At 40.4% G+C, this 72089-nt stretch overlaps 1 protein-coding gene across 1 annotated transcript; it reads left to right on the top strand.

Moving 5' to 3' along the window:
• The first annotated feature begins 28209 nt into the window (after positions 1-28209).
• On the top strand, positions 28210-71569 carry PTGFR (prostaglandin F receptor). The gene is made up of 3 exons (XM_084848231.1): positions 28210-28351; positions 34164-35011; positions 71264-71569. The coding sequence occupies exons 2-3, from the start codon at positions 34223-34225 to the stop codon at positions 71567-71569; spliced, it is 1095 nt and encodes a 364-aa protein (XP_084704357.1). The 5' UTR covers positions 28210-28351; positions 34164-34222.
• The last annotated feature ends 520 nt before the right edge of the window (positions 71570-72089 follow it).

Here is a 72089-nt window from a genome sequence, read left to right as displayed (position 1 = left end):
GCAAAGCCCCAATTGCATGGTTTTTCTTTTTTTAGAAATGCTGGTGCAGGAGTGGAGACTCTAGACTCAGAGGTGGAGGAAGGAGGAGTGCTTTCACTACCCACAATGTTCATGCTCCAGTGGTTCTCTTCCCCTTACAGGATTTCTAAGGCATGCCTGCAAGGGCACACATTTCGTTTTATCCAACAAAGGAGTAAACCATTTCTTAGTTTTTCCATAGTGATCTTTTAAAAACTAAGTATTGCATTTCAGTTTCAGCATTTTGCTTTATTTTCCCATTCATATCATATTCCACCAAGGGCTGCTCAGACTGGCCTGAACATTTCACTTTGGAATTCAAAGTCTACCTGGCACCATATTTGCACATTCAGATGAAAGTGGTGTTGAAAGGCTAAGGCCAGGATCCCGAGAATCATACAAATAAGTCTGGATGCTCCAGGAGGCTTGGTTTGGCTTGGATGCCCTTGGGCAGCATTCTTGATGGTTCATGGCTAGTTTCGAGACTGAAGTCAATTTCTTTTTTTCCCATTTCCACAGAAAGATTTTTGTCAGTATTGGTTGGCATAAGCCCTGTTCACACAGAATATCTGAATTTGTGCACAGGGGCAGAAGGATTGTGTCTGCTGGTCCCATGCATTTATCTCAAACAAACAGAGCCTATACGCATACAAGCAGTTTACCAAGCATGCCTACAACCATGCCATGTGGGGATGGTGGGTATCCTCTGTCTCATACCTTAACAGTAATTTATACAGTTTAGCAATAACACGTTCATTTGTACACAGTGCTGTTTCAAACTCAGATTCTGTTTGTTCAAATCCACCATTTTTCTCATCTATTTTAAACCTTTCTTTGATTTGCAAATATGAAAACCACTGGCAGACATGACCTTCTTCCAATAAGCTTTCCCTTGATTTTAACTTATATTTCCTTTGTGACATTTCCAGTAAATCATTATATCTTACCCATTTATGTGTGCTATCAAATTCTCTTCTATGCATTGCTTCTTGTGAGGATATCCAACGTGGTGTTTTTTTATAAGACCTTTATATTTATTCCAAATTCTTAATATAGCCCTAGACTGAAGTGAATTTCTGATGTATCTTAGATGTTTTCCATTGTATTCATAATAGATGTATCCCATTTAGCTTAATGTAAGTCATTCTTCTGTAACATGTTCTCCAGTGCTTTGGACAACAAGTCCCACCATCCCCAAACCAACATGACCAATAGTCAGAGGTGATGGCAATTGTAGTCCCAAACATCAGGAGGGCACCAAGTTGGGAAGGCTAGTATAAGTGAACAGCAATTTTCATGGGCCAGAATCCAAATAACTACTGCAATGCTATACTTACCCAGGAGGAAAGGGCTGGATGTGTCTGATCTCAGAAGCTAAGCAGGGTTAGTACTTGGATGGGAGACCACCTGGGAATCGGGCTTCCTGCACTTATCAGGGGGTTGGACTTGATGGTCTTGTAGGCCCCTTCCAACCCTATGATTCTATGAAAGACATGTATAGCACTGTAAGTGACCCCAAAGGCTCAGCCCCCACGAATCTGCTTTTGAAAGTCACTTCAGTCTCAAAAACAACTTGCCATAAAGTATCTAGAAAGCTTCTCAAGAGCATCCAGGCTGAGCCTCCTGGAGCATCCAGACTTGCTTGCATTGTTGTCTGGATCCTGGCCTTAGCATTTCAAGACCATTTTTATCTGCCTACAGCCTTGTTAATGTGACATAGCTGGGTATATGAACAAATGTATGAGGAAGGAAGTGCCTGCTGGCCCTGCCAACTACCCAACACATTATCTGAACTGGTAAACAAAGCCCCTATATGCACACACACATAGTATGCTTGTAGGCATGCTTGGTAAACTGCTTGTATGCATATAGGCTCTGTTTGTTTGAGATAAATGCATGGGACCAGCAGACACAATCCTTCTGCCCCTGTGCACAGGTTCGGATATGCTGCGTGAACAGGGCTTATGCCAACCAATGCTGAGAAAAATCTTTCTGTGGAATATCCGTGCCTTACAGTTCTGAAAGGTAGTGGCTACCAGGCTGCTTTTGATGGAGTATGTGTGTATTGAGGATGTCTAACCATCTTTAGGATTGTGGTGGTCAAGTATGTCCAAGAGCAGGTGTGGATGGCCAGGACTGACACATTTCAGAATCTTCTGTTATACTGAATGATTTGGGCTGTAATCCTGAAAGTACTTTTAGATTTATATAAGGGAATGGGCATCCCTGTGGTTTTAGGATGGAACAGAAGATGGCAGTGAATAAAAGAAATCATTCAAAAGTGAGAGATCTTTGTTGCCAATTAAGATAGCTCTAATGAAGAAACTGCACTGAAAAGTTGTAGATCCATTCTCTCTCTGAAATGTTCCCCACAGGAACCAATTTGACAGCAAATAAACTGTTCATGATCTACAGATGGATTTATGTCATCCATTATAGGCAGAAATGTTACAAGTGCTATAAATTACACTGTGTACAAAAGTAGCCCAAATATCAAAGCAGGACTTGTTCATCCCATTGACAGGCTCAAAAACCACGGTAAATTTCCACAAAAATGAAAATAAATGTCCGTTATTGATCCTTGGCAAGAAAATCAAATTAGTTTAATACATTATCCCAAACCTTTAAGCTGTCATAGCAATTACCCAGCTAATCTTTGATATAGAAGTAATAATGATGGAGTTGGAAAGGTACCGTAACCACAATTTGATACAGGTACTGAAGGTGTTAAAACAAGTGTTAAACTCTGTTTTAACCCTAATGGGTTCCAGAGTTAAAAAACAACAGGTGGTTCAATGGGTACATAAAACAGGGAAGCTTGCAGCCACTGAGGATGTGGCATGGCACATAATAACTGAATTAAACATATAATCATCACAAGTTTGAACCAGGCTTCTGTGGTTGCCAGTTGTCAGCAGTAGTAGAACTGCGCTTTCTGTTCCAGAGCTTTTCCAGTGCAGCCACTCTCAAAGTACCTACTGGTGCTTCAGCAGCCTGCACAACACAGGCCTACTGTCAGGCTGTAATTTTCTCTTTCAGTCTCTACCTATGACTCATTACCTTTTCCATCTGCTCTTCTCTGTTTTTCCTTGAGGAAGATGGCCTCTTGTTTTTTTCCCCTACAGATTAAGAGACAGGGATTGTTGGGAAATGAAGCCTTTAGATTTAGCAGTCCCGTTACAGAAGGGGCCTTCCAGATGTGTTGCATTACAACTCCCATCATCCATGTCCATAGGCCATGCTGGCTGGGCATGATGGGAACTGAGTCCAACAAAATCTGGAGGTTTGGGGTTCCCCACCCTTGCGTTTTAGCATCTCTGTGACGTAGTACTAGGGTAATGCATGGGGTGTCCTAAGTGCTTGTCCTGTTCATGATCTGCTATGGTCCCTACCTGTTGTCAGACTATAAAAGCAGAAATCTAAGCATGGTAGTTGTTTGTATTGTTGATGAAAGAACATGCAGGTCTCTTTTTTTCCAGGTGAAATGAGAAGATGGACTTCATGATGATTTTGTTAGAGGACAAAGTTAATTATTGGTGTAAATTCATTTGGCACTCCATGATTTGCTATCCATATCTAATTAGAGTTGAAGAATGCCAAGGCCCTCTGTATGTTTTTTTTTAAGAGATAGGGACATGATTCCACCAAAACATATCAAAGCTGCTGCAGTTTTCATGCTGGTAGTGCAGGTAGGCAAGGGGTAGGGGCAGAACTGATGTCCAACTTCTGTGTAAAGATGGCCTGATGTGCTAGATTTATATGTCTGTGGGATATTTTCATCATGGGAAACATTAGTTTTTTGATATGCCACTTGTAATCTGAAGTTGTACAGTCCAACAAAAGCTGTATCATATGTTACACCATATATGTTATGCTGAATCATAAGTCAGACTAGAATCTCTCTTAAATTTTAAAACTTACTCTAATGAAGCTGCTCTGTTGATGACTATTGCCAGTGTCTGGTGAATATGTTATAGAAGGCCCACAGACATTATAGCTGGTTGTTTGTTTATATCTGAAATGTAGCTGTGTTCTTTGAATACGTTTAACTCTCAAACAGTGGATCAGGTCTCATATTAACAATGAAAATTAAAACCAAGGCACAACTACTAAGGACTTAGCAGTTTCTAGTGTTTGTGTGTGCATGCCCTATAAGGTCAACAATCATCTTTGCCAATAGTCACTGACACAGCTGATTTTCAAATCAATTTGAAAATTTGTTAGGATCATAATTGTTTTGTTTACAATGGATCAGTGTATCTATAGTTCAAATTCAGGGTCATCTCAAGAATGCAGAGTCATAATAATATCCAAATTATGTTTTCCTAGTAGTTTTGGCACTCAATTCATCTGCGCAAAGGAATAATAAATATACACGATGGAGTTAGCACCACTTCAGTCTATTTACAGTGGCTTAAATATCTGTAGATTATTAAAAAGATGACAGTGTGCACCAGTGTTTACTCAGAAGTAAGTCCCACTATGTTCAATAGACTTTCTTCCAGGTAGGTGTGCCAGATTGCAGCCACAGGGTGGGAAGGAAGACGGAAGCTGAACAAGCTTATTGCATGGTGACTGTATGTAAGCATGTGAAGAACTACTTGTCTCTGAACATGTGGTAAACACTGTGTTACATCTCCTTGCAGCTGTTCAGACATCTGAGAAAGTGGACTGGGGATGCTATGGTACCCTGGCAATAACTGGCCTTTAATAGTACTATATAATATTAACATGGGGATCCTTCTTTTGTAACAAAATAGGACTGTATTAATTGATTATTTACTGAGTCTAAATTTTATAGAAATCTTATACAAACCTCTGCCATGATGTAAATGCCTAAGAGAAAAATAGTTTTGTGAATTAGCCCTTTATTTGACACAAATTATGGTTTGGGAAATGAAAAACTTTTTCAAGATTTAAAACCTGTGACTGCATGGTGCAATCAAATTAATGTTGCTGTAAGAATGCAGTTGATACAGGATTTTGCTTAAAGATATAATCTGAATAAGTGCCCTTTTAAATTTTTATCAGTCAGGCCAAACAATGTCACATGAAATTGCTTTTTAAAATGAGCTGTTATGAGAACAAAGGTGAATTTTATAACTAGCTATAAAACACTGGCTATATCAACGTCATCTGAAGATGTAAAATGGTTTTTGGTGTTCTGTTCTTCCATGGGACCAATTTATTTGCACATCCATGGTGGGCTGCCTATCGTAATCCAGATTCATGACCCATTTCTGTAATTTGTTAAATGCATCACAGTTCAGTAGATTTTCAGTCCTAGGATACATATGCAGAGATATTTAATTTCTGTTTAAATAAAGAAAGGAAGAGGCTTTCTTTTACCAGTGGAGGGGAAATGTTATTCCCAGAGTGAACTTCAGCAAGTAGTCCTGAAAACTGTATCATCCTAGAAGCAAGAAGCAACAGGAAGAGGTGGAGGCAATGGAGGACTGCTGTACAGCCTATATTCCTGATTGTGAGGGATTGGCTGGGTGGAGTTTAGAGAAATCTGATCTGAAGGAAAACTATTGAAATCTGGGGAAGACTCTCTTACTTAGCAGGAATGGTAGCCAAGGATATTTAAGTGCATTTAAGCAATACCATCCTATTTGAAAAATAACACTATATTCTCTTGTGTACAGAATTCCCTTAATAAATACGGTAGTTTTTTTTTAAAAAAAATCTTGTCTCTAGTATTGGCGTCAATCTCATGCCTATGCCATAGGAACCAGGGGGGTGTCTCCATCAGTGATTTACTCCAAGCTGGCTGTGTCTTGAGTTAGTTAGGGATACATGACATCGTAGCCATCCAGCAATCTCTCCAGAGCTTATAAGGGAAAAACAAGATTTCCTGAGACTGCTTAAAGTCCAATTCTTTTCTTTACGTCGGGTTCGCCGTGGTATAGCTGCTGTGTGACCCAACCCCTGCATTTACCTCAGGCATGCTAGCCCTTTCCAGGGGTGTGCCTTTCACCATGACTCCAGTCAAGGGGTATTACCTGTCTATGTGTTTCCCAGCACAAACCGATTAGTTCTACTCAGAAGTAACTCCCAATGTGCTCAGTTGCCCACATCAGAATGTACAGAGATCTCCCCTCAGTTGAAATGGCACAGTTTAAAGCATAAATTTCCTAAATGCTGTAAAGCATGATCTTGAGGCTCCGTTGTTTGGTTTATTGCCTTAGGAAGTAATTACTTCACAGCTTCGTTATAGAGATCCTGTGCAGCATCAGGTTAGAAAGGGAGCTGGTTTCCCATCCCTGTGTCCCCCTCCTTTTCCCATCACAAACATATGTGCATCTATGCGGAAGTAACTCCCATTGTGCCCAATGAGACCTGCTCCTGAAATGCAGGTGCATCTGGACTTTCAGGGGAAAGGAGAAGGGAGGGGAGAGGGGGAAGCCTCTCTTACTGGTTGAGCAGCCCCTGCCAGTCAGATGATGTTCACCCCCCACCGGGAAGTATGTCCTGTGAAGTGATTTTTACTAGTGTGGATCACTTGCTTGTGGAGCCCTACATGGACCAAAGTGCAGCAAAGCTGATTCATAGAATCACAGAATAGTAGGGTTGGAAGGGGCCTACAAGGCCATCGAGTCCAACCCCCTGCTCAATGCAGGAATCCAAGTCAGAGCATCCCTGACAGATGGCTGTCCAGCCTCGTCTTGAATGCCTCCAGTGTGGGCGAGCCCACCACCTCCCTAGGTAATTGGTTCCATTGTCATATTGCTCTAACCGTCAGGAAGTTTTTCCTGATGTTCAGCCAGAATCTGGCTTCCTGTAACTTGAGCCCATTATTCCATGTCCTGCACTCTGGGATGATCAAGAAGAGATCCTGGCCTTCCTCTCTGTGACAACCTTTCAAGAACTTGAAGAATGCTATCATATCTCCCCTCAGTTTTCTCTTCTCAAGGCTAAACATGCCCAGTTCTTTCAGTCTCTCTTCATAGGGCTTTGTTTCCAGTCCCCTAATCATCTTTGTTGCCCTCCTCTGAACCCTCTTCAGCTTGTCTGCATCCTTCTTAAAATGTGGTGCCCAGAACTGGACACAGTACTCCAAATGAGGCCTAAGCACTGTTGAGTAGAGGGGAACTAGTACTGCCCGGGATTTGGAAGCTATGCTTCTATTAATGCAGCCCAAAAGAGCATTGGCCTTTTTTGCAGCCACATCACATTGTTGGCTCATATTCAGTTTGTGATCTACAACAATTCCAAGATCCTTCTTGCTTGTAGTGTTGTTGAGCCACATGTCCCCCATCTTGTAACTGTGCATTTGGTTTCTTTTTCCTAGGTGCAGAACTTGGCATTTATCCCTATTAAATGTCATTCTGTTGTTTTCTGCTCAGCACTCCAGTCTATCAAGATCACTTTGAATTTTGTTTCTATCTTCCAAAGTATTAGCTATCCCACCCAATTTTGTGTCATCTGCAAATTTGATCAGCATTCCCTGCACCTCCTCCTCCAAGTCATTAATAAAAATGTTGAAAAGCACTGGGCCCAGGACTGAGTCCTGCAGTACCCCACTTGTTACCTCTCCCCAGTTTGAGAAGGTCCCATTGATAAGCACTCTTTGAGTCTGATTTTGTAGCTAACTGTGGATTCAGTGGATCGTTGTTTCATCTAGCCCACTTTGAGTTAGTTTGCTCATCAGGATATCATGGGGCACTTTGTCGAAAGCTTTGCTGAAGTCGAGGTACATTATGTCTACAGCATTTCCACAGTCCACAAAGGAGGTTACTTCATCAAAAAATGAGATCAGATTCGTCTGGCAGGATTTGCTCATGACAAATCCATGTTGGCTTCGAGTAATCACTGCATTGTTTTCAAGGTTCTTACAGATGGATTGCTTTATAACCTGCTCCAGAATTTTCCCAGGGATTGGTGTCAGACTGACTGGTCTGTAGTTCCCAGGTTCCTCCTTTTTACCCTTTTTGAAGATAGTGATAATATTAGCCCTCCTCCAGTCATCTGGAACTTTACCCCTCCTCCATGATTGGTCAAAGAGAATAGACAGAGGTTCTGAGAGTTGTTCTGCCAGTTCCTTTATTACTCTAGGGTGCAGTTCATCTGGCCTTGGAGATATGAACTTTGAAATCTTCTTTAAAAAATCTGGTACTCCTCCATTCGCTTCTCCTTCTGTTGTCATGGAGACACGGTCCTGGCTACTGGGTTTCTAAAAAGTACAGAGGGTTGATTTTGGGTGGCAGTGGCTAAAGTTTCCATACTGTGGCAGGGAGTTCCATAGACCCAAGTGTAAGGGTGTAATCCTATGCAAGTTTAGACAGAAAAAAGTCCTACAACTCCCAGCATTCCCTAGCCATCCATCTCCATATCTGGGAACATAGTTGGGACAACCCACAGCTTGTTTTTCCACATTTGATGACTAGCAGTGGGATAAATTGAGGTGTCCCATCACATTGTTCAATGGGGCTTACTCCCTAGTAAATGTGTTATGAACTGTAGCCTTAATCCTGTAATTCAGGGGTGGGGAACCTCAGCCCCAGGGGCCAAATCTAGACCTCTTGAGGTCCCAATCCAGTCCTCCAAGGTTCCCCATATAGCCCCATCCCCTGGCCCTGCCCTCTTTCCCCAGACCCCCGATTGTTTGGAGACTTCCTGGCTGTTGTGTAGTCCCCCTTCCCCATTTTAAAAAGCTGAAATGTATATCCTATGTCTTAGTTACTGGGACTAAGTTAAAAGTATTTTGTTTGTATATGTTTGTATTTTTGGCCCCACCCGTTTTACCTTCTTCCCTGCCCACCCCTGAAATGTGGCCCCTGAGCACTTGTCTGACATTGAATTTGGCCTTCAGGCTGAAAGAGGTTCCCCATCTCTGCTCTAATCTTTGCCCTGGCATTTTCATCATTCAGGAGCGTGAGGAGCTCCCAACAATATACATTATAATGGTTTCTCCATAGATATACATTTCTTCGGCATTTCTAGCCTTCGGCACTTGGGCTTGGTTCTACTTGACCCGCATTTTATCCATATTTATAATATAATTAGCAGTTAAGTTGTAAACCTCTACGTTATTAGATGGACAAAGTTATTTTTTGAAGGCCCCACCCACCCTGACTTCTAACTTTGATTCCTAGCTTTAAAAGGTCTAAAGTTATCAGAATTCAAAGTAACACTGTGATTATGTTTGTGGAAAGTGATCTGTAGAAGTTTGAAATATATATAATTGTAAGAATGTTAATCCTCCTCTAAACTGGATTTCATGGCAACAAAACAGCGTGCTTCTCAAAAACAGCAATATCATCCTTAGCTTCCATAAAAGGATTCAGTGCAGAAAAGTATGTTTCTGTAACAGATTTATATTTAAAATGCACGTTGCATGTACATTATGAATGATGTGTTTCTGAACTCCCAGATTGTCCTGAAATAATATCTATTATTCTACTTTCATGCGTTGTCTTGATCTGCTAGGTCTTCTGAAAAAACACAGAAGTGAAAAACATCTAGGAAGAGTGGGAGGAAGAAGTGTTTAAAGAATGAATGAAATTATAGCTAAGACTGAATTGCTATCAACCCATCCTACCACATGTGCACTCCGTTACACCATGCATGGAATACCTGCGTCATATATACATCATATATGACACAGCAGTTGCCAGACTTGCATGGCATCAGTCCTTATTTTTTAGGGAGCAGAACTGGATGCATTGGAGAAGGTCTGAAGAGGGGAATCTGCTCTATGCATGTACTCTTGCCGTGATTTGGAACCCAAATGGCCTTGCTGGGAACTAAGTGTGACTAACTTTGCCTGGATTCAACACTCTTCCAATTTAATGCTCTTCAAAATGCATGATGTCCCATTTATTTTGAAAAATAATTTGCATCATTGGAGGAAACAGATATGGACCCAGGTTATTTTGGAATATGTTCCATTTATGTGTTTATCAGCAAGGATAATGCCCAATTTCTGCCAAAGCATGTCTCTGCGGACTGAATCACCTGTAACTTGTTAACCTGCTCATAATTTCCTTTTTGAGGAATCTGGACTGCACCACACTGAAACATCAAAATGGCATCTAAGGAATGGAATTCAGGGGAGACAAGAAAGAAAAGGATAATTGTGATAAGAGCAATATGTTTGTATAAAGGCTAAGATTTGAAATCTTCCAGTCCACATATTTTCTTTATGTGTTTTTCTGGCATGTAGTCATAGAACAACTACAGAAGACTTGTAATAACTATTAGAGAAACTGTGCTGTCATTCTTTGTAGAAGGAGCTTAAAATGCTATTGAAAATCCAGTTTCAGAAATAGTCTTAATGAGAAAATAAAACCAGCAGTGTCATAGATATGGAAGGATAAGTCACTCTGCTTCCAGTCTATGTCATTTTTGCATGCATTCACTCCATCCCATTTCCATATTGATCTGAAATTTTAAAAAATCCACATGAAAATTTCTATTTCAATTTGTATTTAAATATTTAATGTTTTCCTCAAAATAAGCATACCTAAATGTATTTTCCTTAAAATTACACATTTTAAAATTCATTTTGATGTTTTTTGAGCAAAAAGTGTCAGAACATTTGGGGAATGTGAAAGCTGCTGGATAATTTCTGATCTATACATTCATCTGGGAAGTGTGACTCCATTCAGTTCATATCAGAATTCACAACGACTGAATTCCTCAAGCATCCCTAGCTGTAGATTCAGGTGAGATGCAATCTCTAAATGTCTATCACATACACTGAAGGCTGTTATTGTTCTACTATGTTCTAATTTTAAATCATTTTTGGTTAACTTCTAGCCTGCACACAACATCCTTATCAACTTGTTGCCCTCCAGATGTTTTGATTTTCAACTCCCATTACTTGCAGCCAGCATGGCCAATGGTCAGGAATGCTAGGAATTGTAGTCCAAAACATCTAGAGGCCACCAGGTTGGGGAACACTGGCATACAAAAAGCTATTGTCTAACCCACACTCTGGATATCTGCTTGATGTGGGCAGTATGGTGGCTAGAATGGACCTGTACGACAAGCAATAGAATTTCTCTGTTTACTGTAGGGAATTATGAAGTTTGGGTCTAGTCTTGAGATAAAGTTGGTGGAAGAATAGCCACTTTAGTGGTTAGGTAGGAAGTGAACCTAAATGGATGTTTTACTTGTTAACAAACTGGGTGTGTGGGGGTGGGGTGGGGAACAATCTGGATGTTGTTGTTTATTAAATCTCTGAGGCTGCTTGTCCTTTGCTTGTTCAGTTTTTTTCATCCCATATTTATTTCAAAATATTGCATACAAGAGAGGGGGAACCCACACATGTCTGTGGCCTGCAATTCAAACATCAGCCACACCCAACCATTTGTCTTCCTGGGTGACCTTCCAAGGATGTTGGAGAATTTCGCCACGGATTCCAGGGAGGCCAAATGCCGGTGCATTCGGCCTCCCGGAATCCATGACGGAACGAAGCCACCCACCTCACCATCCCGCGAAATGGGCCGAGAACGGAGCCTACCTTTGTTGGCCGTTCTGGTGCTCCTTGAATGGCGGCCGTGTCTGCAGGTTTTTTTTTTTTACAAGACTGCAAATGGCGGCGGTGGCAGCCGGTCAGAAGACCAGCTGCCGCAGCCGCCGCCACTGCCGCAGGAGCCGCCGCCACCCAGAAGATCTGCCCCAGGTAAGTCTCGTCCTGGGAGGGATCCGCCGAGTGGGGGGGTGGCAGGCCATTCCGCCACGGAGTTCGGGGGGCCGAGTGCACTGGCATTAGGCCTCACCGAGATCTGTGGCGGAATTCTCTGACATCCGTAGTGCCAGCATAAATGATAGCATAGCTTCCTTAGCACTGGATGTTTTATCACCAACTAGCAGAGGGCTGAAGGTGCTGGCTCTTGTCTGATCTGGGAAGGTCACCCGGGTCAGCCCTGGTCAGAATTTTGGATGGGTGACCGCTTCGGAATCAGGCTGTTTGTTTTTTTTCCTAATTGGAAAATGATGTTTTTTTTCCTAATTGAGGCATGATCTTCGAAGCTGTGAAGCTTCACAACTTCTAATCTTCAAAGATCATGCCTGAATTAGAAAAAAAAACATTGTGGAGAAGCCCCGATTCTGCGAGGATAATACCTTAACTAAAAAAAAACATCGGGAGCGGGGGATAGGAGGGGGTAAAACTTAGTTTCATTTGAAGGGATAGAACAACCCCCTGCTCAATGCAGGAGGCCTGATTCCCAGGCGGTCGCCCATCCAACTACTGACCGGTGCCGACCCTGCTTAGCTTCCGAGATCAGACAAGTGCGTCCAGGAAAACAGCAGGAAAACAGCAGAGTGCTTGAGTGTGAACAGAGCTCACACGTTCGATGAAGCATTGCAATGGGGAAAATGGGTGAGTGTGAATAATCATGTTTTAATGCAAGAGTGTTTAACACGATGGGGCACCGAATTCATTGCGATGGTGTGCGCAATTTAGATAGGCCCTAATACAGTCTAGAAATACTTGGAATGTTCTTAGTAGCTTGTGACAAGCTTCTGCTCCTCTGACAGAAATGCCATTATCCATTTGAGTAAACTGATTGTAGAACACTTCATAATTAATACCTTATTCATTAAATTGGACATAGAATCTGAGGAATTGAAAATATTTACTAACGGGCCACTTTATTTAATTGTAGATATACTGTCAGACTGCCAAGGTTTAGTTGTAATCTGTTATTTCTTTACATAGCGAAGTCTGTTCTAATCAACATACTTGTTCTTATTTTACATTTGTCAAGTTTACTAAAATGATCTTAAATCACACAGTAGATGAAAATGAAATAATCTGAGAATGCAAAAGCTTTTCTGTGCACAGACAACCTGCTTTGACTTAGACCCCAGTTTGGTGGTTTGGAAAACAGCACACTTTTGCTCAGGCTGATTCGGAGTCAGTCCACTTTGACTCAGTACAGAACCCAAGCTGAGTACTAGAAACAATGCTTCATGCTTCCCATTGACTATCATGGGAAATCCAAAAACAGCTATTTTTTTCCGCTTGGCCAGAATTGGATATTTGCAGATATAATAGCCTCTCTGGAGGGGATTACACCCGCCAAGCATCAGAGAAATAGATGCAGGAAGTTTTGTCCTAGGCGTGTGTGTCATATGCTCTCTTCCAGTAGGGATTTGGCTTTCCCCCATGCTGTTCTGTTGTCATTTGTTGTTGGCACCATCAAAGATCTATTTATTTGTGCAGGCTTTGGGGGTATAGGGGAGTGCTCTATTTGTTTTTGATTGTGTTGATACTTTTATTGTATTTATTATGTATTTGTGATTTTACAGTCATGATTTTAATGTTTATGTGGTATATGAGTTTTATGTAGGTGGTTTGCCACCTTGGGTTCTTTGTGAGGTAGGGCAGAATATAAATAAAATAAAGTACCTTCCTTAGTTTGTTAAACCTTTTTTATATTACATGTTAAAATTTCAAAGAGGCACTGGATTTTCAACTGGTGCATTTTCAACAATATTTCTTGTTTCATGGTTTGAAAATGAAATACTGTTATATATTATTACACAGTAATTATTTTTCCTAACTAACTCTAGAATGTATTAATTTATTAACATGAATGACAAATTTGGCATTTACTTCACTGGTTTCTAAATTACCAATTTCTCTCGATAGCTAATGCATCTGTGTTATTCACAGGAAGAATAAGCAAAATTTTACGTTATTATTAAAATAATACATTTATTCATTTCAACATGTAATCAAGTCTGCTTTCCACCTGATATGAAGGGGCAGGGGTTAATGGCAGCTGTCTGCATAGAAGTAGAATAATTTTTGCTTATCACCTCCCATAGCGCTCTGCTGCTAAAAATAATAAACTAAATAACAATTGTTGCAGTGAGACTTGCTGCACTGTGAACTACGTAACTCTCTGAAAAGGCATTCAGGTTGCCAACTACATTAAGGTTCCAGTTGGTGAAAGAACATTAACTACAAATAATTAAAACCATGGGTTGGATTTGGATCTGCTGTTCCATGAACGGAAGGGCTCCTTCTATTCACAGAAGTGACTTAGGTCCAGTAGAGTCTCTGACTATAGGAAGGGGAGGGGGAGGCAATGCTCCTTAATTTCCCCTTCATCCTGCAGCTCCACCTCCCACACCATTCCATAGGTCCTCTAACCCTCCAGAGCAGATTTTTGAGGAGGAATAGAGGGCTTCAAGGGTTAGGACTAATTAGTGAACATTGCCTCTCCCCTTTCTGCCTGCCGGAGCCCAGTTTGCAGAGTTCCGCTCCATGCATCTCTGGATTCAATCCATTAATTCAAAGTTATTAAACCACAGAGAAGAAGTTCAAGTGGTCATCATCAGTTTCTATCCGGTTAAAGGTGCTTCTATTAGGGACTATAAACTAGGGATGTTGGAAAAATCCTCCACGGACCCCAATGAGGCTGGATTCTATGGAATTCGCCCCACCCCCCGAAGTCCACAGGGGATTGGATCTCCTACCTGCACTTCCAGGAGGAATCTTTGCCGGCCAGATCCTCACCGTCAGCTGGCTCCGGAGTGCCAGCGATACAGCCACCATTGCCGTGTCGCTGGCTGGTCGGATTGACTGAGGACGCAAATGGCGTCCCAGACACCATTTGCGTCCCCAGGCAGTAGTTCAACCAGCGATATGGCATGGCAGCCATATTGTTGGGACTTTGGAGCTGGCTGGCGGCTCTGCGGAATCGCCGCAGAGCAGAGCTGGCTGAAGAGGATTCCGAGGGTTAAGGAATGAATCACCTCCCCCCTCCCCAGAATGGCAGGTAAGCGTTCTGCCCAGCCCTACTATATAAAGCTTTTCAGTAATGCAAAGTTAGTTTCCTATTACTTAGCTTTTACTTTCTTATATTGAGCGAAATTTACTTATTATGGCTGGGATCTGTGCAGTACTGTGCCTGCATCTGAAGCATGCTTGTGCATAAATGGGTTGGTGAAAACTTTTGCTACTATTCCTCACTATTTGTGTATTTATGTATTTACTTATTTAAGGCATTTATATACCATCCTTCATAAATATTTATCCCAGGGCAGTTTACAATGTAATTTAAAAATCCGAAACAACAGCCATCAGATAAAGTGCCTGGTATAAGTAAGATGTTGCCACTGACTATTACCTACTAATTAACAACTCCAGTAACCACACACTTATCTCTTATTAACAGTACGTTTTAAATGTTCTACAAACCACTAAGTGTCATTTCTCAGAAATCCCTGTGTTGTCCACAATAAGAAGCAATAAAAATTTAGAAGCCCCTTTAAATACTGCCTTGGTTTTGTGTCTTAGCTTTTTTTTTTTAATCTTTTACTGAAATGCGTGAAGGAGACACACAGATTCTGACAAGTATACTGCCCACCTTGTATCAGATTATGTGCTATGACCACAGATCTGCTGATGATCCAGATATACATGTGAAAATGATACATACCCCTACTGTGAAAATTTTAAAAAGACAGAACTGTGGTGATCTAGTCACTGTGTGAAGCTTTATGCATTCAAGACAAAGAAAACATTATTTTTAAAGACAGACATATATTGTTAACTGGTGATTTCCATAATCAGAGCAACAGATATTTATACTGCAGATGTGAAATCTTGCGGGGGGTGTTAAATTCTGCGATGATGATTTTGGAAGCTCAGAAAACACTAGCTACACAGGTCATGAAACAACAGAGAAGGAATGCAGTTTGCAAACTGCAGTTCCTCAAGAAACCTCTAATTACCTCTGCATAACCATGACCCAAATCCTCATTAACACTGAATACATGGCTTGCTTTCTACCTTTCAGTTTTAATCCACTTTTATTTACCTGAGCCATAATCAATGTTCCCTAATAGAACGTCCTATATGCAGAAATTGAAATAAATCATTATTTCATTTTTACTTCTACTGTTCATTTCTAGAGACAAGCATCTGAAAACACAGCTACTGTAATCTGGATTGCAACTCCAGAGACCTAGCAATGACTTTGAACATGATGTTCCTGTGCAACAAGCATATATGCAGCAACTTCCACATTCAGCTGTGATGTTAATAAGGCTGAAGGGGGACATCAGGGAAAGTGTGCAGTCTCCTATTTACAGCTAGAATTTTCGAGGACTGTTTCAGACAAATGTTTCCCCACATGAAAAGGACATGGTAAAATCACCACATGTCTATGCAAAACCATAAGAAGAGCCATGCTGGATCAGACCAAGGGTCCATCTAGTCCAGCATTCTGTTCACACAGTGGCCTACGAGCTGTTGCCTAGGCATGCACAAGCAGAGCATGAGCACAACAGCACCCTCCCACCCATGTTCCCCAGCTCACTGCCTCTGGTACTGGAGGTAGCACATAGCTATCAAGACTAGTAGCCATTGATAGCCTTTTACTCCCAGAATTTGTCTAACCCCCTTTTAAAGCCATCCAAACTGGTGGCCATTACCAATTCCTGTGGCAGCGAATTCCATAGTCCAACTATGCCCTGTGTGAAGAAGTCCTTCCTTTTATCTGTCCTGAATCTTCCACCAATTAGCTTCATAGGATAACCCCAGGTTTTAGTATTTTGAGAGAGGGAGAAAAATTCTCCCTATCCACATTCACCACACCATGCATAATTTTGTACACCTCTATCATGTCTCCCCTCACCCTCCTTTTTTCCAAGCTAAACAAAGAGTAGCTGTGTCACGCACCTCCGTATTGTTTTGCTACAGAAACTCTGGAAGTTGTCACATGTGGATGTCATCACCTCAGAAATAAATGTGTGAATTAGTGCTTTCTTGACATCAGCATCTTACCCTTTGTAATCTACTTTTCCACATCAAGCATATTGCTGGCAGAAGGGGGGAAGGCAACTTTCACTGATTCCCCCATCCCCCTGCAGCCCTTTGCACCCTCCAAAATTCTGCTCTAGAAGGTTAGAGGACCCTCCAGTATGGTGTAGGAAGTGACACAATGGAGTCCAGGAGGAGGGAGAATTGGCAAAAGTTGTCTCCTCCCATTTTTGCCAGTAGGATCCTTTCACTGGATCAAAAGCCTTCCATGGACCAAAGGAGCCCTTCTGTTCATGGACAGCAAAGTCTGGGTCCAACCCAATATTGATCCTTGAATTAATTTTCCTTCTGAAAAATCTGCAGGTGAATTGGTGTCAGTGCCCCAGTACCCATTTGAGTAGCACAGAGCTGATTTAAAATAAATGTTCAGTAGTACTTGGAATGATACAATGGGATGATTTTCTTGAAGGAGAAATACAATTCTTAACTTGTGTATTATATTGTGCAACATTAAACCAAAAATAGACATTAAAGTATGGATATAAAAGAAAGAAATAACGGTCAGTAGTGCTGGTATACCACATTTGCTGGTATACCGCTATTTGCGTTCCCCTTATTTTCGCCGTCTTAGTCTACATAAATGTTTACGTAGACTAAGACGTGCCAAAATAAGGAACGCAAATGGCGGTGGCCATGGCTGCCGCCATTTGCGTATGCACGTTGTTGTTTTTTTAAAGTCAGCCATGATAGGCTACGTAAACATTTACGTAGCCTATCACAGTGGTTTTTTAAAATCTAGCCGTGATAGGCTATGTAAATCTTTACGTAGCCTATCATTTTTTTTTGTTTGTTTGTTTTTTAACCTGGAAATGGCGGCGGCGGCAGGAAGATCCACCCAAGGAAAGTCTCATCCTGGGGGGGGGGGGGCAGGTCGTTCTGCCACCAATTTCGGGGGGCCGAATGCGCTGGCATTTGGCCTCCCCGAGATCCGTGGCAGAACTTTCGTACATCCCTATAAGAACCTGAAGCTTTGGAGACAGTAATTAATTAGACGTTACTTCTGGTTAAGTCTGTGATGAAGTGAAGCAGAAATAGACAAATATTTACACATTCACCCCCCCCCCCGGTGAATTTATGCGGGCACATTTCTATACCTCATTATCCAGTCATGTTCAATAGATCCTGCAGGATCTGCTCATATTAACCAAACTTGTCCAAGTTCTACTGGACCCTTCTTCCTTTCTCAAGAGGAACAAATGGTAACACCAAAGTATTGGTAACCTGTAGATTAAAAAAAATATGATGTGTTTCAGGTGCCACAAAATCATATTGAAACTTGAACTTAGAATGCCTGTGTGGTGGCATTCCTGTCTTCAGAACAGGACTATGAGCAAATATTGGAACGAGGAAGGCCCCCTCAGGACCATCCTCTGAGAAATGATGCTATGCATTTGCAGACAGGGTTGGCTCAAGTGTTTTTTTTCTCCAGATGTTGGGAACTAAGGAGTCTTTTAACTCTTTTGCATACACAATGTGTCTTATCACGTTCCCTATCGTGTTCCTCTCCTTATGCTTCCGTTGTGGATGTGCTATGCTGCATAGACCTCTGGAGTGATCTCTCATTTCCTAATAAGGGGGAAGGAAAGGAAAGGTTCCTCCTGTGCAAGCACTGAGTCATTGCTGACTCCTAGAGGGATGCTGCTTTCACTGGCGTTTTCATGGCAGACTATAGCGGGGTGGTTTGCCATTGCCTTCCCCAGTCATGACTGCCTTTCCCCCAGCAAGCTGGGTACTCATTTAACCGACCTTGGAAGGATGGAAGGCTGAGTCGACCTGAGCCAGCTACCCAGGACCCAGCTTCCACTGGGATTGAACTGAGGTCGTGGGGAGAGTTTCGGTTGCAATACTGCCGCCTACCACTCTGCGCCACACGAGGCTCTAATAAGGGGGACAGGAGCACAACTTTCTTTTGTCTGTATCAGTGCTACCAGAGCTAAAAAGAATGTGATAGAGTGGCATGCTACTGCTGAGTGCTCCTCCCACCAGAAAATTGGAATTGTCTGAGTGGGCCTTGTATGTTCTCATAGGCATGATGATGGCAGGGGAGGAAACGGGTGAACTGCAATTTCCTAATAGGATGGGTGCTTCTTGGCAGCTGAGGGAAAAAGCATAACTCTCTCTCAGAATGGAAGATTACTGCTCTGTCTTGGGTCACCAATAGACTCTCTGCTAGTCATATGCCTTTGCAGGTAGGGGTTCAACCAGTCAAAAGGTGGGGCAGGAGCATGAAAGAGGAAATTAATCGCCAGGGAGCAGAGCCAAATTGCTAAACATAGGATGCTGCAGTAAATGCTGTGATGGAAACAGCTGCTTGTGTTGCTGTAGCAATACTAGGTCAGTGTATGATATTGGGCTGCAAGTATTTTTATATACCACAGACGTTCAAGATGAGCTGAATTGAAGAACAAGAGCAAAAACTGAGTGCAAACCCCATAGGAACACTTGAAACACAAACTTTCCTTCCAGCTAGTGCAACTAATGATGAATAAATGAAGTGAGGAACAGAGATCTTAATAAGAAAAACAAATGTTCAAAACTGGTGGGAAAGGCAACCTAGGGATGATGATGGTGATGATGATTCTAAGTAGGATTACTAGGAAAATGTAAGGAATTGGATAACTCCTGAAAGATGTCAACAGGAAGAACCAAATAATATGCTAGACAGGCAATTAACTATAACCAACAGTAGTGTGCATCAAAATGCATGGATAGATGAAGTATAGAATGATTGTTCAAAGAGTGGTGGGAAGACACCAAAAGAGCCTGTAATTAGAAGCAATTAGAAGCATTAGGAGTAAGAGATATTAGAAGAAGGAACAACAAGTAGATAATGAACTACTCTCCATATAATTTATTGAGGAAGTTTGTTGTTTTGAACATAATTTGAAAGAGATTGGAAGCTCATTTTTAGCAGCTGTACATAAATGGCACAGCAAAACTTCACCCCTTCATTAGCGTACTTCTCATTCCAGCAACCTGCTCCAGAGTTTCCTACTTTTCCTCCTGTTACATTCTACAAACTCATTTATAGATTTTCATTCAAGCATCTCTTATTCTTTCTACAGCAGATAACTGAATCCTTCATATGTGCAGGAGGAGTGGGAGAGCTCCACTGTCCAGATCAAGGTGCATTCTTCTAGCCAATTTATGACCAAATCTATTATCTACTTGAGCAGTCTCAACTGCCCTACCTCAGGATATTGCCAGAACTACCAATCTCTCTTCTTTTGCCTACCAGCATAAAAATGATGGAATGACCACATCAGAGGTGTTTTAGCTCAGCAGTATTGATGGCAGCTGCTGCTACCACCACCATACTAAGATCATGAAGCTCAAACTTATGTACTCTGTGAAAACGGAACTGGATCACAGGGTTGGACCATTAACTGTATAATTAATAATACATACTAAAAATGAGCTTCCAATCTCTTTCAAATTATGTTCAAAACAACAAACATCCTCAATAAATCATATGGAGAGTAGTTCATTATCTACTTGTTGTTCCTTCTTCTAATATCTCTTACTCCTAATGCTTCTAATTGCTTCTAATTACAGGCTCTTTTGGTGTCTTCCCACCACTCTTTGAACAATCATTCTATACTTCATCTATCCATGCATTTTGATGCACACTACTGTTGGTTATAGTTAATTGCCTGTCTAGCATATTATTTGGTTCTTCCTGTTGACATCTTTCAGGAGTTATCCAATTCCTTACATTTTCCTAGTAATCCTACTTAGAATCATCATCACCATCATCATCCCTAGGTTGCCTTTCCCACCAGTTTTGAACATTTGTTTTTCTTATTAAGATCTCTGTTCCTCACTTCATTTATTCATCATTAGTTGCACTAGCTGGAAGGAAAGTTTGTGTTTCAAGTGTTCCTATGGGGTTTGCAAAACTCAGTTTTGTCCTGGCAGCTGGCAGCAGGTAGCCTGGGAACAGCACCTGCATCTGCATGTGCGTACATACACTCACACATACAGGTTGGGAGAAGGGAGGCTGCTTCAGGGGTCATTGAGGGAGGGGGAAGCTAAAGCCTCTTCCACCCCTCAATGACCCCAATGGGGATCACTGCTTTTGAGACACCATTAGTGGAATGGAGTAAGCCTCAGTGCAACAGGTTTCAGGTGTACAAGCACAGCTCAATTCTATGGACTTCCGGTCGGAGCCAAGGTCGCCCTTGCAGCATCCCATCGAGTCTCCGCGGGACGCTATCTCAAACAGCTTTTTAAAAAGTTAAAAAACCTTTTTATCTCACCCCTGGAATGAAAAGGGGTGGCGGGAGCAGCTCTGGATAAGGTTTTGGAAGAAAAGCTCTCTCGGCGTGATAGCTGGGGGGCTGAACTCCAGGGCTAGTCTGCCAGAGCTTAACCATCATTCAGAGCTGTTTGGACCTCCTAATTAATTAGGAGAAACTAGGGATGATGTGCTCTACTGTAGTTTTATGGATTAAGAAACACCAACAACATCTGAGGAATGGAATAAGAAATATCAAGAATATTTGAGGACCTGCAAGATCTGTTTGAAGAGAAGGATGACTACATTAAGAGGGGAAAAAAGGATCTCCACTCATCCCCCACAGCCCCCTTGGCAAAAGCTGCGAGAAGCGGAGATACAGAGGAGTTACTTGCTCTGATAAAAACTTTGTCCTTGCAATTTGCAGAGCAGGCGAAGAGGCTAGATACTATTCAAAATTCCATTACTGCCCTGCAAGGGGCTATGGATTTAATCAACACTTCTTGGCAAAAAAATGGAGGTGAAGGTTAATGAGTTGCAAGATCGACTGGCAGGGAATGAAACTATGTCACAAGCTTTTTTCAGTGATTTTTCTTTCAGAATTTCTCGACTGGAGGTGTCAGCGCGCAGGGCAAATGTACGTATTATTGGGATTAAATATTTACCTACTGACGTAAATCTGTCTACTTTTGTAGATAAGTTCTTGCTTGAGATACTCCCTGTGCCATCTAATTATTCATTTGATATTGAGCAGGCATTCCGTGTGTCAAATGCCAAAGAGACTGGTTATACGATTATAGTCCAATTTGCAAGAACCTCCACAAAAAATTATATCCTGCATTTGGCAAGAGAGGCTGGAAACCTTTTTTGGAACAAGATAAAGTTATGTTATTTCTGGATTACATCAAAGAAATTGCTGATAAAAGAAGGCAATTTACTAAGGTGAAAAATTTGGCAAAACAAATGAATTTACAATATCATTTAAAATATCCTGCTGCATTTTGCATCTTTTTTGAAGGCCAGATGAAGAAGTTCCTAAATCATGAAATGGCAGAGGCGTGGCTAAATGGAAAATTGCGTGAGATGTCTGTTCTACCACCATGAACTGGAATCTACAAACATGTTTTGCTAACTGGTTATGTTTAGTCTGGAAGATAAGGCTAGGTCAGAGATTTTTTTTCTTCTCCTTTTTTTAACTCTTTCTTTTAAAAATGGATATGATATACTGTACAATGTGTACACTCATTTATATATATATTACAAAATATATTAGTGATTGTTGTGAGGTTGATTTAAAGCTTATTATATAATGTTATAAAAGTAATTATTTGTTATTATTATGTATACTTTTAAATCTCTATTATTATTATTATTGGTTAGTAAGATTTTTGGTTGGTTAAATTGTTAAGCTTTATTACTATATGTTAGCTGAAGGGCAATATATGGTTACTGGAAATGAATTGTAGGCCTGCTTCCTTGCTATAAGAATGATAATATGATATTGAAATGTTAGGTTGATTATTTATGTTGTATTGAATCATAATATTGCCAATGTTATAGATATAATTTTTAAGCAGAATGGGATTTGAAGTTTTTATGTAATGGAGTTTAAATTATTATTTTTTAAATAATTCTTTATATATTTTTTTCTTTATGTTTTTTCTTTTCTTTTCTTCCCTCTCCTACTTCTGTTTGTTTTTTTCTTTTTCATTATTGCTGTGTCCTCTTAAGAATACTGTATTGTTTGGAAATTGTAGTTATTGATTAGGTTGTTGGTACTGTGTATTTAATAGAAGAAAAAGTATTAAAAAAAATCCTATCCATGTCTGTTCAGGAGTGGAATCTGTTCCGTGCCAGTGGTCCTAGTCACTGAAAGAACTGAAGTTGCTCAGCAGCTGGGGTTATTTCCATCCAGCAATACCAAAAACAGCAACCTACTTCACCTGTAATATTGAATAATGGCTTGGATCCAAAGCTGTCCTTCCACTAGCACAAAGCCTCTTCTAATCACAGAAGGGCTGTTTTCAACCTGGTGGAAGAATGTTGCTTGGGGAAAATTACCCCAAATCCAGAGAAGTGTTTTATGGGCCACTAGAGTTTATATGGATGCCTTTTCTCGAGGTCCTTGTATGTGGGAAGGAATACAAAGACGTTTATACGTTGTGATCCATCATCAGGCAACTGTGCTTTGCATTGGCTCACCTGTCCTTGAAAAGATGCTTAGCCGATCTTTACAGAACTCTGGTACTTATATTTTGTTATAATACAGTGAGTATACTTTCCAGAAGAGCAACTGTGTTGGTTTGTAGTGGCAAAAATGACAGAGTTTCCTATAGCACTTTAATGATTAACACATTTATTATGCCATGACTGTTTGTTCTCCAAATCAAATAAAAAGCAAATTGAGGTGTGGGAAATTCAAAAGCTGTTCCTAGCATCATTTTCAAATATATCCTTTGTTTTGTCTCACATGGAATGCACATACACAAATGGGCTGCAAAGCTCCTGTTATTTTAAGAGGCTCCACAACATCCCACTCAATGTTTTTTTTTTTCAAAAACTACAGCATCACTGAATTGTGCAAAACAGCATGTACTAGCAAAATTATTAGATCCCATACCAAGGCTAGTATTCTATCAGACAAACAGATTTCTTAGAAGATATGCTTCTGTATTAACCAAAGTTGTGAGATCAGGAACTCAAGCAAGAAACCTGATGAAGCTAAATGTCTTACTTCACAGGTGTTTCTTCGTTTTGTATTGTTTACAACCCAAAAAATATAAATACAAAAGAGGAGTTATTATCATTTGCTCCAAGTCTTTGGTGGGATGGATTAAAAATCTAAATAAATTATGTACTAATCAGCAGCCCATGGAATGACCCTGTCTGCTCCATCTGAAATTGAGGGAGTCAAAGGCAATTAAATGTGAGCTCCAACTCATGACGAAAAGATAGGGCACAAGCTCAGGTGTCCAAAAATGGGATGAACAACATACAGAAAAGGGAATGGGTTGTAAAAAAAGTAGTTTATATGTGTGAGATGTTTGGAATTGATAAATGCACCTTGAAATTTATGTGGCACATTCATCAGTCAATCCCACTGATCAGGCTTAAATGATCAGTAAGACTGACTGAAGAATGTGCCACAAAAGCCACATCCAATTCATACTCTTGATATGTTAGTTAAAGAAATACATCTATGTAAAAATATATAAAACAGGAATGGGCAATGAACAGCCCGCAGGCTGTATGTGGCCCCTGCTGCCTACCTTGTATGGTTCCCACTGCCTGCATATATATACATACACACACATACAGAGCACCAAAACTGCCAGTTTTAGTCTGCAAGTTATTCACAGCTTTGTACGTCACTAACAGCATTTAATTCAGGAACAGATAGGCAATCAATGCAACTCTTCCAGGACTGGTATTATATACTCCCTACAAAACATGGACAAGGTCCCCAATGATGGTTTCAGTATAAACACTCCAGGTGTGCGAGACCTAAAAAACTGCACAAGACCAGTTAAATATAAAATTTATAGTAATTGGTGGTACAATTATGCCAATTGATTTTACAGAACAACCATAACAATTATAAACAGTCAGTCAATATTTCAAAACATCTATATCAGTTATACTCGTATGCAACCCCAGTGTGTTTCAGTTTCGACTCTAAGTCTTCCTCTGGTACTCCTGTAGACATAACATGTTCAATAACAATTTACAGTAACAGTTAACATTGAAAAACAATAATTACACTTCCTGAGTGGATGCATTCTCTCAGTGGTATACTAGTCAGTAAAGGCAAAATAGCCTCCTTATTTGTGAGTTAAGAGTGAGGGAAACCCTCCTTCCCAAAATGTGTAGCTACTCTCAAGATCGGTCACTAAACGTTCTTTAGAAGTTAAAAATTTCACCTCTTGTGAAATATAGACTTTCCCTTCTACAGGATCTTTTCTTTTTTCTTGATTGAATTTATACCAGCATCTTCAAAACTGGTTGTTTTTAAGAACTTTGTGATGCTAAAAAGCATCCAATTCTAAAAAGGGTTGTTTAGAGGATGCTAAAAACTATTGACTCCCCATTATTACACTAGTTGTATGAATTATCCAGAACCTGACTAGCTGATGCTCAACATCTAATGCTCTTTTACACTGAACTGCAGATTAAACAAAAGATGGCAGAAATGTAAACACATGATGGTTAACTTAAGTCCCATTGATTTCAGTGGGTCCACTCTTAAGTATGACTAAGTCTGGACCAAATCCATTGTTTCAAGCACATGCCCTTTCCCTTTTTTTAAAAAATAAACCAATATTCTATTACAGTGGGGCAGAAACTGTGAGTTTAAACAAATACTTTTCAGTAGCAGTCACAGAAGCCTTAATTCTCTTTTGCACCAATTACTCACACTAAGAAAGTTTGCAGTGGCTTACAAAACTGCAGATTCTATTCCGAGTATAAGACTTAGGGAGCAATCCAATGCAGGTTTACCAGGGAGTAAGTCCATTGAACAGAGTGGGGCTTAATTCTGAGTAACCATGGGCTGTTAGTTGACCAATTCACCATGAACACTGAGCTGCCACAGGAAGGGGAAAAAAGCAGCCATCAGAAGCAGAGAAGTGTTGCCAGCTGACCAGGAAAAAAATGACCTAGCTTCCTCTTGTGCCTTTAATAACAGCAGGATGTGAGGGAGTTAGCATAGGATGCTTTTCACAACCTGGAAATAAACATTATCGTCTGCATATCACAACAAATCAGCAGTGGCCAGTTGAAAAGTTGACAGCTCTAAAGCTGAAGGGTTGTGAGCACCAGTCCAGAGACATATTATAATGTATTGCATCTTATAATCTATTTACTAAAACTTAAAGTTAAATCTGGAACCATGTTTACATTACCAACAGTATTCTGATGAGCCATATTCTATACATCACATATCTCTGGAACTTGAACTTGCAGTTTCTTTCTTGCCAGCAAATCCACTAATTCCTGTTATATGTGCATGCATCTTTCCCTCTGTCTCAAACACCTGTTTAACATATGCAAAAGTTTTTGTCTGGAAACATTTTGGGGGGAAGTTATACACTGTCATCAGAGCTGTGCCAAAGTAGTAGAGGGGTCTGGTAGTCCTGCACTGGATTAAATCAATTAAGGGCGCAATCCTATCCGGATAGGCGGCCAGCTCTGAACTTGGAGGCGACTGCCTATCCAAAGCAGTGCAGGAGACGCACGGAGGGGATTGTTCCCTCCGCTGGTCTCCTGCCTTGCATTTTCAGCTAGACAGCTGATTGCGGCTGTCTAGCCGCTGGAGGACGGAGCAGGGGAGGAGGCTGCTGTACGACACATCGGATGTGCATTTCCGTCCTCCCCACCCTGGAACGCCCCCAGCCACTCCCCTTTTTGGCAGCTCTGCACTCCTTTTGCGAGTGTGGAGGACTGGGCTGTTCTGTGCTGCCTCCGAGGCAGTGTGGAAAGTGTGGGGAGGTCAGTTCTCTGGTCACTGACCTCAGAGCGCAGGCTTGGAGGTCGGTTCCTGGATAACACGATATCCTGTGGCCATCTAGCGGCCATGGGATTGCTCCCTAAAGCTTTCAACCCAAGACCAAATTCAAGTCTGGAGGAAGTCTTGGGGTGTGTGTGCATTCTAGTGGTGGGCAAGATCAAAGACAAAAGCGCTGGGGCCAAAAATACAATGCTTTACTGGCATATTGTAGTTTAAGGGCACAATCCTATCGGACCTGCCCTGGGTACATGTAAGCCTACAAACTCGGAAGGTCATGTAGATCCAATGCAGAGTGGGAGATGCCTCGTGGAGGCTTTGGGGAGGGGAAGGACAGTGGGTGGACATAGGATTTCTCATATGGCTGCTGCCCCGTCCCCTCCGCTCCCCCATCCCCTCCCCTCCCCTCCCCCAGGAATACCCCCTTCTCCCTGTCTCTGTGCTCTGTTTTCTGAGTGTGGAGAGGTAGCTGTATGGTTCTCTCCATGCTGGCCACACGGAGGAGAGGGTGGGGAGCACAGTTTTCTGGCTCCGAGCCCTGTGTAAGAGATCAGAGCCAGGAAACCGAACAATCCTATGTCCCCCAGATGCTCTCTAGGGGACATAGGATTACTCCCTAAAGCTGTTACTGCCAGTAACTTAAGCCTCAGGAGAGGCTATTTTAGCCTTTTAGAATGTGGGGAAAAACGGCACAAAAACAGGGAAACCACCAAATGATAGGGAAAGCGGGGGAAAGGGAAGTTAGGGTAAGTTGGGGGAAAGTGGGTGAGGTCAGGAGAAAGTGGGCTTGGCCATCTGGGAAACCACAGAGAGACGGATTTGGTCCCTAGGCCTGAGGTTCCCCACCCATGTTTTACTGAATCAGCTTGGGTTAAACAGAAAGCAAACTTTACAGTTACACCAACAGAAACTGACCCAATTCAATGTAGGTCCTTCCTCGCATTTTTTGTTTTAGAAGGCTGCTGCTCTGTTCTACCACATCCCCTGGCATAACCAGTCCAACAGAGTTCATTGAGCCTCTTCGGAGACAACTGGGTTTGAGGTTCCCAGTTTGTCTCTCCCCATCACTCGAACCACACTGCAGGTGAAAACTAATCGCTCTCCTTGAGGAGTCTTTTATCCACAGGGGCTCAGACTCAGAGCCTGACGCAACCCGGGCTTGCCTTGTATAGCATTTTCAAGATGTCAGTGGCTAAGTATTTTTATATGGAAACCTCAGAGCAGATGCCAGACCATTAGAACAATCAGCTTCTTTACTCTGAGGATATTTGGGCTTTGGATCGAAGGGAAAAACAACAATCGGCCCAGTAGGGAGCTCATCTGCGCTCTCCAAGCGCGGCTGTTACGCCTCTCCGGAGATCTGTTTGTTTTCACTTTATTGGCGGACCTCGCTCTCGCCTCTCGCTCTCCGCCGCCCCACCTCCTCCAGGTGTGCGCCTTTGGGCCCCTTGCCGAGCCTGAGGAGGGCGGAGGCCCGCTTGGAAGCGCGACAGTAAGCAATCATCGGCTCGTCACCGCGGGGTTGTCCGGGGCTGCTCAAAGCCTGAGGAGGGCGAGAAGGAGCGCGCCGGCAACAAGCGTGACGTTCGCGCCCGCCGAAAGGGGCGGGAATGTGGGCGAGCCCCGGGGTCGGGGCAAGCGAAGCCGCAGCCTCCGTCCGCCCTGGCAGTGGGCTGAGCGGAAGAGCCGGGACGCAGCTCGTGGGCGCAGCGCGCCTGCCTGCCCGCCCGCCCGCCTGCCCCGCGGAGCTGGCGGCTGCGATGGACGGAGGGCGACCGCTGACTGGACCGGGGGCACTGAGGTAAATATAATAGAAATGATGTTGAAAAAGGTCTTCCCGCGCTTTGCGGGCGAGCGCGAGGCAAGCTTTGAGGGGGAAAAGAGAAGCCGCGCGGCGGCTGTGGAGAGGAAAAGCGGCAGCCCGGTGGTTACCCAGCCGTGCACAGTGCCATCTCTGCGTACTACTCGGAAGTAAGTCCCACGGTTCCCCCTGGGCTCTGCTCCCTAGAAGTGTGTTTAAGGGTTGCCGCGTGTAACCGTATTGTTCTGCACTTTTTCTCTCTCGCTGGGGATCACGCCTTGTGGGAGGGCACGGCTGGTGGAGTGGTACAGCTGCGCTCAGTAAAGATACTGAACTTTATGCGCCAGCCTGCTGGAAAGGCTGAACTTTTGCTACGTTTCGCTCCCTTTGCCTTCCCTTTCCCCAGATCCAAGTTTACTTTCCCCCTAGCCATTCAAGTAGCCTTTCCCAGAATTCTCTTTGTTTCTGTTCTTCAGTCGCTTCCAACCTTTCTTCCCATTGCTTATCTTTCCTTTGTACCAGTGTGAGAGGCAATGTGGTGTAACAGTTGGGGTGCTGGACTGGGACTCGGAAGGCCCAGGTTCTAGTTCCCATTTGGCCACGAAGCTCACTTTGGGCCAGTCACTGATTCCCAGCCTAAACTACCACACAGGGTTGTTGTGAGGATAAAATGGAGAGAGGGAGAACTTTGTAAGCTGCCTTGGGATCCTTGCAAATGGAGAAAAGGCAGGATATAAATGTAATAACACAATAACCGTAATAATAATAATAATAATAATAATAATAATAATAATGTAATAGAACTGATGAAACATCAGTTTCTCCTTCTCTGTTAGGATTTTCATGCTTCAACCCTTTTCCTTCCCCGCCATTACTCCCACTTGATCTGTTGCTTAGCTTTCACCAGTCAATTGCTCTCACCCCATAACTTCTGCATATTCCCTCCGTTCTTCCTGTGTCAGAATTACAGGGCTGCTACAGAACTCTTAAACTAATACCTTTGGACTTGGATTCCCCAATTTCTCAATCATTCCCCCTTGGTCTTATCTATCCTTCAGGTTCCCCATCTCCTCAAAACTATGCCGCAAACAGCGAATTCCCAATTTTCCCTACTATTCCCAACCAATAGGTTCTGATTTCCTAGCATGGTCATTGCTAATCTTACCTTGCTTCTGTTTACTTCACCTTTCTCCTGTCTTGTCCATACTCAGTTATTCACATTGCCCTCTTCGCATCCATCCTCTGTTATCTGCTCTTTAGCCTCCACCTATACCTATGTCCTTGTGGTATATACTAGTTTTTGCTGTGTTCTGAGCTGTGTAAACCAAGTTTGTATTGGAGCATGTCATCCAGCCTCATCAGACTTCTTGCTTTAGTACCCAATCTCACACTTTGGCTAATATTGGAGCATATCTCCTAAGCATTCTGTTTGATTGGTGGAATATCAATTTTGGTAGTGGATCTAACCATTTTGCTAGTTCTGCACAATCCAGCTGTTCAATTCAGTGATGCTGTAGTTTGTGAAAATAAGGGTGAGTGGGATGTTGTGGAGCCTCTTAAAATAACAGTTGCCTATTTGCATATGTCCATCCATGTGAGAGAAAACAAAGGGTGTCTTTGCAGAAGATGCTGGGAACAGGTTTTGAATTTTCCACACTTCAATTTGTTTTTCGTTTGATTTGGAGAAGAATTTATATTTTAAAAATGGCCATCTATTTAGCATACTTGCAATCTTCAGAAGTGTCATGTTGCGTAAATAAGCAAACAGCATCACTTCTGCAAATGCCTAAATATGTATTCTTTCCTGCTGCTTTATAGTACAAGTCTGTAATTGCTTAAGGTAATACGTTTACCAAACTTAGGTTTAAGCTCCCCCCCCCCCCGTTTAATGAGTTTAGTGTTATCAACAGAACATTCTTTCTTGCCAGTCAGCTGTAGACTGTAAATTCTTTGTGCTAAGAAATGCATTGCTATGTTCAGTAAAGAGCCTAGTATGTTTTTGGAGCTATAAATTTTTTTTAGTACTAAGTGTATTTCTACTCCCACAGTTGAATTAACATACTTGCGCCTGAATAATTTAATTCCCATTGAAGCCAGTTCTCTAAACTAATGTAAACGAAGTATGTTGGTTTAATACACCTAGGAATTGCAAACATTATCTCCCAGAAGTCCTTAATTTGTTTTTCCTCTTTTCAGCTGACTAATTGCTGCCATGTTGACCATCAGAACTTCTGCAAACATTTTATTGTGAGCATCACTAGCATAAAGTTCAGAGAACTGGAGAATATAACCATATTTCGCAAGACATTAGGGAAAAACACCAGGGAGTGCATTGAGTATGTGGGCTGAGAAATAAGGAAGGGATGAGTGTGTAAATGGCCAACACTGAGACTTCTCTGGATCACTGAACAGGCAATGTGTGACTATGCTCCTTCAAGCACTGTCATGGGATTTCTGCAAATTCATTGTGTTTTTTTCACTTAAGAAAGATGCAGTAAACATTGTAAGCGGGAAAAGCCCTCACAACTGATTATATTTTAAAAGCTTTATTTATTCAATTTTATTCCAGATGTCACAACTAGAGTGTAAATTATCTTAAGGGTCCTTCACAGCAAGTTTTATAAATACATAATAGTAAAATCAATTTAGCAACACTCTCTCTCCATGTTCCTACATATGTAGAGAGTATGATGTTATCTATTTCTCCTATATTGATATATGCTCTTGAAAAGGTATATTTAGCAGACCTGCTCAGACTCCTGAATAAGCTCAAGCAGTTTAGTATGATCTGCTTTGCTTCTTACCTCTATCTTTCCCAGTAGTTTTCATGATAGATAAGGAGGGGGGAGTTGTAGCGCTGGATGGTTTCTTGTTTCCTAAGCAAGCTCTTTTCCTGTTGGAATGGTCTACTCCAGCCTTTCCCAACCTGGTGCCCTCCAGATGTGTTGGACTACAAGTCCCATAATTCTAAGCCAGCATGATCAATGGCCACACTGGCTAGAAATTATGGGAGTTGTAGTCCAACACATCTGGACTACAGATGTGTTGGGGAAGGGTGGTCTAATCTCCTCCCTTTCCCATGGCAAAGTGTAGTGGGATGCCTCTTGCACAGTTACATAATAAACTGGGGTTAAGAGCATCCTGTGGAGGGGCTGTGTGAATACAGCTGTATATGTCTTCATGCAATATAGTCTATCAGAAAGATAATAAATACATAAGTGCAAACACATTCATGAATCCACAAAGTATAACCTTGTTAAGTGTGGTGCCATATATGTATAGTTCTGGGGGTTAGGATAGACAGCACGGCAGATTTTGATCTGTTGTACCTTGAGGTTACGTAAGAAACAGAATACCTCTAATCAATCACCTGTGTGTAATTCATAGGTGTTTGTCATGAGAAAGCATTTTAATAGATTTTGATGAATTTTGATGTGACTAATCCAGAAAGTTTCAGTAAAAATGTTGCTTGTTCCCAGAATATGTGAAAAATGTAGTCTGTTGTTAACAAAGTCATGGTATGGGTTTAGCTCCTTGATAAGCTGAATTATTAATATTTCATGTATTAATAAAATATACAATCCAATTTGCCCTAAGCAGCAGTTGTTTATTAAGACTACTGTAACTCTATATATTGACAAATAATACATTGCAGTATTAACTAACTTAAGATCAGCTCTTGATTTTACATCCTAAGATCATACATATAGTAAGAAATATATTGGTTTCTTGTGGACCAACAAAATAGAACATGCCCCCACTTCACTCTTAACGCTTTAAGCAAATCCTTAGCTATTCAAGACATGCAGTGAGAATGCAGCATTCTGCCTTGTATGGTCATTCTCATCTTATCAGCATCTCATTATTTCTGTGAAAAATGCTTTTTATTATTCTCTTCCACAGTGTCCTCTGTCTGCACATCCTAGAGAAGCAGTATGTGCAGTTCTAGTAAAAGGTAGTTTCCCAAGACTGATTTCTCCCCACCAGAATGAGACATTTATTCAGGTGATATTCATGTGGACACAGTCTTGTTGAACACATATGAACTGTTCAGCCCAATTAGCCTCAGTACAAGCTGGGTTCAATGGCCACTATACACCAAGCAAGTACAGTTGAAGTTTGCTGGGTTTATGGTGATGAAGAAGTCCAAGCCCAAACCCAAAGGCTGTCCTTTTAAAAGCAAAAGGTGGTCCTACATGTGGCTTACACCAAAAGGACATTGGAAAATAATTCCTTCTTCGACAGAAAACAGTTGTTTGTGAGATTCTATTGCAAGATTAATGATGTGAGCTAATTACATAAAGTAAATTATTTTCTAGAGTAGTCTAGATTTTCTTTTTCTTTTTCACTTAATATTTTCAGACTCCTATAATTTACCTCACTGAAAAGGTTGTTGTTCCATGTTGTTGTTTTCAAACATGATAACGAAGTATCTAATGATAGTACTGTTAAGCCCATCCCTGCCCAGTAATAAAACTAAGAGCAATACTATAGCTTTAGTTTTGTTTGGATAACAGAGAACACTGCATACTTATGCTATCTTTATAATATTCGGTTTACACAAACATCACAGTGAAAGTAAATAAAAGCAGGCAGCAAAGCTGTTGATCTTGCATCAGTTGCCTAAATCAGCAGAGTTTTGCCTTCCTTCCCTCAGCCCTCCCAACAGCTTCCAGACCACCTAAATTCACAGCTAAAAACTTCATAGCTCTTCTTTTGTAACCAAATTCATACTCCATAGACTCCTTAATTTACCAGTCTCCCTGTCCCCCTCTCAAGTTCTGATGGGTGTACATTCCCAAGACTAGAGAGAGATTTCTGGCAACGAAGGTACAGTAGAACCCTTTTGGTTTGTCCTTGCCTGATCGCACATCGTCAGGCAAAATCATAGAACAGACCAGCTATCTTCTCCATATGATCCTGGTATTGACTTCTATAACCTGTCCATTTCTATAGCATTTTTAAACATTCACAGATTGGGCTAGTTTTTAAACTGGGGAAAATATTTTACTTGCATAATCAGACTCTCTGCATTAGCAAAACGCAAACATTTTGGAATTGTGGGATTTGCATTAGACAAAATATAGCCAAGTCAGAATGGTGAAGAAAGAAACTAGGTAACTCAATTCCGAGGCATACAAATCTCAGTGCAGAAGAATGATGCATGGAGATTTACAACATATGCTTAATGTTATAGTTGAAAGATGAGAGCTCTTCAAGAGATATTTGAGTATCACCTTTGGAAAGGAAATGGCCTTTAATAGTGATAACACAAATTATTCTGTTACTCTTTATGTATTTCTAAACATTTCAAATTTGACATATGCTTTGTTCGCATGAGTCTCCCTTGCTGGCTTCACTCATGCCCGTCCTGTTTATATTCAGTGTTGTTTGCACCAGAGCCCATGCATTTACACCTAAATGTGCAAATGCTCTATGTGTGCGATCTGTGCAGTTCTAGAGTATGGATTATGCGTAGGCTCAGGTGCAAATGATACAGTGAATGTGTGTAGAGCAGGTCTAGCAAGTGCAACCCATTTTCCCTCTCCATACATTCAGTTTGAATGCCTGAACAGAGTTCAGTGGAGATTTATTTGGAGGTGAGTGTGCAAGGGGCTGCACCTTAATTAGCTGCTGTAATATATAAATGTTTGCTGATCTGAAATATTGTGCCATATCATACCCTAAAAGAGTTGTGCAGATCCAATGACTACCACAGAAAATTGGGGTTTCTGTTGTATATGTCAGCTGAGATGTGTAATGCATTGCCATTTCTTATATTTTAATAAACAGCTTTTTTAATGTATTACAGATGCCTGATGATTTCCTGACTATTGAAATATTTTGAATGCTGAGCTTGCCTTTCTAACAATGAACAATTCAAAATCATTGGCGCTGGCTGGAATTGGTATATTTTCCAACACTACCTGTCCCACAGAAAAGAAGATCTCAGTGTTTTTTTCTGTTATCTTCATGACAGTGGGGATTTTATCCAACAGTCTTGCAATTGCAATTCTCATGAAGGCATATCAGAGATTTAGACAGAAATCAAAAGCATCATTTTTGCTTTTTGCCAGTGGCTTGGTTATTACAGACCTGTTGGGACATCTCATCACTGGAACCATTGCGGTATTTGTATATGCATCCGACAAAGATTGGATTCGATTTAATCAGTCAAATGTTCTCTGCAGTGTTTTTGGCATATGTATGGTGTTCTTTGGCCTATGTCCCCTTTTTCTGGGCAGTGTCATGGCTGTTGAACGCTGTATTGGAGTCACTAAGCCGATATTTCATTCAACTAAAATGACTTCTAAACATGTAAAAATCATGTTGACTATGGTATGTCTTTTTTCTGTTTTCATAGCTTTGCTGCCTATACTTAGGTTAAGAGCCTATGAAATCCAGGCATCAAGAACTTGGTGCTTCTATAAAACTGAGCACATTGAAGACTGGGAAGACAGATTTTACCTCTTACTTTTTTCATGCTTGGGGTTATTGGCTCTTGGTATTTCATTCTTGTGCAATGCTGTGACAGGAGTTACACTTTTAAGAGTCAAATTTAAAAGTCAACATAGACAAGGCAGATCTCATCATTTTGAAATGATCATTCAGCTCTTGGCTATAATGTGTGTCTCTTGTATTTGCTGGAGCCCGTTCCTGGTAAGAGCTTAATAATTTTACCAGTTTTAATGCATGCATCTGTATGGAGGTTTTTTTTTTCTTTTTAGCCATTTTTAAAAAATCATAATGCGCAACAAAACTTTGTGTTTTCGAGATTAGAATCCATCTTATTGTTTCAATTGCTCATAGTTCAGATGGTACAAAAACCTGAGTGTCTGTACATTTCACAGTGTTTTCACTATGGACTCGATCCAGCCAAGATGAAGCACTTAGGTCCCACTGAGACATGTGGGATGTAAAAATGCTTAACTTTGGCTAGGTTGTGTTCAAAGTGTTTAATAACTTGAAGCTTGATATGGACTAATGTTTTAGGATCACTGAATCCTAAATCTTTTCTGCTAAGCAGGATTTGGTGTGCAGTCTGTGCCCAAACCTATTCACATTTATTTGAAGGCTGCAATAGAGTCTTTGTGCAACTGTAGATATATTAGGGCTCACCTAACATGGTTGGGAACTTCTGTTCGATATACAGAGGCTCTGTTCCAACCTTCAAATAAACATGTTTAGGTTGGACCTGGGTTCTGCTGTCACAGTCCCATTCTCCTATCACACTGCCCACGCATTAACTCACCATAAAGTGAGTGTCCAAAAAATATAGGCATTATTAAAGCCTATCTGTCACAGAGCTTCACAACTTTTTGAATTACATGTCATCATCATTTACAGCAGAACAAAACCAACTAAAATAGGAACCACAAAACAATAGATGCAAACTAAATCCAACAGCTTAGAAATCAGTCTATCATTGGGTAGAATAGTTTCAGACCTGCAGTAGATTTTCCGGAGAAGTTACCCCCTCCCTCACCTTCATGAGACCTTTTTATCAAAACAAAGGTAGGGAGAGAAATTTGGTGACATTGGGGGTGGGTGGGGACATCTTCTGACTTTCACGTGTGTGTGTGTATTTTGGTGTACTTTACTTTACAAGGTGGTCCAAGACATTTTTCTTTTCTTTTTTCCTTCATTTTTAAATCCAATTTATTTATTTATTAAATTTCTTAATCGCCCATCTGGCCGGTCACCCGGCCACCCTGAGCCATGTACAAGTTGTGGCTTGGCCGAGTGTCTGGCACAATGGCTGCTATGTGATTGGTGAATGGGGCCACTAATGCCCCTGGGAACAATACCACATGCCAACGCAGGATCTTTATCAGGGCACTGTATGGAATAAAGATGGCTGCCCCATGCTATGTGGTTATATAGCGTTGTTCCCAAGGGCATTAGTTGCCTCAGTTTGCCAAGTGTGCAGCAGCCACACTGTCAGATACTCTTTTCTTGAGCTGTGGCTTTGTTTCAAAAGTAAAGATGAAAAGAAGGAATGATAAGCTCTTTGGCCACTTAGTGAAAGATTTTGTAAGCACTACAAACTAGGGATGTACAGATTGTGTAAAATCCATCCCATCTGCATTTCATGGATTGTCAGGCACCTTTTGTTCCTTCGTCTGCTCATTGATGGAATTGGGTTTTTTTTGAGTTTCTGAATTTGTGCAAATTTGCACTTGCACAAATTTCTGCTTGGGAAAATGTGCATAACCCCCTGAAATGCACAAATTCCCCCCACATGCATATTTTCATGCTTTAGCCTATGGGGGAAATGCACATTTCCAGCCATTTAAAAAAAAATGTTGCATATTTTTCCAATACTAAATTTGCGCAAAATTCCGGAAAGTTAGAAAAATAGTCTGCAAGTCCACAGAATCTGTCCAACTGGGGAAAAGTTGGTCTGTTGCAGAACCTATTGTCCCGATTCATAAAAATCTGAACTTATTTGATTCCGTTGAGGATTTCTCCAACATTCCTACTACAAACCTCCTCCAATTATTTACCACTCTACCTGACTATCCATCTTCAGGAGGTTTTTCAGCCTACAACTCCTTGAAAGCAATTGAAAATGTTCAACTGTGAATGTTATGCACAGCCATAACAGATACTACTCTTAAATAATCCAAGAAAAAAGAAGTGGAAATTGCACTAAAGCATGTAGGCTGACATTGCAGCAGTGCAAAAAGTTAAAGCTTTGTTAATAGTTTGGTAATCTATAGTACCATGAGTAAACCACAGTGTCGTCTATAATGACTAATGAGTATCACACACATTACATTTTAATGCACACTTTATATTTATCTTAAAATTTATTGAGGTTGCAATTTATTCCTTTTTGTATATCTGAAAATTGTTATGTAAGGTTTATAATTTTAAAAATAGCTTTTTGAAATGCAGTTCCATATCCGCTGATGTACATGCAGGCCCCATTTAAACTACGTTGTACATAGCTTTGTGCAAAAGTGTATCCTTTTTTTAACTCATATCACATTTGCCAGTGCTTAAGTTATATGTATATTATTGATTTAAAGCATTTTTATCCTGCTCTTCAACCAAAAAGACTCCTGGAGCAGATTATATACAGTAAATAAGAACAAGATAGTCCCTGCCTGCAGGCTTGTAATGTAAAAATATATGACACAAAAGGAAAAAGTGAAGGGGAAGGGAAAAGGAAAAAAGCAGTTGGTCTTTCAGCAGGGCTGGTGGAATGGTCCTGCTTCCCATCTCATCTCCTTCTGCTGAGGAGTTGTTAGAGAATCAGCAAGCACTGAGGAATATTTAGTTCGAATATCAAGTGTGAATGATGTGGTGTAATCAGGATCATCACTGAAGTTAAAACTAAACCGATATGAAAAGAAGGGTTATTCTTATTTTAGTTTGAAGCAAACACTTTTTCTTAACTGCAGTGTTTGTATTCATTCTGAACAAGAGATCAAAATCAAGCTAAGACTGGGAACAAAACAATGAATGTGATGTAATAAAAAACCTGCTTTTCATTTAATTATGCGTATTTACCCTGGAATGCTACAGTTTGAATTAATAGACACTAACCCCCCTCTTTGTCTATGCCTTGCCTTTTGTGTGGAAAAGTTTAAATGAACTAATTCTGAAAAGAGAAAGGAGATGCTCTAATCCAGCCTTTCCCAGCCTAGTGCTCCCTAGATATGTTGGCTATATCTCCGTCATTCCCAGCTAGTATGGCCATTGGAGGGCACCAGGTTGGGGAAGACTTCTCAAATAATTCTATGGGAGTCCTATTTTCAGTTACATTCAGAGTGATATGATTTATTTATTTTATTGAATGTATGTACTGTTGAATCCATAAGAAATATCTAAGCAGTGAACAAAAACAAATCCAGTATAATCTAATACAATAATGCAACACTAAAATCAACCTTAAAAATTATGGTAAGCAAATAGGTTGGGTCACAGAACAAGGAAAGTTTGTGATAAAAGGAATGTTTTGAGCAAGTGATGGAAATGCAACAATGAAGGTGCTTGCTGGTAGAGAGTTGCATAAGCGTGGTGCACCCGCACTTTAGTAGACACAAAGTGAACAGTGTGTGGGACTGTTAGTAAAATGTCTATTGCTGAACGAAGTGGTTGGACATGGTTATTTATTTATTTAATTTCTATACTGCCCAAGAGACAAAGCTCTCTGGGCAGTTCACAAAAAATATATAGGGTTGAGGTGATCCCTCAAGTAGGCTGTTCCCAAGTTGTTCAGGGCTTTATATACTAATGTCAAAGTGTTGCATTTGATGCAGATGGATTCAATTCAAACCACTTGTTACTCACTGGCTTTGGCAAGTTTCCTTTTCTTAATCTGTAAAATGTGAAAAATAATATATGTCACAGGATTTTGATATATATAAAATAAAGCTCTTTGTCACAGAAAATTGCTAAGTGAATTAGTCACAATTGTAAATATATTTCTATATCTTTTAAATATTATGTGGCAATATATAGTTTTTTAAAGCATAAACAAGTTATAGTCCGTAGGTAAAGCTTTCAAGAAAATAATATATTGCTTCCAAGTATATGGTGATTTTTTTTTTAAATGAAGGAATGAAAAGGATGACTTAGCTTGTTTAAAAATTGCTTCTGTAAGCCTCAATTTTTTTTCTTCAGCATAAAATATCAGACAGATGTAATATGTATGTCAGCATAATTTTAACCTAACCACTTTTATGAAATGTTTTATGAATTACCTGGATTCAGCTTTGCAACTACCCTGCCTCTTTTTCACTTTTACCTCAAGCCTTAGTATGGTCTTTGTGCTTAATTCTTCCAGTCAATAGAAATGTAATTTATAGGTTCAGTTAATAGATTTTAATTTATAAATTGAAAATATATGTGAATGCATCTGTCAGGAGAGGAGGAAGTATTTAAGTTTTAGTAACAATAGCAACTGGTTGTAGCAAGGATTTGTTGTAGTAAGCCCTTCTCATTATGCCAGTAGATCTTTTTGTTAATTTTGGGTTGGGGCTAGAGATGTGAAGGCCTGGAAAAAAACTGGAAACATTTTGGGGGGAAATCCCATTTTTTTCCGAGAACTGAAAAATTGGAAAAATTGAACAGCTTTGGATTATGAAATATTTTCTTTTAGAATTTAAGACAAAGTGTTTATATATTGTTACCTAGCCTTTACTTCCTGCAAATGATTTCTAAAACTATCTAATAAGAACACTTCTATAGAAAGATTAGAGATGTAAAGTGTCTGGAAATGGGGAAAAATGTTTTTTTAATCATCTCGGTAAGATTCCCAGCATAGTTATTTCTTTCATTCCTTATTAAAATTATTCATTTAAAGTATATTTTACTGATAGACATTTATGCTCATTTTCCCCAAATGTGAATAGAGTCACCATTGTGCATTATTGACAGTAAATGTGCATTCTTGACACTTTGGGTTTTGTTCTGGAGAGTCCTGTGTTTCTGGGCTTGTTCGGGTTAGATGCTGTAGCGGTCCATTAATATAGTTCTCATCTAAAAACATGTGAAAAAAACACACTGTAGGTTATCCAGCTACTGTCACCAGATACAACAGAACAGTTTCTGGGTTATCCCACCTATGTTTCTTTTTAAAAAATTAACTTTGAGGTTTGGGTCTATAGAACTCACTGCCACAATTTTTAATAAAGTTCTCAATTAGACCTCACAACTAGGAAAGGCTGCCTCAGCTATAAAACGTTTAACCTGCTCCCACTAGAATAAACCCTCCCTACCTAAAAGAAACTCAGTAGCCTGGTTCCTATGGCATAGGCGTGGGATTGACCCTACCACTAGAGACAATTTTTCAAAATGAACAAAAAATAAGATGTTCATTAATGGAGATTATTTACAAAAGTGAATAAAACGTCACTCTTCAAATAATAGGTTGAGATGCTTAAAGGTTCTTCAATTAAATATGATTGCTTGCCATTCCTAAGGCGAGTCTTTCCTGGCAAAATAAAATCTCAGTAGCTTTTCCTTCAGATCAGATTTCCCTAAACTCCACCCCACAAACAGCAACAGGTTTAGGAATTTCCCTAAACTTCCTTACAAATAGGAACACATGCTGTAGATCAGTCTTCCTTTGCCTCCACTTCTTCTTGCTTCTTCTGGCTTCTAGGATAATTCAGATGTTTCACGGACTACTTGATATTCTCTCTGGTCAGACATTAAATAGGAACCTAAGATGTTACGTATAACTTGGTTTGCTCATAAAATTATCATGTTTGGTACATTAAATGTAAAAGTATAGTTTATTCAGAAAATAATTACAAATTTTCTAATGGAGTTTACTTTTAAAAGTGTTAAAATATGATAATTTTATGAGCAAACCAGGTTATATATAAGATAACTTTAGGAACAGAAAGGCTGCTTTATGTTTCCAAAGAAGCTCTCTCCAAGCTGGTGCCCCCCAGATATTTTGGACTACAATGTCCAGCATTCCTGATCATTGGCCATACCGCCTGAGGTTGATGGAAGCTGAAGTTGGAGGGCACCAGGTTGGGAAAGGCTGTCCTAAAGCAACAAAGTAAAGAGCACTAAAAAAATAAGTATTGCTTATTTTTCCATTTCCCCCAAAATTTTGGTTCCCCCGCCCCCCGAAAAAATGGTTTTTTTTCTCATGGCCTCAAAATTTCTGGAAGTTTTACATCTCTAGTTGGGGCGAAAATGCCCCTGAAGATTGGAGGATGGGTTTGGTTTGAAAGACAAAGTGGTCGGCTTTTTAAAAAAATATGGATAAAAATAACTTTCCTGACACTTCGAGTGGTGGCTTAGCTGCCCCCAGCAGCGGGGCAGCATTCTGTTTGTAATTTTGGACAGAATGCCCCTGGGAACTATGCTACATCATGATGTAAAGTTCTTCTTATAGGACATTCTGTTCACAATTACAAAGAGAAAGTTTCAGGGCTTCTAAAGACAACTCCGACAGAGCTTGAAGCAGTGAAAAAAAATTTTTTTTTCTGATTTTTTCTTTTCCCCCAAACACCTTCGGTCACTTTGTGTTTAATGGTAAGCCCAGCCCCACTGAATGTTCCTCAAAAATGCCTCTGAAAGTCTCTATGTCCCTAAGAAAATCCAGAATGGAAACACCCAAACCAGAAAAAATGCAAAAAGAAAAACGAATTCTCAAAGTGCTAACAGTGAAAATTGTTTGTACCTCAACATATTTTGGAATAGTAGGATCCTTCTTCAGGGGCAACCTTATTCATTTGAATTTGAGAACAAGCTAAAACAACTTGCAGAAATAATGACTGTCTTTCACTATTTTGCAATTTTTCTGATATTACCCCTACCCTCTTTCGCGAGGGACGAATGGCCCCACAAAAATGGGGTTGGATATTCGGTCCAGATTTCTATAAAATAGGCAAGTTGATGGCTAAATGTAAGCATTACAGCAGATCATGGTTTATGTTATGTTTAAACGATGCCAGTTAGCAAACCATGGTTTGCAAGGGTATACCAAACCAGGATATTATAACGCCATGTTTTGAAGCTGGCTTGCAAATCCTTGTTTGCCCAGACTGGGCATTCTGTAATTGTAATTGCTATGTCTCAAGGAGCTGTTCACCATGGAGACAGGAGTTGCTCCATTTCAAGAGTCTGTTTCACCATGGAGAGAGGAATGAGCTAATGAACTTTTGAAGCTGATTGCAGAGCAGGTGGGATAAAAGCATAAAGCACCTCTATCACCATGGTTAGCTCAATCCATGGTATGGGCTTTCAATCATGGTTTGGCATGATGTCTGAAATGAGCTACTAACTCAAGACCAACTTCTGGGGATGGGCAGTAGCTCAGTGGTAGAGCTCATGCTTTGTATGCAAAAGATCCCAGATTCAATCCATGGCATCTTCAGGTAGTACTGGGAAAGCTCCATGTCTGAAACCCAGGAGAGCCATTGCCAGGGCCAGATCAAAGCTGTGATGAGCCCTGGGGAGCTAGCAGCCTCTACTGGGCCCCATACTCTGCCCCTATTTCTAAACTCACACATGACATTTGTGTACGCACACATAGAGTCAAATAAAGCTATTTTTTGTATAGCAGTAATGCAAAAACATTTTTTTTACTACATATTTTAGTGGAAATCATCCTCCATGCTTTCCTGGAAGCAAAATACTAATACCTCATCCATGGCAGAGAACTTAAATTTGAATACAAGCTTCCCCTTTTGCAACATAAGAAACATAAACAAATGTGAGAAACTTTCTCACAAACACCCACCCATCTGAAAAAGAGACACAGACTGATTCACTGACTTATTCAGACATAACCAAACTGGACAGGACACACGCATAGACACACATGCACACAGCAAGGGCTGGCCCAGAATGTCTGCTGCCTGAGGAGGACCAGCAACTGCTTTTCATTCCTCACTGGATGAAGTTGGGTCAGTCACTACAACTCAGCTTAACCTACTTCACATGATTGTTATGAAGATAAAAATGGGGAGACTTTTAACTCATGGAGGAAAGACAAAATATAGCTGTAATTAAATGAAGTACGTTTTAAAAAGATATATTAGAACTGGGGTTCCCAACAGGGGTTCTGAGGGCACAAGTGCTCCCTTAAGGCCTTTAATTGTGCCCCCGTGGTGATTTCTATGTATACAAGGCATGTCTTCGAACTTTCTGGTTGCTCTAAATTTCTAAGTCTATAGACCTGGTATCTCTATCATTTTAAGTCTATCAACCTCAACTTGCCTTTTGACATGCCCCTTTGCTCTCTCATTGGCCAAAGTAATAGGTTGCAAACCGGTGTCCTTACTCCCATCAGTGCTTGCTAGGAATGGGCGTGACTGGTGGGTGGCTGTGATGGAAGGGAAAGTGAAGTATTCCCCTTGAATACAAACTGGCAGTACGGGGATGGGACCAAGTATTTTCCATCTGAAAGAGGGACATAGGCAAAGGGAAGGCATTTCCTGCCTGCTCGCTCACTCTCCTATCTGCATTTTTGGGGGTGAGGGGGATGGTGCTTGGTCTCTAGCCCTTTATTTTTGTGTGTTGGGAGGTGCGGTGCTTGTCCTCTGTGCCCTTCTGTTTGTTTGCTGGGGGTGGGTAGGTAAAACAATGGAATTTCCAGCTCTTTCACTCATGTGTTTGTGTTTGGGGTAGTGGTGATGCGGGAGCATTTCCCATTTTCCCCCATGGCCTCCTGCATTGTGTTTGCTGTGGTAGTCTGGATGTTGTTTGGTGCATGTGGGGAGCATGTGCAAAGTTAAGGATTTTGCTGCGTGCTTGCTCACACGCCTGCGCTATTTTTGTTCATTGTGCATGCTAGATTTCTGGGCTCACTGGCTGTCCCACGCAGCCCCATTTGTTTGGTTTTTGTAGTGTGCGGCAGTAGAGGCCTTTTATGGGGGAGAGGGGAAGCTAGAGCCTTTCCCTGCTTGCTTGCCCACCTGACTCCTTTCTGACCTGACACCCCCCCCCCAAATGGTGGCCATTTTATGAGTAGCCACAAAACCCATGGTGGCCACTTCGTGAGTGGCCATACCCCTTCCATGGCAGCCATTTCATCATTCGTGCCCATGGCACTTTGTCAGGATTCCAAATGCATCCACAGGCCAAAAATGTTTGGGGAACCCTGTATTAGAAAACCACAGTTGACTTGCACTATGTTAGTTCAGTATAATCCTCTTGGTATGTAAAATGGTCAACTGTGCACTGTATGCTGCCTTAATGTGTGAACTCATTAACATACTTGTGCATCAAAGACAAAAGCATCTAGTACTATGTTTGGAAATTTATCTAAAAGAGACCCTGGGGAAGGAGCCTGATGTTTGACACTAACTCTTGTAACTCATACTAAATTTGAAAAACATTCTCTTGCTTCTCAAATGCCCTATTCACATGCCTCCACAATCATCAAGTCAAAGAAATTTTATTAACAACGCAAACCTATACATGTCTACTCAGAACAACTACCACGTTCAGTGGGGTTGACTCCCAGGTAAGTGTGTATAGGCTTGCCGCCTTACAGCACGATCCTATGCATGTCTACTTAGGAAAAAGTCCCATTGTTTTGAGTATAACTTATGTTCAGGTAAATGTGCATAGAATTGCAGGCTAAATATCTTTTCTTTCTCCTCCCCCACCCCCACTCCTACCTTTCCTTCTTTCAGGTTACTGTAAGACACAGAAAGAACCCAATGGAAAAAAGAAACTTGGGATGAAATGCTAAACACACTTACTGGGAAGCATTTGTACTGCTATTCTCCCGCTGCAATGGGTGAGAGGAGGAGGGTGTCCAGGTTGGGGATAGCTGACTGGTGCCCTGGATAGAGGAACACCTCTGTCATCACCAATAGTTGAGTCAGCAAAAACCTCACAAAAAATGAGTGAGTCACCACCATTTCAAATTCCCCATGTATGCGCGCACAGTTTCCTGGGAACCGATGGCAAAGTTTAATGGCCAGTGAGACCCAGACTAGTTGTCAGTAATGGGAGAATGCAGCGGGCTAGCCAGAGAATACTCTTAAGGTGGTTCAGTTAAAGTGGAGCAGCTGAGTTGAGCTCAGAGGGAACAAACATGCAGCAAAAGAGCCCAATCTCTACATGTCTATCAGAAAAGTAAACTCTTGAGCTAAATTAAGCTTACTGTCCGGGGAGACAGTATATCTTCTATCCAGTCTAAGAGGATATAAGCTGGACTAAGGCCCATTTAGCACAATGGGACTTACTTTTCTGAGTAGATATGTAGAAGATTGCAGTGTTACTAAACTTTATGCAAATTTTCTCTTAGACCTTAACTTCACAGCTGCCCCCAACTATGTTTCCTCAAAACAACAACCCATCAGCAGACTAGATAACAACACTGGACTACATATACTACTCTCTCTCCTCAGCCATATGGGCAGAACAACAATGGACTGCTTTACAGGGCTGAAGTAACCCATACTCAGCCACAGTGCTACGCCTACCGCCCATGGCAGACTTGATTTATGTTTGCAGGGTGGTTTTTTAGAATGCTTGTGCAAACAAAAAATCATACAAATAATGCCTTTTAAAAAAATAAAATAAAATATGAGTGAGAAAGAACACAAATATCTGTCATTCCTGCTACCTGTTATTTTGTGCTGGATATGCTACTGCCCAATCGCAGCTTCTTGATCTCTCAGTTGTTTTCTGTGGGCAGTAATCAGTATTCCACAAAGGCAGACAAAAAAGATGGGTTCCTGGTTCAAAGTCCCTTTTGTACACAAGTGGTTACTCTGCACTTACATCTATGACTTGCTAATCAAATGTCAATCATAGCTGTGACTTCACTCATCAGCTAAACATACTGAATTGATGGTAGCAGCCTCATTACCTCAAAATTATTGACAGAATTGTGCCTAAACATTTTGTCTCATATTCATGTTCTACAAGGGCTAGAGACGTGCTCTTTGTTATTTGAAAACTGGGAACCTGGGCTAGCTAGCGGCTCCTCTGAGATGGTGGGCTGGAGGCTGAAGTCCCCTTAGGCCAATGGTTAATCTGGGTGATGGCCACTGCTAGTCATTGTAGACTGAGCTAAATTGACCAATGGTCAGAGTTGGTATAAGGCAGATTAAGAACATAAGGAGACCTGTGCTGGATAAGGCACAGCTAGTTTAATATCTGTTCATACAGTGATGTCTAGTCCAGTATTCTGTTCACCAGAGCCATGCTGGATAGGCCAAATGCCATCTAGTCCAGTATACTGTTCAGACCGTGGCTAGACAGATGCTTATGGGAAGTCCATAAGCAAGACATGAGCAAAATTATATCACCTTCCTGCTTCTGTTCTCTGGCAACTGGTATTCAGAGGTATACTACCTCTGATACTGGAGGTAATATATAGCCATCATGACTAGTAGCCATTGATAGACAAATTCATGAAAGATAAGGCTGATTCCCTTTTAAAGCTGTCCGTGGCTGTCACTACATCTTGTTGTAACGAATTCCATAATTTAACTATGCACTGTGTTCATATATTCTGGTAAACGAAAGAGGATATCTTTGGTGGTGAGAATGTAAGGTAGTTAATATCCAGGCCAAGAATCCAAAGTGGCTCAGCATTAAACTCTGTGAGTTTTCTTGGAAATGCCTCAGGGGTTTACTTGATGGAAGTATATGGTGACTTAAGAACATAAAATGTGTTATATTTCAGTTATATTTGGATCCAGTTTTCTTAATTAAATTAGACCTAGTGGGGCATTTCCCAGCCTGAATCTCCAAGCTTGGAAAATGTTTATCTGGTGAATTTTTGCTTCTTATGGAACTATTTTAAAAGCACAGGAGTTCTGTAAGACTGAGAAAAAATGTTGGCAACTCTAATTCAAATGTTAATACTTTTGGAACCAATTCCCATCCTAAGATTTATTGAGACAGCATTAAAATATTTAGGAATGGATGTACATGAATACAATAAGCTTATTTCAACATAATGCTAAAGTATGGTTTAGTCCTATGAGAATGAGCCACAGTGCCCCCTCCTCCTCCTTCCATTGCAGCAGCAAAGAGGCATTCAGAAGCATTCACTTCTCTTTTAGATTAACTGCAACTCTGTGATGTCTAGTCTCAGACAAACTGGTTAATCTTAACTATGGTTTATTGAAACAAGCCAACTTCAAACCATAGTTTATGAATGTGGCTTGTTTCAAGAAACCGTAGTTAAGATTAACCACAATTTAGGGTCCGGACCACAAACTGCTATTAACGTAAAGTGGAAGCTTCCTATCTCTTCGTGGCCATACCAGAGGAGGAGAGGGGATCATGCATGTTTAAGTCTGTTTGGTCTCATAATCCAGCCAATGTCACAGTGTTAGATCAGCATTCCAGGGACACTTTGCCATTGCAGTGCAAATACTGAGGATAAGAATAAAATCCAAAATCAACAGTTAGGCAGTGTTTTTATTTGGACCAACCAAAATGCCACATGTTACTCACAGTGGTAGATAGCTTAATCATGTAATATTTACAACATCAGAGATTTTAATACAATATATTAATCAGCAGGGCATTATCTGAGGCATTCTGAAAGAAAATATCCAAATGAGGATGAGGATTAAAATTTATGACATCATATTTGAAATTAACAATAATCCAAAGAGAGATTTTGCCATGTTAGACCATTACAACATTCTGTAATCCTAGCTTGTTAATATATTTTATACAAAAAGGATGTGCTCAACACTGTGATTAGTTTACAGTATGTCTTAAGTAACTGGCACACTGTTAAATATGTTCCATTAAATTTAACAGGACTTCCAAGTGAATGAGTTTGACAGCTGAAAGTTTTGAAATCTACAGCATATGGTTCAGCATTATTTATCTTTTACTTATGGACAAAAAATTGAATGTAACTGGAGATTGCACCCTTGTTCCCCAATAGAAGTTAAGGTAATATAAGAAATAACCCTACCCATTTGATTCTCTGGATTCAAATGCCAACAGATCTATGAAGCAAACTTCAGTGAATTAGAATTTGGAACTAGAAGGTATGGAACGTTGTGCAATCTAAGCAACTTAACAGTTTTTCTTGGATTCTGTTCACATGTTACGTTTTGCAGATAGCATCTCCCATATCTGTATATATTGTAAATAAGAACTGGCAGATCTGTTTTGCAGATAGACCTATGAATTCTACACTTCCAAAACAGGCTGGTTATTTTACAAGGTCTGTCTCTCTACGTATTCCTAGTTCACACATTAAATTTAAGGAGCATGGAATTATGGTGATTCTTCAATTTACAATTTGTATTACAGTACTGTGCAAAAGTCTTAGGCCACCACCAGCTTTGTTGTTTTAGCAAAGTTTTAATGAACATCCATAATTATTTTTCGGTCTCTGTATTAAGATACAAACAGAAAATACAGGAAATATGTACAGGCAAAAGTCAGTATTTAGTGTGACCTCCCTTGGCTCTAAGCACATCTTGAACTCTTTTGGGGAGACTGTCCTGAAGTTTTCTGAAGTAATCTTCTGGTATATTATACCAGGCTTCTTTCAGCACTTCCCAGAGTTCTTCTTTAGGTGTAGGTTGTCTTTTATTTCTTTCTCTGTCCAGGTGATCCTATACTGCCTCTATAATATTCAGGTCTGGACTCTGTGGAGGCCTGTCCATGACTGTCGGTGTTTTAGCAGCTGTTTTCCTCGCTAAATATGATTTCACTGCATGAGCAGTGTGCTTGGGATCGTTATCATGCTGAAAAATGAAACCATTCCCAATCAGGCACTTTCCAGAAGGAATGGCGTGATGAATTAAAACCGGTCTGTACTTTTCAGCATTCATGATCCCATCAATATGGACAAGATCGCCAACACCACTTGCAGAAATGCAGCCCCAAACCAGGACAGACCCTCTACCATGTTTCACTGAAGGCCGCAAGCACTCATTTGTCCATCTCTCTCCAACTCTTCTTCTCACATATTGTCGACGACTGGACCCCAAAATTTCAAACTTGGATTCATCACTCCATAATACTCTTTTCCACTGATCCTCATTCCAATCTTTGTGAGCTTTAGCATATCCTAGCCTTTTCACCCTGTTCCCCTTCCACAAAGTGGTTTCTTGGCTGCTACCCTTTCACAAAGACGATTCCTGGCCAGGTGCCTGCTGTTACTCTATGGTAAGGGGAGGTCACACTAAATACTTGCCACTTTAGCCTATGGAAGCTGTTTTTTTCTGATTTTTTTTTTCTATTGTTGAATACTGCATACAAATTTCCTGTATTTTCTGGTTGTATTCTAATGAAGAGACTGAGAAATAATTATATATGGTCATTATACCATTGCTAAAACAACAAATCTAATGGTGGCCTAAGACTTTTGCACAGTACTGTATATGAACTGGTCCTTAATTTCAATTCAAGTATATTAAATTTGATGGTGATATATTTAAGTGATGTGTGTACCTAAATTGTTTATTGTTAGATTCTAAAATGCTCAACATTTCAACTAAGGTGAAAAGTACCATCTAAACATACATACCTCTTGTGGCTACAAGCTGCAAATCACTGCAATTAATTTTAAGGGGGCTTAATACTAACAACTGTAAAATCCTAAGTTTCCAGCAGTTTACAGTTCAAAGCCTGTATCCTCTCTGGATAGGTTTTTCAGGTACATGAAGCTTTTCTCAGGTACATGGAAACTGATAATCTGGACTAATTATGCATAGAATGTATAGTCATGCATATACAAGTGTGGTATAGTGGTTAAAATGTTGGACTAGGACCGAGTTCAAATCCCCACTCAGTTTTGAAGCTCACAGGGTTCCTTGGGCCAGTCACACTCTCTCAGCCTAACCTACCTCACAGGATTGTTGTAATAAATAAATAATTTTCACAGAAGCCAATGGAATGCAACTGAATGAAGCCCCATATCTATATGCACAAATCTTGAGAATATTGGGATCCTTTTATTCTTAACAGATGTTATTTTCTTGAACTGCAAGTCACTTTTTAATTTTATTTAAAACAACTCAAAAACATCACACCATTTTCCTGTGCTGTATACCTTAACTGAAGAGCAATGAAGTGTGTGTAGCCAGTGAAAATAAAAATACAGTCAAGCAAGTCTATTTAGAAATTTGATACCTCTGAAAACAAAGGAGAATGGATGATATTATGGATAGCAAAGGTTCCTGAGTCAGCATTAAACATTTATCATCAGTGCTAGATAAAGGCATATCACATAAACAGTGACTTCAAATGTTCTCTCAAGAAGAGAGAATCAGCAACGATAAACAAAAGGCAAACATTTCTTACTTGGGAAGAATGAACTGAATAGCACCAAGTGGAAAGAATGTCCTATTAACCTTTTTACAAGTCTAACCACACAATATTATTGGGATGTGAATTAACTCTGTGGAAAGAACATCTGTGTGCAGGCATATTTTGATGATATGTAAATTGTTTGATTAAGGAGGTCATTTGAGGTTGTACCTCTAAGTATTCTAAGTGTTGTTTTGCAAGTTAGTCCACGTAGGGTGGTATTTACTGACTCTTCTTAAGTGAAGCTTAAGTGGGAAAAGTAGTTGATACAGTTACTGAGTTCAGGTAAGTTATATAGCCTATATTAAAGAGGCAGAGTTAGAGGCTTTACCAAGCATAGATTAAAAAGTTGTTGTTCAGTCGTGTCCGACTCTTCGTGACCCCATGGACCAACCAAAGTGCTTAGAAACAAGCAGAACTGTCTTTTGTGACCCTGAGTCTGTTGATGAACCAAAAAAAGTCCACAGACTTGTAGTAAGACATTTTAATTCCCTCGTGACCTGGGGGTTTCTCCACGACAATGGAAGGAGAAGCCAATCATGGCTTACATGGATTTTTCAAGGAGCCAGCTTTGGTCTGCGCAGGGCTCCATCAGCAAGTGTATTGTAGTCGCTTCATAAAAATATTTTCGGGGGGGGGGGTTGGGGTGAACATCATCTGACTGGCAGGGGCTGCTCAACCAATAAGACAGCCCCCCCCCCAATCCAGGCTCTCCCTCCTTTCTCCTTTGATAAAATCCTGGGGGGTTTCCTCCCTTGTATCCGCAGAACTCCCTCTCCCTCATGGGAAGCGCGGGAATGTGCAGTTCGGGAACAAATCTCATTGACCACAATGGGGGTTACTCCTGAGTGGATACACACATGTCTGTGCTGGGAAAGACAGGGAGGGGAAACCGTTGGGAAACCAGCCCCCTTTCTAACCCATTGCTGTGCAGGATTGGGATGATCGAAGGTGGAAGAAGTTACTTCCAAATGGCAATAAACTAAACAATGGAGAATTGCAGCTTCGAGAAAGCACTTTACAGCCTGTAGGGAATTAGTGTTTTAAAATGTGCTATTTCAGTTGGAGGGGAATCTCTGTAAATTCTGATGTGCACATTCAGGAGACAAGCCTCATTTACCACAATGGGAGTTACTTCTGGGTAGACACTAATTGGTTTGTGTTGGAAAACACACCGACAGGAAACAGCGCTTGAGCAAGTCATGGTGAAAGGCACACCCCTGGGCAAGGCTAGCATACCTGAGGTAACTACGGGGGTTGGGGCACACAACTATATCGGGGAGAACCCACCTTAAGGAAAAGAATCAGACTTTAAGCAGTCTCAGGAAATCCAGGTTTTCCATGATAAGCTCCAGGGTGGCTGCTGGATGGCCATGATGTCATATATCCCTAACAACTTCCAAACACAGCCAGCTCGGAGTAAATTGCTCATGGCGATACTCCCCTGGTTTGTTATGCTTATTTTCTTTTAGCAGTTTCAGACAACTACCTTCCTCTGACAGTACACGGGATGAATGCATGAACAGGTTTGTTGTGTCCAGGGTCATGGGACTCTGGGAAGTAAGAATCTAGATTCACACAAAGCTTAGAAGAGACAGGGTTTGTTTTAGTGTTCCTTCCTTGCATGCAGCCACAAGCCCTTGCCTTGCCAGTCTGGTATAAATCCCAGGGTTGATTATCTGTGCTTAGCCAAGAGTATTCAGAAAACTTGATCTGACTCAAGGAATGGACCTACTTACAAACATTACAAGTTCTGTAGTCCTTTTCTTGCCTGTGAAGAGTGTGTGGGGCTATGTACCATTGCAATCTAGCCTTCAGCACATTACTTAATGGTTTTGTACAAAGAAGGGCAATGGATCAAATCAATCTATAGTATAATAGATGGCTGTGAAGAACTGGCTTGCTGCAACTCTCAAGAAATAATACAACCTACAAGAAATTAAACTTGGATGGAGTTTGTGTATTGCAGTATTAGACAAGCCAGAAAGTGTGGGTCTCTCGAGTTCATTTTTTCTGCTAATGGTTGAATTTTTTTTCCTGTGAGAGAGATATAGATTGAAAACTTACTCTGAGTCTTCTAGAGTCTTCCTACACAGACCAGCGTATTAAGAGTGCACGGTAGAGTTGTTATTGTACCGAGCAGGAGCCTTCTGCTGCTTAAGAGTTATGGCTTCAGTACTTCGTTCTTAACCGCAAGGGTGCTAGGCATTCACTATAAGGGTGCTAGGCATTCACTGTGATTTTCAAATGAAAGTTGAATTCTGAGGACTCCAGCCAGATGGCTTCTAGTGAAGATAAACATGCTTTATAGACTATTATGTAGTCTCCCAGCTTCAGGTCTGCTATTCTGGGTTTTAAAGCAAATCAGAAATGAATGTTAGAACAGTGTTCTATGAACCAATTGTCATCTCTCTGTATTCTTATTTAAATATTTATTTTTAAACATGATTTACAATATAATTAAAATATCACATTCTGGTATTTATTTTGACTGTGATGCCATAGACCAACATTATTTTAATACGTATATGTGTATGATTAGAGTAAAATGGGGGTTTGGCTTTAGTTGAATCATTTCTCTAAGTCTGTAATCCTTAACAGACTTGCTTGGATATTCCATTGAAATCAGTGGGCTTTCCAAGTAAATGTGTTTCAGATATAATTTAGATGCTGATTCATGCTACATTTTCTAATCATGTATTCATGACATCTGCAAATGATCTTATTCCTTGATATTGTGGAACTGTAATTTCTAAGTGCATTATCAGCTGCTTTTCTCCAAGTATATGGCCTCTAGTATGCAATAAACTGAAGTGTGATAGTGTGATAGAAAAATGAAATATAAAAAAATTGTTAGCACATAAATAAAATAAGCAGTAACAATTTCTGTATTTCCTGTATGTCACCTCTTCAGTCAGCTTATTCATGTCTTGCAGTTTGGAACTGCATAGCTAGAGCCAGTCTTCATGTCACATTGCCTGTATGAAAGCTAAGACAGCTTCTCTATAATGGCTGCTCCAGCTTGATGCAGGGATCATCCACATCACAGTGAGTAGAGTTTCATTGGCAGTTTCCAATGAAAAATCCTGGTGTGATGTGGAAACTTCCCACAAGATAGCAGATTCTTCATGAACTGGTTGACACAGGGAACATAATTGGTTGATATTCTGCTAGGTTTGGAAGTCAAGCTTTTACTTCTTCATGAACTTCTCCATTTTTTTATTTATCTTAAAGTAAAAATTCCAGGCACCATTAGGCATGGTGATTTCTGAGCATCGTTTCCCCTTATGTAGCTATAAACTGATGCATATAAGTCCTTTATTGTGAAGACACTGTTGTTTCTTTGAAGCTTGGGCTATATAAATATAGTTTTAGTTTTGTGCCACAATCCAATAATCCTTTACAGGTGCATGGACTTCAATGTTCTTTTGGACCTCTAGAAGGGCTAGACCGTTCACTTTAATGGAAGGTATAGATCTTTATATTAAAAATGCACAGAAATGCCCTGCAATTGGTGGAAGTGTGGTTTCCTGCACACAGAAAGAGCTCCAATTATAGGGGAAAAGAGGCATTTTGATGGCCTAGCACTTGGGATGCTTGTCTTATGTCTTGCCATCTTGTTGGCATACTGCCAAGTTCTCTTTAGGATTTCTTGAAGCAATATCTGATTCTATGCTAGCTGAATATATCTTGTATTACTTTTAGAATAATGGATACAGAATCTCATCATGTTTACAACAGCACTATTTTGTTCTCCAAACAGTGCTCTTTCTCTTTTATTTCTCTTTCCCACCCATCTGTTAAAGCAGATGGATTTATGTCACAATCCATCTCGCCCCATCCTACCCATTATTTGGGCAACTGAGACTCCATTTTGTAGGAAGATCAGAAAGCTTTCTGCATAATATGTTAATGTTTTGTTTTTTATGGAAGGTATTCTAATAACAAAGTTAAGAGAAGAAGAATGCCCCATGGTACCTCTTTAAAATCTTGAACAGAAAATATACGCAGTAGGAAAAATACTGTTCTCATTATAGCCTTTTCTTACTTTGTTATTTTGAAGTGGCCCAAGAGCTCTTGTGCACTGGTAGTTGTTTAGTCTGGATTACAAAGAGCAAGAGAAAGAGTGACAGAATAATGTGGTGGGAAAGAATGCATTTGAGGAAGGATCTTTTTCCAACTATTCAAGGTAGCTCCTCTGTAAGATGATATTTTTTAAAAAGAACGAAGAAAGAAAGGGGGTGGGGGGAATCATTACATGAGATGAAAAAAGCAAAAAAGATAAGTCACCGTTCTTATCTTTTGTACTGTATGGAAGATTAATATTTCTCACAAGAACCTGATTATGTGCTACCTATAGGAAGTGAACTTTTTTTGATGAAGAGAAATAATCTTTTCTGTCTGTACTGCAGGGTCTCACACTTCCTCAAGTTTTTAAAGATTACTATCATTCATGTATCCTTATTACTTTTTTCACACCTTGTTGCTTCTCTACTTTTTAGAAAAAGACAAAGAAATGCCCCCTTTGAGTTTTTTTTGCAATAATTGCCAGCTTCATTGGAAGGTGGTAGAGGAAGACAAATTGTACTTACAATGCAATCCTATGTACAGTCAGGGCCAGAAATATTGGAACAAGGATAACTGTTTTGGCAGTTTGCCTCTGTACACCACTACATTGAAGTTGAAAGGAAACACATCCAGATGGGAGCAAAGTCAGGACTTTCAGCTGTAATTCAAGGGGTTTGACAAAAGTGGGGTACTAACCATTCAGGAAGTACAGCCAGTGGCATACACCCCCCCATTGTTGGTGGCTCATAAGTAATGGGACAAATGGCTGACAAGCAGCTGCATGGCCAGGTGTGGCCTGTTTCCTGGGTACCCTATGACCAATCAAGCAGATAAAAGGCCCGGAGGTGGTTCTAAGTGTTACATTTGCATTTGGTAGCTGTTCACTGGAACCCCCAACATGAGGTCGAAAGAGGTGTCCATGCGAGTGAAGGAGGCGATCATTAGGCTGAGGAAACAACATAAACCCATCAGAGAGATAGCAAAAGCAGTGGGAGTGGCCAATACAACAGTTTGGAACATCCTGAAAAAGAAGGAATTAACTGGCAAGCTCAGCAACAGCAAAAGGCCTGGAAGACCACGGAAGACAATTAAAGTGGATGACCGCAGAATCTGCTCATGGTGAAGAGGAACCCTTTCACAACATCTAGCCAGGTCAAGAATGCTCTTGAGGAGGTAGGCATGTCATTGTCAACATCTACAGTCAAGAGACGGTTTTATGAATGTAAATACAGGGGCTTCACAACAAGGTGCAAACCACTGGTAACGCTCAAGAACAGAAAGGCCAGATTAGCCTTTGCCAGCAAACACCTAAAAGAGCCTGCCCAGTTCTGGAATAAGATTCTTTGGACTGATGAAACCAAGATTAACTTGTACCAGAATGATGGGAAGAGAAGTATGGAGAAGGAAAGGAACAGCTCATGTTCCAAAGCATACCATATCATCTGTCAAACATGGTGGAGGCAGTGTTATGGCATGGGCATGTACGGCTGCCAATGGAACCAGGTCACTGGTGTTTATTGATGACCTGACTGCTGATCAAAGCAGCAGGATGAATTCTGAAGTGCATAGGGCTATACTTTCTGCTCACATTCAGCCGAATGCTGCCAAACGGATAGGACGCCGCTTCATATTGCAGATGGATAATGACCCAAAACATACAGCAAAAGCTACCCAAGAGGTTCTCAAGGCAAATAAGTAGGATGTTCTTCAATGGCCAAGTCAGTCACCTGATCTCAACCCGGTAGAGGATGCTTTTCACTTACTGAAGACAAGACTGAAGGCAGAAAGACCCACAAACAAGCAGCAGCTGAAGGCAGCTGTAGTAAAGGACTGGCAAAGCATCTTCAGGGAGGAAACGCAGCATTTGGTCATGTCCATGGGTTCCAGACTTCAGGCAGTCATTGACTGCAAAGGATTTTCATCCAGGTATTAAAGGCGATCCTTAAGTTTGAAACGATGTTGGTTTGTTCCATTACTTATGGGTCACCAATGATGGGGGGGGGGTGTATGCCACTGGCTGTACTTCCTGAATGGTTAGTGCCCCACTTTTGTCAAACCCCTTGAATTACAGCTGAAAGTCCTGACTTCGCTCCCATCTGGGTGTGTTTCCTTTCAACTTCAATGTGGTGGTGTACAGAGGTCAACTGCCAAAACAGCTACCCTTGTTCCAATATTTCTGGCCCTGACTGTATGTCTACTCAGAAATTCATTAAGATCAATGGGACTTACTCCCAAGGATTTTTGTATAGGGTTGCACCCGTAATGAGATACATTATGGAATATATTCCCCAATTGAGGGGAAATTCATTTACAATTTTTACTAATGGATAAATGGATGTTATTTATAGAATATTAGTGCTTTCTATATGGCCCAGCCTTGTCAATAGCTACTTACCTGGTGGCTTGTGGTTAGGAATAGTTATCTTCAGGTGAACTGCCAGTGATGATTTACAGATGTTAGTTCTTTTTCTTCTTCTATCCTTTTAGGTCATACATGGCCAAGTAGGTCATACATGGCCAAGTAGGCTACTGAAATTTCTTGTGGGCTAATAACTTTTGTGGACTTATTTGCAAGGCTGATATGATCAATTTCACTCTAAGCCCCCTTTTTTTCTGAGTGTAGAATATTTTTTTTAAAAAAAGAATGTTTGGAAAAGTTATACATAGGTTTAATATCTCCCACTGAAATCTATGGAATTCAAAAATTCTTGCCTTTGGCTGGATCATGCCCTTATTTTCTAGGAAAAGATTGGCATCCCAAGACAGTGATTTCTTATGGGTACCTTCCAGTAGCGGACAGAATCTATGCACACACAAGGACTTCCCATTCATTTAAAAGAAGGCTTCTATTACATTGCATCCATATGCCATTACACTGCATGGGAAGATTGATTCTGTCCGTTGAAATGTGTGGGGATGTTTGAACACACAAGAGCTCTGTGTGCACATCAGGATTTTATTTCTGATCTACCTTATATTTTTATGGGCTGATATTTCTTGTTATACATGCCTGCTCAAACTATCCACCCCAAGGAAACTTCAAGAATTAATACTCCTTTTCAGTTGTAAATTTGTATAAATTTGGTTCTACGTGCAGCAATCTCCCCCATATATAAATAGATGGTTATGCATATCCTCCATATTTTAAGTGAGACAAATAAAAATCACTGGTTTGTCCATGCTTATATTTCCTCTTTTGGGAAAGTGTATTTTTAAATGAAATAACTAAGTTGAATTAAATTAATATTCATTGCCAATATTTCGTAGTATATCATCCTGAACTGGGACATCATTGCCTATTATGTTCTTAAAACAATACTACAGTTTCATAATTGATCCCATATATAAATAATATGATGCTTCTCACCTAGCTTCTTCACTTCCAGAGAAACAACTTTCTTTATGGCCAAATCATATTTATAATGTGTGTGTTTTTTAATAACACTGGGAATGTTGCCTATTTTCTGTTCTTACAGAAGCCAGAGAACAAAGGTAGTCTGCTGCCTATTTGTGTTGTGTTCTTAGTAGATATAGGTTACTAAGAGATTACTCTAACTTTGAAGTAATAATGTTGAATGGGATATATAAGGGAACTCTAAGTCAATATTATAAGACAATAGCTAACTGTACTATGATAAGGGCTACTTAATTGACTAAATGGGGAAAAGATTTAAGAAGATGAGTCACTCAAGAAATTTGGGACTGGCGTAATGAACATAGTTCATAGAGCACGCTCTGAACGAATCTTAAAGATAATTTTTACAAATTACTCTTTAGATGGTATTTGACACCATTCAGACTTAGTACAATCTATAGACAGATAAGCCCTATTCAGGTATTCACCTCCTGACACATGGGACAAAAGTGTAACCACATTATTGTGGTTTTAATGTTCTATATATTTTAAATTGTTTTATTGTGTGTTGTTTGGTTTTAATTTTTGTGAACCACCCAGAGAGCTTCAGCTATTGGGCGGTATAAAAAATAAAAATAAATAAACAAACAAACAAACAAACAAATAAATAGAGGGGGATGTGGGCGTGCACATAAGCCCTGCCCTCAGCATCCCTGCGTGCCTGGTACCCAGTTAGACCTTGCACATTGAGTGCAAAGGTCTGAAGAGGGTTCTGTAAGCATGTTTAGTTGAATGCACGTACAGAGTTCTCATGATTATGAACCCTGCCTTATTAGGGTTTCTAAGCACAGGAACTCTGTAAGTGCATTCAGCTAAACATGCTTATAGAGCCTTCTTCAGACCTTTGCGCAGGGACTGGGCATGCAGGTACACTGGAGTGGGGGGAGGCTTAGGCACCCACATTCCCCTCCATATTTTAGCCCTACATGTGACCAGGTGAATGCCTGAATGGGGCTATAGAGGATAGCAGTTGGAGGTGCAACTCTAGTGGAGCAAATATATTCCATGTTTTTTGTCCTGCCCTAAAATATTAAATTTTCTGGAGGATGAAGTTAAGAAAATTGTAGGTGTTGAGCTCTCTTTAGACTCACTGGTATTTTTATTTGAATATATTAAGGATATAGTTCCAATAGATGATCTGGAAATGACTATTTATTTATTGACAGTAGCTCGAATGGCAATAATCTATAAGAGCAAGAGAGTTAACTTCCCTATACTTGACTGTTGCTATATTAGGTCATGGAATATGGTCTGTATGCAAATAGAAGGATCCCTCCTTAATAGGAAGGGCAAGTCTGGATTCAATCTAGTATAGGGCAAGTCTGGATTGAACCCAATGTAATTTTTACTTATTTGGCCTCTTTTATCCCCCATACCATTAGATTTTCTTTGATTGTGAATTCCTTGGTGACATAATTATTAACATTTAGAAAAAGTGCTGCATGCTGTTTTGAGTCCATGGGATAGAGTGGTATATCATCATCATCATCATCATCAATAATTTAAAAGGTCAATTCTGTTCATACCAAGGCTGTGAATGGAAGAAATTAAATTATATGAAAATGGATTTCCCTCTCTTCTTACTTTCAGACCACAGAATGAAATTTTTTCACAGTGAGTTCAGGATTTATGGTCAGATTAATTTGCTTTTCAGCAATTATAAATGGAAACAATTTGTTTATCCTGACTGGATGCTGTAACGGTAATTCACTTGCCGGTTCAGCTCTTTATTGTACAACTCTTTACAAACATTAATTTAAAATGTTTCAAAGGGTCAATAATGTAAGCATTTTTAATATACTGAAACTGTAAACCCAGGTTTTGACCTTTATTCAAGACTTACATCAGCAGGCTAGAGATACCTAGCCAGTACCAAATTATTCCTTTGTGTAATAATTATGTGCGCCATTCAGAGACCTATGGCCATCTCTGCATTGTGCCTTCTCTTCCCCATCATTTTCTTAAGTCAGACTTTGAGGGTGCTTACGGAGCTTGTCTGAGTTCCTGCTCTTCCATATTTTCACCCTTACATTTTGTATTGGGAAATGGTGGATATTCTGGGGAAAAAGCTGGTCTCTAGTGGGAAATGTTTGTGTTTGTTTTGGAACAGCCCCTGCTCAAAGTTGAGTGAAATGTTTCCCCCCAAAAATCGCCAAAGGAAATCTTGCCACAGCAAAATGCCAGAGAAAAGTGTGCACTTCTGCAGCACAGTAAGCACAAGCTATGTATTTCTTTTCTCACTGAGATCATTCCTGGTTCCTTTCTCACTTTCTTAAGCATAGTTCCCCATGTCTTATGTCCCCATATAAACTATCAGACTGAATATGGAGTGTAAACCAGCAAGTAAAGGCAGGCAGTCACTATTTCACTGGCCTCAGTAGCCTTTAAACCAAGAAAACAAACAACATCAAAACAAGTCAGCTGTATATTTTATTATTTAACTGTCAGAATTTTTCCCTTTGTCTCTTACATGACTCTTTTGCCTTCAGGGCACTATGCCATTTTGAATCTGCTAAGCCTCTGAACTATAGTTTTCAAATAAGAAAGGACTTTTTTTGAGGTGACAACCTTTAAAATTTTACTCAGAGTTCAGAAATGTAGAAGACATGCCTATTAAATGGAAGCAAAGAGAGAGAGATCTGTTTGCCTCCCCCATAAACAGAATGAAATAGAGAAAAATCAAAGATAAGATGTAGCTACCGTTGCTTTTGAAGCAGCAATAACTTATTTTTTACATATTGTGACACTTATATAGCAATCAATAGGTACACTAGTGCCAGCAGTTTTATATTGATGTTCAGAGACTATAAAATTGTAGATAAAAGTGTATTCTTTTTTATTTTTCTAAAAAGATCTTACTGGTAGATCATTGCAATATTATATCTTCTGGGAGGATTTATATCTGCTGAAGGTTGCCATTTTATGCACAGTGTAAGATTGTGATGGGCAAATAATGCTGCGGTCAGAGAGTTTTTGAAATGCAGAGTAGATTACTTTTTATTATAAATAATGTATGCAGCATAATATCTGTCCCCATGGATTTTTAGGCAAATGTACACAAATCTTGTTTAGTACTTATATAACAATTGAATCCTATACATGTCTACTCAGGCAAAAGTTCCTTTGAATTCAGTGAGGCTGTCTGCTAGGTAAATGGTGTAGAATTGCATCCTAAATGTTGTTGGGTTTTCCTTTTCAAAGAGTGGGGAAATTGTACCTCTCATGTGAAGACCTAGCTTTTGAAGAATAAAAATAAAGACCCAGGCCTTCAAAAATAAAAATAAAAGCTTGCAAGGTTGGATGCCATTACTGTTCTTGTGGACTATCAGTGTGGAGAGAATAGTTAAAAGTATACAAAGATCTTTGAAGCTACGACATTATCTGGATAGGTTTATTAATGTTCTTTTTAAAGAGTGTGTGTGTGTGCTGAACTCTCTTAAATTGTCAGTTGATGTGGTCCCAATGCAAAATACAAAAACCTTGAGATAATGGTTTCCCCGGCCAATTCTGCTTCATATCTGGCTGCCCGTTCGCTACCGGGCCAGGTTTAAGGTATTAGTACTAGTGTACAAAGCACTAAACAACTTGGGACCAGGAAACCTGAGAGAGCGCCTTCTTATTTACCAAACTGCCCGGTCACTGAGGTAATCAGAGGGCATGTCCCTGGTAGTTCCGCATGGACCTATGGCCTGGCTGGAGTCCACCAGGAAAAGAACCAGTGTGGTGGCCCCCTTCCTGTGGAACTCCCTGCCTTCGGAGGTCAGGCAGGCGGCAAGTTGTGTTGCTTCTGGCAACTTCTGAGGACATTGTTATTTTGAGAGGCCTTCCTTGAGTGACCAGCTGTGGCTTATTCAATTCTTGTTGTTTCTTTTCAAATGTTTTGTTTTAACGTGGTGTTTTATTCTTTTATCTTTGCTGTTCACTGCTCTGAAAACTTTTGCTGTGGAGCAGTATATAAATATTGTAAATAAATAAATAATTGGGAAAAAAATCATTTTTTGGTGTGTGAGACTAGTGTTTGTTGGGTTGGGCAAAGTGTTTTCTGTGGTTCTTGGCAGTTATAGAGTACCCTTCCTGGTAATTTTTGATGGCCTGCATATAATCTAAAAGTTTACTTTCCTGGGGTTTTAATTATCAGGTTAGCAAAGGTTGTTGTTGTTGTTACTACTACTACTATTATTGATTTATGTTTTGCTAAGCATGCTGGGCAGCACAATCTTATGCAGTAAGTCAATGGGACTTACTCCCTGGCAGGTGTGTGTAGGGTTGCAGCCCTAGGCTGCAGTCCTGTGCATAGTTGCAAGGAAAGATATCCCATTGAACACAAGTCCCATTGTGTTCAGTGGGATATCTTTCTTTGCAGCTATGCCTAGGACTGAGCCTAAGGACTTCTGAGTAAACATGAATAGGATTGCGCTATTAGTCCATTTTTTGTTGTTGTCCATTTGACAACCCATTTCACAGTATGGGGCAGACTAAATATGAAATTAAATGAACAGAACAAATAAAGGCATTTTTTTCCAGGTCTTCAACTTTCATTAGAGAAAGCTTTCTTCCACTGGCTTATGTAATCTGAAGGCATGTGAACTGCATTTTAGATGTTTGATAGTATCTCTTTCAGGAGGGAGAAATGTTCAATTATGGCGTTTTAATGAAACAATTAAAATACTAATTACATTTCTCCTATGAACAGCCAGTTGAAAAATATATAGTTGTTTTTTGTATGAGTACTGTACATGAGAAATAAAGAGCTGCAGTTACAACAACGTGAGATTTACTCTGTGTTTAAGGGAAATTGCATGTTGTTGCACTTTTCAGTTATGAATTTACTAACATACTACATTTTACCTATGATTATTTAAAATGTACAACAAAACTAACCAATAGAAATGTGGCATTAGTGTAATATTTTCTAGTTTAATTTCTTGCCACTGCCAATCAGAACTTCTTGCATTAGGAAGTGAGAATCAAATGGAAGAATCATGAGTTATGTGCTGTTTATATCAGATGTGTGATATAGAATCTTGGCATACGCTATATTAGTTGCACTGAGGCATGTTTCTGGTGAGAGGACACATGGTTTCATTTCTATCTATGGATATTTGGAGGATCTATATTTAGGATGGTGAGAGTGTGGGAAACTGTATATTCAGGTTCTGAAAATGTTTTAGCCTGTTTCATAGCTTTCAGTATTACAACATTAATTACTTGTGGGAATGGTTGTAGGGACTATTTGGCTTTTGTTAGCTTCCTGTTCAGTAAGGAGGCTTCCAGAAGCAGGGCTTTTTCCTGGGACTTTTTGTTAACACAATAGGCATTTTTACACATTCATAAAAGTGACTAAAACTTATGAACATTGGGGCACATACATCCTTTTTTCCTGTAAGAATTGTTTTTGAGGCCTGTACACATTGGACTTTGCACAGGCACCCATCACTGATATGCAAGCTGGGCTAATGGGTGCATTTGATGTGGCTGAGAAAGTCCTTTTGTATTCCTCTGCTGCAATGTCACTGGTCTTACCCACATTTGAAGAGGTTTTACATGGTTCTCGCACTGGCCTGGAATGATATCTCTGAACCCATGTAATGAAGAAGGGAGGTCTAGCACTTATGCTGTTCTACATGGCGAGATAGCCTTTTAAAATAATCTTTTATACGAAGCATGAGCTCATAAACTAGACCATTGAAAAGGGAAAGATGCACATCTTCCTAAGCAAAACAGTTCAGGCAATAATTAGGTTAATAAGATGAAATATGCCAGAGCGTTTCACCTGCATGCACCACCTCTTTCCTCCTTTCTTCTCAGTGCACTGTGATAAGCCAGAAAGTCTTTAGGTAATCATAGTTTCCCGTTATGTCTGAGCCAAGAAACTATGATTTCTAGCCATGTTTGGAAAAAGACAGGATCTTAAAACATGGTTTGTAGGTGATTTAAGATCCTGATGTGCTCCAGACCTGTTTGGATGATTTGGTTAATTGAAGACCTCCCAAGTTAACTGAGGCATGCCAGCAAGGGAGGATGGAGGGGCTGTTGGGGGGCACAAGTCTCATTCATATCTTGGCTTATTAAGCCAAGCTGTGATTGTCTCAAGTGACCCATGGTGTGTTTTTCATATAATGCATGGACATGCCTCTCCTTGTATTAATAGCATACCGTGTGGTTGTTGTTCAGTCGTTAAGTCATGTCCAACTGTTCGTGACCCCATGGACCATAGCATGCCAGGCCTTCCTGTCCTCCACTCTCTCCCGGAGTGTGCTCAAGTTCATATTCATTGCATCGGTGATGCTATCTAGCCATCTCATCCTCTGCTGTCCCCTTCTCCTTTTGCCTTCAGTCTTTCCCAGCATCAGGGTCTTTTCCAGGGAGTTTTCTCTTCGCATTAGGTGGCCAAAATATTTTAGCTTCAGCTTCAATATCTGTCCTTCCAATGAGCAGTCAGGGTTGATTTCCTTTAGGATTGACTGATCTGACCTCCTTGCAGTCCAGGGGACTCATAAGGGTCTTCTCCAGCACCACAGTTATAACGCATCAATTCTTTGGCGCTCAGCCTTCCTTATAGTCCAGTTCTCACAGCCATACGTTACTACTGGGAAAACCATAGCTTTGATTATACGAATCTTTGTCGGCAAGGTGATGTCTCTGCTTCTTACTATGCTGTCTAGGTTTGCCATAGCTTTCCTCCCAAGGAGCAAGCGTCTTTTAATTTCATGGCTACAGTCACCGTCTGTGGCGATCTTGGAGCCCAAGAAAATAAAATCTGTCACTGCTTCCATTTCTTCCCCTCTATAAGCCAGGAAGTGATGGGGCCAGATGCCATGATCTTAGTTTTTTTAATATTGAGTTTCAAACCAGCTTTTGCATTCTCCACTTTCACCCTGAACAAGAGGCTCTTGAGATCCTCTTCGCTTTCTGCCATTAGGGTGGTATCGTCTGCGTATCTGAGGTTGTTGATAATTCTCCCAGCAATCTTAATTCCGACCTGTGATTCATCCAGCCTGGCGTTTCTTATGATGTACTCTGCATATAAGTTAAATAAGCAGGACGACAATATGCAGCCTTGTCGTACTCCTTTCCCAATTTTGAACCACTCGGTTGTTCCATGTCCGGTTCTTACTGTTGCTTCTTGACCCTCGTACAGGTTTCTCAGGAGACAGGTAAGGTGGTCTGGTACTCCCATCTCTTTCAGAATTTGCCACAGTAACTTATTACAGAATAAAATACCATCTCTTTTCAGTGGAGTATGATCAGTGTCAGAAAATGTGAATTCTCACATGAAAACATGTATACTGCACTGCACGGAATAAAATGCATAGAGTAGTGTACATTTGAACAATTTCTGTCAGGAAAGATCCCATTCAGGGTTTTTTTTCCCTGCACTCAGTTCTAAATATTGTAATACCAAGCAGGAGTGGATTTAGGATTTATCTACATTACAACTTTAAACTACAACTTTAAACTGGTTTCAAACCTGTTTTTAGCGATTACGGCTACCAAATACAGGAATTCTGGGAATTGTAGCTCTAGGAAGGGGGGCCGCTTGGGCAGGGGACAGGTGTCTCTAGCAAAGAATTCTCAGTACCCTCATGAAACTGCAGGATCCATTTAGATAAACCAGTTTGAAACCAGTTTAAAGTTGTAATGTAGATTGCCCCTAATAGTTTGCTTTGCATTTTTTTAGGACTGTCAGCTTTGGATGCTCAGAAATTTGCCAGTCAGAGACCATCATGTCAAACTCTGCTGACTCACTAGCCTCTTGATGAAGCTGATATAATGACTTGCCAGTTGCTTTCTTTTGGTGGCAATCAGTTCTTTCTGCCAAAGACTAAAGATTTCTTAACAATTGTCTCAAATGCACCAGACACCCAGCAGCTGAAATAATGTCAAGAGAAGTCTCATTTTATCACATTGAAACCAGAATTCTTATAGTCAATAGGCTGAATGCTTTGAAGCCTTTGTTTACCTCAGTGTAGCCTGTGTTTACCTCAGTTTTCCTTTTTTTCTGTCTGGTTTTGATCTGATCTAATCAGTTACTCCCCTTCATGGATCACTGTCTTGTTGTGGCGAAGGGGCTTGCGTAACTCAGTGAAGCCATAAGCTATGCTGTGCAGGGCCACCCAAGATGGACAGGTCATGGCAGAGAGTTCTGACAAAATGTGGTCCACTGGAGAAGGAAATGGCAACCCACTCCAGTATTCTTGCCAAGAAAACCCCATGGGACGTATCACAAGGCTAAAAAAATATGATGCTGGAAGATGAGCCGCTCAGGTCGGAAGGTGTCCAATATACTACTGGGGAAGAGCAGAGGGAATTTCCAAGTAGTGCCAGAAAGAGCGAAGTGGCTGGGCCAAAGCTGAAAGGACACTCAGCTGTGGATGTGTCTGGTGGTGAAAAGAAAATCCGATGCTATAAAGAACAATATTGTTTAGGAACCTGGCATATAGGATCAATGAATCAAGGTAAGCTGGAGGTGGTCAAACATGAGATGGCAAGATTGAACATCAACATCTTGGGAATCAGCAAACTAAAATGGACAAGCATGGGCGAATTTAATCCAGGTGACCATTATATCTACTACTGTGGGCAAGAATCCCTTAGAAGAAATGGAGTAGCACTCATAGTCAACAAAAGGGTGGGAAAAGCAGTACTGGGGTACAATCTCAAAAACAATAGAATGATCAGAGTACGAATCCAAGGCAAACCATTCAACATCACAGTAATTCAAGTCTATGCCCCAACCACTGATGCCGAAGAAGCTGAGGTTGATTGGTTCTATGAAGACCTACAACACCTTCTAGAACTAACACCAAAAAAAGATGTCCTCTTCATCATAGGGGATTGGAATGCTAAAGTAGGAAGTCAAGAAATCACCGGGATAACAGGCAAGCATGGCCTTGGTGTACAAAATGAAGCAGGACAAAGGCTAATTTTTATTGGAGTTTTGCCAAGAGAACACGCTGATCATAGCAAACACTCTTTTCCAACAGCACAAGAGGCGACTCTACACATGGACATCACCAGATGGTCAATATCGAAATCAGATTGATTATGTCCTTTGCAGCCAAAGATGGAGAAGCTCTATACAGTCAGTAAAAACAAGACCTGGAGCTGACTGTGGCTCAGATCATGAGCTTCCTGTGGCAAAATTTCGGCTTAAATTGAAGAACGTAGGGAAAACCACTAAACCATTCAGGTATGACCTAAATCATATCTCTTATGAATATACAGTGGAGGTGAGGAATAGATTTCAGGGATTAGACCTGATAGACAGAGTGCCTGAGGAACTATGGATGGAGGTCCGTAACATTGTTCAGGAGGCAGCAACGAAATCCATCCCAAAGAAAAAGAAATGCAAGAAAGCCAAGTGGCTGTCTGATGAGGCTTTACAAGTAGCTGAGGAAAGAAGGGAAGCGAAAAGCAAGGGAGAAAGGGGAAGATATATTCAACTGAATGCAGAGTTCCAGAGAATAGCAAGGAGAGACAAGAAGGCCTTCTTAAATGAACAATGCAAAGAAATCGAGGAAAACAACAGAATGGGAAAGACTAGAGATCTCTTCAAGAAAATCGGACATCTCAAGGGAACGTTTTGTGCAAAGACGGGCATGATAAAGGACAAAGAAGGCAGGGACCTAACAGAAGCAGATGAGATTAAGAAGAGGTGGAAAGAATACACAGAAGAACTATACAGGAAAGACCTTAATGTCCCTGATAGCCATGATGGTGCAGTCACTGAACTTGAGCCGGACATCCTCGAGAGTGAAGTCAAGTGGGCCTTAGGAAGCATTACTAACAACAAAGCTAGCAGAGATGACAGTATTCCAGCTGAGCTATTTAAAATCCTAAAAGATGATGCTGTTAAAGTGCTGCACTCAATATGCCAACAAATTTGGAACACTCCACAGTGGCCACAAGACTGGAAAAGGTCAGTTTACATTCCAATTCCAAAGAAGGGCAACGCCAAAGAGAGTTCAAACTACCGTACAATTGCGCTCATTTCACATGCCAGCAAGGTGATGCTCAAAATCCTACAAGCTAGGCTTCAGCAGTATACGAACCGAGAACTACTGGAAGTACAAGCTGGATTTCGAAATGGCAGAGGAACTAGAGATCAAATCGCCACCTTTCGCTGGATCATGGAGAAAGCAAGAGAATTCCAGAAAAATATCTATTTCTTCTTCACTGACTATGCTAAAGCCTTTGATTGTGTGGCAAATTCTGTGGCAAACTGTGGCAAATTCTGAAAGAGATGGGGGTACCAGACCACCTTACCTGTCTCCTGAGAAGCCTGTACGAGGGTCAAGAAGCAACAGTAAGAACCAGACATGGAACAACCGAGTGGTTCAAAATTGGGAAAGGAGTACGACAAGGCTGCATATTGTCGCCCTGCTTACTTAACTTATATGCAGAGTACATCATGAGAAACGCCGGGTTGGATGAATCACAGGTCGGAATTAAGATTGCTGGGAGAATTATCAACAACCTCAGATACGCAGACCATACCACCCTAATGGCAGAAAGCGAAGAGGATCTAAAGAGCCTCTTGTTCAGGGTGAAAGTGGAGAGTGCAAAAGCTGGTTTGAAACTCAACATTAAAAAAACTAAGATCATGGCATCTGGCCCCATCACGTCTTGGCATATGGAAGGGGAAGAAATGGAAGCAGTGACAGATTTTATTTTCTTGGGCTCCAAGATCACCGCAGACGGTGACTGTAGCCATGAAATTAAAAGACGCTTGCTCCTTGGGAGGAAAGCTATGGCAAACCTAGACAGCATAGTAAGAAGCAGAGACATCACCTTGTCAACAAAGGTCCGTCTAATCAAAGCTATGGTTTTCCCAGTAGTAACATATGGCTGTGAGAGCTGGACTATAAGGAAGGCTGAGTGCCGAAGAATTGATGCTTTCGAACTGTGATGCTGGAGAAGACTCTTACGAGTGCCCTGGACTGCAAGGAGGTCAGATCAGTCAATCCTAAAGGAAATCAACCCTGAGTGCTCATTGGAAGGAGAGATACTGAAGCTGAAGCTCAAATATTTTGGCCACCTAATGCGAAGAGAAAACTCTCTGGAAAAGACCCTGATTCTGGGAAAGACTGAAGGCAAAAGGAGAAGGGGATGGCAGAGGATGAGATGGCTAGATAGCATCACTGATGCAATGAATATGGACTTGAGCATGCTACGGGAGAGAGCGCAGGACAGGAAGGCCTGGCGTGCTATGGTCCATGGGGTCACGAAGAGTCGGACACGACTGAACGACTGAACAACAAAAATCAGAGCTACTACTTTTTGTGTGGCAAATCTACCTGTTCTAGACACAATCCAGCTAAAATTAATCATAACTAGCTCCTTTTAAAATCCATAAAGTACGCTAATCATGATTAAACTGCATTCAGTGGAATTTAGTCATAATTAACATGAGCTGGGTTGAGGTTGTTGTTTTGATCACACTCATTTAAGTGTCTGAAAAAGTTATCCAAACTTGGCTTTCACTTCACAAATAGATACGTGGATTTGAATTTAAGTCCTATCCACTTTATTTGTCATTGTTTGAGATCCACTTGTTTATACCTTCACACCACTTTGTCTTACAAGAAATTTAGTGACCCAACCATGACCCACACTGTCAGCTTGTGTAAGCAGTTATGGGAGAATATACTGTAGAATGCAAACTTACAGTAACTCTGTTTTCCTTAATCTGTAAAAAAATCTTGAGCATTCCTACATCAGTAGGGGAAAAAACATAATTACTTCACTATGGGAGAAGATTTCATTAAGATTTTTGCATTTGTTAATGGCTAGAAAGATTTTATTGACAAACTTTAGGATATACTTTTTATTGCTGTAACTTGGCTGATAATCAGTAATATTACACTTGTTTCTTTCTGTTCTTTCTTAGATTTGATCCTCAATACCCAATTAAAATATCTGAGCTTGGCATCTGCACCTAGCACTCTTGGCAACTGCTGGGCCCCAGTGTCATGCTGATGCAAACCACGGGACCCCTGTGTTTGGCAACTAGAAGCTGCCATTTAAACATTCCAGCAATGCCCCAAAGCACCCAAGTAGGGTTGCTCTGGGGCATTATAGGAAATTTAATATAGTGGCTCATAGTCATCACAACTGCTGTCTGGTAAGGTTATGGCCATGGGAGCCCACTGATATAGGAGAAGGACCATGAAGGTCATTTTGCCAAGGGTTCCCTCAAACGTGGGTTGACCCTGAAAATATAATATGGCTATGAAGTTTTTGTTTTACCATTTCTTTTTGTGCAGTTTTACCACTGTTTTGCAGAAAAAGTTACCTTCTTAACACTTTCTTCACTGAGATTCAAGAAGGAAAGAATTTGGCATTTTGTGAGGTGTCACGTAGGAAAAATGTATAGCAAATTTTGCTCCATCAAATGTATTCAAACAAGCTAAATCCCAAATATTGCATATAAGTATTCATTTATCTTTTCTAACCACGAGAGGATGAAAACTAATGCAAATCCTTTTAGTATAATCCTCTTTTCTTCAGCACTGTTGGAATGGAAACCAACTTAAATGAACCTGTTTTTGGAATAGGGTATACCCGTATCATTTTAGTAGGTTACGATTCTAGATTCTAGACACAGGTTACTGTGTGCATTTGCAGGGCAAAAGGCATACTACTTTTTAAGACAATTTTAAGACAATCAGAATGTACATGAACCCTACTTCTATAGGAAGCTTTCCACAAAAGCTTGAATTCTAATCAAGTAGAAATAGTTTACATGCGAGATTCTTCACTTTAATAGAAACAGATGTATTTTAAGATTAGCTAGATAAACAAAGCAGTAAGTGTTTTAATAGAAGATTGCAAATCTTAATATAATAAATGTCAGCACATTTTATTGCTTTTGAAGAGGCTTTTCTGCTACTTTATGGGACATCACCAGCCACAAATCTCTAACACTTCATCCAGAGCCCTTGTTAGAATATAACAAGTTCTCATATACTCAGATAGTTATAGGTAGAATAGGATAGCTAGTTATTGCTATTTCATGTTGGTGATACCTATTTGGAATATTATCGGTAATATGTCTTTTGAGATTGCATAACAATTTCGTTTAACTCTAGCGAGTGATAATTGGTGTAGGCTTTGCATGTAAGTGCTGACTGGTAAAAATGAGGTTTGTGGCATGGGACTTTGAATAAATAAAATGAAAAAGGCTTCCATAAGAAAGGGAGCATGTAGAAATCCAAGGAATTAGCCATGTTTAAGTTGGCTAAGTTTAGGAATGTACTCAGTGAATGCAGAATTATAAAAGCAGATTCAGGGAAACAAAGCTGTTTATACTGGCATTCTACACTGGCTGTCCTCACCTCAGTCTGATGCCAGTTCCCAGCCAGTCTTTTCCTAATCTGCCTAATTCTTTGGACTCTTGTAGGAAAAAAAAGGTATTGATTTTTACTCCATTATCATCACACTAACTCCACTAACGTTCAGACTGAGCAGGTGAATTTCATTATATTTCTTTTTAAAGTTGTCTATTAGTGCAAAACCAGATCCAGCATGGACCTGTTATACAACCAATCAGTTGGTTTCCAAATATCCAGCAGTCTCCATTGTAATGGAAGCAAATTATTACAAGATCTTTAGGATGCTGATAATTTTTAAATTATTGTTTTGTCTGATGATGTTGTTTTCTGATGTATAATGGAACTTATTTCATTTTGTAGGTGACCATGGCCAATATTGGAATACATGAAAATCATTCCTGGGAATCATGTGAAACAATACTTTTTGCTCTCCGAATGGCAACATGGAATCAAATTTTAGATCCATGGGTATACATTCTTCTAAGAAAAGCTGTTCTTAAAAAACTTTACAAGATTGCAAGGAGATTTTGTGGAGTGCACTTCATTAGTTTGCACACATGGGAACTCAGCTCCATTAAAAATTCTTTAAAAGTGGCAGCAATTTCTGATTCACCAGTTTGTTCCAAACAGACAAATCAACAACTACTCAGTTCAACAGCACAATAAAGTGAAACAAGGAGAATGATGAAATGAAGGGATAGTTGTTGTTAAGCACCTCAAAATTTGGTAGGGTCTAACTGGGCTGGTATGATTTGAAATTGAGATCTTGCTCCATTTCAGGATGTGTATCAAGCTGTAACTGCTATTCCAAGATGTTCACGCTCCAAATATACTTGTAAAGAATGCTCTTTATGTAACCAGCTCATCCAAACCCGGTGCCAAAGAGTTTACGATTCTGTATAACAGAATATAAACACATAATAATAAATTGCTATACTTAAGCAGTGTCAAGTATAAAAAATTCTGTTAAATAACAGAATGGTAAACATATAAGGTGATTTTGGCAGCTCTGGAAACACTTTTGAATAAAATAATGGCTTTCAGGTGTGTGTGTGTGTGTGCGTGCGCGCATGCGCATGCGTGTAAAAGAACATAAGGCAAAATCTAGTCTATCCAAGTTAAGCATTAAAGTTCCATTGATTAGTGGTTAACACTCCCTTTAAAACATATGGAGCTTCTAAGTGTT

The sequence above is a fragment of the Heloderma suspectum genome, chromosome 4 (genome assembly GCF_057233095.1).
Source record: "Heloderma suspectum isolate Gila_16-S chromosome 4, 16-S_ref, whole genome shotgun sequence".
Taxonomy (NCBI): Eukaryota; Metazoa; Chordata; class Lepidosauria; order Squamata; family Helodermatidae; genus Heloderma; species Heloderma suspectum.
The sequence above is the reverse complement of the archived record's forward strand: the minus strand, read 5'-3'. Positions and strand labels throughout refer to the sequence as shown.

Bases quoted from the DNA above. Each gene is read 5' to 3' on its own strand.
- PTGFR (XM_084848231.1), top strand. From the start codon at position 34,223: ATGAACAATTCAAAATCATTGGCGCTGGCTGGAATTGGTATATTTTCC. The intron at 35,012-71,263 runs GTAAGAGCTTAA...TTCATTTTGTAG, and splicing joins TTTGCTGGAGCCCGTTCCTG to GTGACCATGGCCAATATTGG.